This window comes from Saimiri boliviensis, chromosome 17 (assembly GCF_048565385.1).
Source record: "Saimiri boliviensis isolate mSaiBol1 chromosome 17, mSaiBol1.pri, whole genome shotgun sequence".
Taxonomy (NCBI): domain Eukaryota; kingdom Metazoa; phylum Chordata; class Mammalia; order Primates; family Cebidae; genus Saimiri; species Saimiri boliviensis.
In genome coordinates, this window is record NC_133465.1 from 14,921,987 (window position 1) to 14,994,075 (window position 72,089).

The following is a 72,089-nucleotide window of genomic DNA, read 5'->3' on the forward strand; positions in this document are numbered from 1 at the left end:
GTTGCAGAGTACAAGATCAATATATAAAAAGTAATTGTATTTCTCTACAGTAGCAATGAACAAACTGAAATTGAAATTAATAAAGTGATTCAGGCTGGGTGTGGTGGCTCATGTCTGTAATCTCAGCGCTTTTGGAGGCTGAGACAGGTGGAGTTAGAGGTCAAGAGTTCAAGACAAGCCTAGCCAGCATGATGAAAGCCCATCTCTACTAAAAATACAAACAAAAAATCAGCCAGGCATGGTGGTGCACGCCTGCTACACCAGGCGTGCTGGGTACAGCAGGCCTGCTACACCAGGCGGTGGGGCTGGGGCACAAGAATCACTTGTGCTGCTACACCAGGCCTGCTACACCAGGCGGTGGGGCTGGGGCACAAGAATCACTTGTGCTGCTACACCAGGCCTGCTACACCAGGCGGTGGGGCTGGGGCACAAGAATCACTTGTGCTGCTACACCAGGCCTGCTACACCAGGCGGTGGGGCTGGGGCACAAGAATCACTTGAACATAGGAGACAGAGGTTGCAGTGAGCCAAGGTGATGCCACTGTACTCCAGCCTGGACAACAAGTGAGACCCTGTGCCCCACAAACAAAAAGATTAAGAAAGTGATTCTGTGTATGCATAAGATAATAAAATACCTAGAAATAAATTTAACAAAAGAAGTGCAAAAAATTGCTAAAAAGTAAAAACATTGTCAAAAAATTGAAAACTAAATAAATAGAAAGACACCCCATGCTCATAAATCAGATTTGCCATTGTTAAGATGGCAATACTTCCGAAACTGACCCACAGATTCAATACAATCTTTATCAAAATCCCAGCTGGCTTCTTTACAGAAATTGATGAACTGATCCAGAAATTCATTTGGAAATTCAAGAGACCCAGAATAGTCAAACATCTTCAAGAAAGAAAAAAATCAGAGTACTCACACTTCCCAACTTTAAAACTTGCTACAAAGCTAAAGTAATCCAGTTAGTGTGGTACTGACTTAAAGATATAGATCAATGAAAGAGAATGGAGAGTCCAGAACTAACTCACTCTTGTGATTAACTGATTTTTGGCAAAGGCACCAAGGCTATTTAATGGAGGAAAGAAGAGTCTCTTTATCCAATGCTGCTGGGATAACTGAATATGTAAAAGTATGAAGTTGGACCCATACCTCATATCACATACAATAATAAACTCAAAATGAATCAAAGACCTGTATGTAAGATCTGAAACTACAAAACATGTAGAAGAAACAGATGTGAATCCTCATGTCATTGAATTAGGCAATTAAAAAAAGGGAACCCAAAACACAAACAACAAAAGGAAAAAATAAATAAACTGGGCCAAGTGTGGTGGCTCACGCCTGTAATCCCAGCACTTTGGGAGGCTGAGGTGGGCAAATCACTTGAGCTCAGGAGTTCAAAAACAGCCTAGATAACATAGTAAAATCCCATCTCTACTGAAAATACAAAAACAAAAAAATAGCCAGGTGTGGTGGGGGGCACCTGTAATCCCGGCTACTTGGGAGGTTGAGGCAGGAGAATCACTTGAACCTGGGAGGCAGAGGTTGAAGTGAACCAAGATCAGGCCACTGCACTCCAGCCTTGACAACAGAGTGAGACTCCATCTAAAAACTAACTAACTAAATAAATAAATAAACTGGACACCATCAAAATTAAGAACTTTCAAACTTCAAAGGACATCATAAAGAAAGTGAAAAGACAATCAACAGAATGAGAGAAAGTTGCAAATCATATGCAGCAGGTCTTTGAACAACAAAAGGGTTACTAACCCTCTGCACAGTTGAAATTCCACATTCAACTCTGAATCTCCTGTAATTTAGTTCTAATAGCCACTCTTGACCTCAAGACTTACTAATAACATGAACAGTCGATTAACACACAGTTTATATGTTGTATGTATTACATACTGTATTCTTACAATAAAGTAAACTAGAGAAAAGAAAATCTTATTTAAAAATCATGAGGAAGAGAAAATATAGTTACTATTAATTAAGGGGAAGTGGATCATCATAAAGGTCTTCATCCTTGTCTTTATGCAGAGTAGGCTGAGGAGGAGGAAAAAGAGGAGGATTTGGTCTTGCAGTCTCAAAGGGGGCAGAGATGGAAGGAAATCCACATGTAAATGGACCCATAGTTCAAATATGTGTTGTTCAAGTGTCAACTGTATATAATAAGGAACCCGTCTCTAGAATATACAAATAATTCCTACAGGACAGCAATAATAACAAATCTCAAAAAATAGAAAAAGATTTGAATAGACATTTCTCCAAAAAGATATACAAATGGTCAGTAAGCACATGCAAAGATGCTCAACATCATTAGTAATCAGGGAAATGCAAATCAAAATCACAATGTTGTACCCACTAGTATGACTTTAATTAAAAAGATATTGACAAGTATTGGTGAGGATGTGAATAAATTTAAAGAAACTTTTGCATGCATTGCTGATGGTGATGCAACATATTGCACCTGCTTTGGAAAGAGTCTAATAGTTCTTTAAAAGGCTAAATGTAGAATCTCCATATGACCCAGCAATTCCACTACTAGCTATATAAACAAGAGAAACAATATCACATCTGCTATTTTATTGGCTAAAGCAAGTTAGACATAGACACACTCAACTTTGAGAGGGCAGAGGAAGCCATACTATCATGTAGCAAGAAGAAAAAACAGGGATATTTAGTGGACCACACTGATACCTACTATGATCTACTCTTCACATAAAATATTCTCTATAACAGAGAACACAGAACACACCTTCCCTTCACAGGGAACAAAATTCACTGCATCCACCGTGGTGTCTGGAATCTCTATGCGATATTCACAATCTCTCTTTTAGGACTGAAGGTGATTCCTCTTGGTCTAAAGCCCTTTGAAATTAAATGACAAATTATCTATCTGCATACACACTCAATGGAAAACAGTGAAATAGGGAGAATAAGAAAAAAGAAAAAAGGAGCAATCACCACTCTATGGAAATTCTGAAATCCCCTGGAAAATCACTGTGGAGACCTCTCCCCTGAAGTTACAGAACATTTCTGGATTTCTCCCTGAGCTGTCTACTGGTTTGTAGTCCTTAGAATCCTTGGAACAATTCTCTTCTTCTGAGAAGTTTTCCCTTGTCTTGTCTCACGGTTTAGAAGTCCCACTTCTAAACAGGGCATCAGAACACTACTTCTGGATCATAGTTGGGGTCCCAGTCTTGTTTGAAATCACTGTCTTATTCAGTGATGCAATTCTCTTCAAAACTTAGCCAACGTTTCCATTTGATTGAAGTCAATAGTGCATACCAATACCCTTCCCGACAGACTCTGGGATTTGCTATATTTCATTGCATTTTTGCTCTCTGTTCTTCTCTTCCTCCATCTTCTTTTTCATTCTTTCTTTGACTCTCTGTCTCTGTTTCTTTCTCTCCTCTCTCTCCCTTCCTCCTTCTCCCAACCCCCTTTCTTTCTTTTCTCTTGCTTGTTTCCTTGTTTTCTTCTTTTCCTTCTTTCTTTCTTTGTGATTAAGTGCAATGAATTTGTACAGATTTTGGTCCAAGTTCTTGACAATCTGGGTCATGAGCCCAATAATTCCCCCAAACTTACAAAATTCTATGCAGGTTTGTCAACTATTACTAAAATCCAGGACCAAATATACTAAAAAAGATTGGGGTCCTTCCAAATAAAAAAAAAAATCTATGAAATAGAAGTTGTAATGATGTGTCCATTTAGGGAAGAATGACTCATAGCTTATGGAATATACATTTAAGTAATTTTCCTTTTGCTATCTTACCAACTGAAATCCATAAAACTTAGAGTAGATTTAATAAATAGTTTAAAGGTAAGTCCTACGCTGCTTTGAATTTGGTGGAATTTAAAATTAACTTGATTCCTTGGATTTTATTCCCATTAAACCTCTCTAAACATAGTTAAACTTCTCCCAGGCTTTAGACAAAGGCAAACATCGTAATGTAATCCACAAAACCTCTCTGGCTGAACTCAGCTTTCTTGTCTTATCTCAATGCACACTTTCTTACATGCTATTTCTGTAATCTAGCCACAATGTCTTTTTTTGGTTGTGCAACATGACATGTTCCGTCTGAACTCAGGATGTATATGTGACAGTCCCTCTACCTGAGCCTCTCTATCCTCTTCCCTCAAACCCTTTCCCAAGCTGAGTTGAGTTTTCTTCCTTGAGCTTCCTGTACAAGTGGGGCATTTTGTTGCTGTCGTTTCCCACGTGCCTGTTGTGGTCCATTCCTTTTTTCTATGCCATTACAATATCTTTCCCTACTCTTTTCAGATTACCCGTGGGGATTGTACGTTCTTATTTATTTGTGGGATTGTTTCCTTAGCATAATCTCCGCAACCAGATTCTAAGCTTTGCAAAGGAAGAGATCATACCTTATACCATATCCCAGTTACTTAGAAAAATTTATAGCTCACAATAGGCACTTAAAGATATGTTGAAACAAAGCAGAAACCTAGGTCATTTCACAACATAAGAAAGACTCAATGATTTCCTTTTTTTTTTTTTTTTTTTTTGAGTGTCTGGCATTGTGGAAATAAAACATTTGATTATTTTTAGTTAATAATTTAACCATTTGGGGTTTTATTTTGCTTTTATCACTTTAGCATATGCAAAGATAAATACCTGGCCTGATAAATATTTCCTCAAATTTAGAAATAAAATATCTTCTTAATAATATTTTGCTTATGAATCTATTACCCATTGAGCAGGTATTGTGATGTCTTATTGACTCAAATTATTATTTTTCAAAAAGTTACATCTTTTAAAGAGTTTTATAAGATAGTGAAAGATTCCAATTTTTCATTTTGACTTGAATTCTCATAGTTAGTCCTATTCCTGATTTTGCTTCTTTACAAACATGTTTATTCATGAAAAAATATACACATAACTGTCCTTCACATCAGAAAGAAAACTACCTGTTGGTAGAACCCTAATGAAAAGAAAAGGGCAAGGAAATATTTAATGGAAAGTTCAGATGCAGCTGGGATAGCCATAAATTGGAAGCCAAAATCCTTACAGCTGATTATTGAAAAGTTGTATCTAATCTACCAGACTTAAATTACTACATGTAGCATTGGTTTTTTTTACAACTTTGTCCACACTTTTTGGACACTTTCTACTCACTTTATGGTAGATAGGTTGTCATAAGATTTGATGGGAAGAATAGATTTTTTTTTTAAGTCCGCTCCTCTTTGCATGCTCTACGGTAAGTATTAATATGCCAGTCAAAGCCACTACAGAGGAGAAAACCATAAACTATGGCTCTGAGTTCAGATGCCACAAATGAGAAAATGCAAGGGATAGTGTGTGCCTGGTGTTGGCACATAATTGGCACTCAGATTTTTATATTTGCTTCTGTCCTCAGTTGGGGATGGGAGTGGAAGCAAATTCAACTCCACACAGAGCTACAAACAAATTCTCTCCAGGATTTATGTCTATGCACCATCCCTTCCCCTAACCATGTTCTGTCCATGTCTGTCTTCACGGACTGGCAGGCTTTACCTATTACTCATACCCATTGAATGCATTTTGGTGCCATAATATATTCTCAATAATTATCCCTAAATCAAATATGAGCCTTTAGCTTTTAGAGTCACATTGCCCTAAGGTAAATTTTGAGAGGAGTGCTGTTTAAGAAACTTGTATGCTCACATGTCAGCATAAACCTTGACCCAGGTCACTAACTGTTCTGGCTAAATGGCAGGGAGGATCTGACACCTGACTATTTCAGTTCTCCAATAAAAAGGATAATAAAATGAATGTGTGGTGAGAAAAATGCTTTTATGGAAACTTGTGTAATTCAAACTTTTTGGTGGTGGTTTAACATCAGATTTTACGACAGGGTAGTTAAATAGTTGGCTGAATTTTTTAAAGGTCTGGGGAATTTAATGGTAGAATGTATACTCTTTGTAGTTTCGTCAGTTCAGAGAAGTAGGCAGGCAGTTATGATATTTCAGATTCAAGTTGCTCAGCTGTAGGACCTATGGCTTTCTTTCTTTGTATAATCTTCAAGTTTGTGATTTTTTGTGCCTTAAACAAAGAGTGAAATGAGTAGCACATTGTTAGGCTGCGTGCTGGTTTTCTGAGAGAAGAATTAGTCCTGAGTTCTCCATACACTGGCTGGGTCACTTGCAGTAATAAATTTAAACAGGCTTATGCTATCATCTGCAAATGGGATTGTCTGTGAACGGAATGAAGCTTTTCCTTGATGACCAAAGCCACAGTCCTCATTGGTCAGTGTCAAAACCAATGGAGCTTCTTGACGACAACCTTTATGAATGATTAGCTCAGAGGGCCCCTGCCTTGGTCCCTCAGTGAGTTCTTAGTCCCTTCCTTGGACTGTCTGGACAATAAAAAGGAGAGCATGAAAGGACATTTGACTATACCTTCCTCAGAAAAGGGTGAGCATTTAGCAATCCAGATAAAAATATCCATATATTTAACCACAGCTATATCCTGTGATTATGATTCCTAGAACATCACTTCTGGATTTAAGAGAAAAAAGAATAGAATGATGGTCCTTCAAATAAACGAGGTAATTTTGTCTAGCATTCTACAACAAACATTTTTCATTGCACTGTATTTCTGTGTTCTCTCTTGCTTCAGTAACTTGGTGCAACTACAAGACTATTGCTTGTAGCTTTGCGAACGAGGTAATTCCAGTTTAGAAAACAAAGAATGATGCATCATATTTAGAGAGAATGTTACTGTCTGCTTTGAGAGAAGTAGAATTTATGCTTTAATTCTTCTGAAGTGGAGAGATTGATCTCTTCTTGTTTCCTTGTAGTCTCATAATTTTTTGTCAAAAAATGAGCATTTTTAATAATAATATGTGAAAACTCTGGAAATCAGATTCTACCCCTTCTACAGAGTTTGCTGTTTATTGTTGCTATTGCTTCTTGGTTTAGTGACCTCTCTGAACTAACTCTTCAAAGTCTGTTATTCTTTGTTGCGTGTGGCCATTTAAATTTGCGTTTGGTTAGCTTAGTAGTCAGGCAATGACTACTAAGTGAATAAGGTCATGATCAGACTGACTTTTTTTATATGCTGGTAATAAGTAAGTCTCCCCGTCTTTGTTGAGAAACTGCATGCTGGGGCACACCTTCAACACTCAGCCACACAATTGACAGCCCTGCCTTAGTCTTCACTTTTTGCTAATCCAGAGCCTCAAGGTCAGGAAGAGGTAAGGGTTTAAAGCCTTCTTGGGTCTTTCTAAGCATGTGTACAGCCCTGGGTATACACACAACTCTGCATGTGTACATGGCCTTCCAGAGTCCCAGAATCTGTTGGAGCTTTTCAAAGCCCATTGTTTCTCCAAATGGTATCCATTTCTTCAGACAGGTATGATGTTTAATAATGACGTCTGATTGATTTTGGCAAACGCCCTAAGTCTGTTCACATTAACTGACCTTGGGGTTACGGCAAGTAAGATGAACCTGGTGGGTGAGGTCTTCCAGGAAGCCACCAGACAGGTCAGATAATAATTCTCAGAAACTGGGAGTCTGAAGGAGTTCCTACTGCATTCTACTCCTTCCTGGGATCATGATCGTGGACTGTTGATTTTGTCTTACGTGGAACTACAGGGGACCTTGAGAGGATTACATAATACATTACTAAAATATAATTACACAAAGCCGATTATTCTTACCAAGACTCAGCTTTTTGTTTGTTTGTGACTCTCTTTGGATTGCTGCAAGCCTCTGGCTAATTTCCAGAGTTTAGAAAAAATCGATTCTGAGCATTTTTGCCTGTTTCCTTACTGTTTTTATGAGTGAGATGGTTTTCGGAGGTCCTTATTTCTCCATTTTCATTGACATTACTTACTATTGTGATCATTTTTAGGTTTTCTTATTATTACTACTGAGTTGTAAGAGCTCTCTATAAATCCTGGACCAAAGCCCTTTGCAGATATATGAGTTGTGAACATTTTCTCTGAGAGTATGGCTTGCTTTTTAATTCTCTTGGATGTGTCATTTAACCAACAAACATTTTCTCACTTATTGTTAATATTTTTTGTATCTCAGAAAATTCTTTTCTGTCCCAGGTTTGCAAGAGTTCCTTTTATCTGTGCGTCTAGGAATGTTACAGTTTTTGCTTTTACATTTAGGGCTATGATTCACTTCAAGTAATTTTGTAAGAAATTAGGTAGAAGGCATGGCTTATCTTTTTAAAAATAGATATACAGTTGTTCTAACACCGGTTTTAAAAGCCAAAAAGTGAATAACATTGAGAATAAAGTATCTGGGAGCAAATTTAATAAAAAAGGTAAAAGACTTGTACATTGACAAATAAAAAACTTTGCTGAAAAAAATTAAGTAAGACTTAAATAAAGGGAAAGATTGAAAAAGTTAATGGAAAGACTAAAAGTGTGATATAGCACAATCATTGAATTGTATACTTTAAATGGGTGGATTTTATGATATGTAAATTATATTTCAATAAAGCTGTTAACAAATTATAAAATACAATTTTTTGTCATGTCAAAGACTAAAAAATTACTTGAAATGTGTCAAGTTATTTAATTATATAAGTGAAAGTCTATTTCTGGATTCTAGTTCCAATTATCTGTATTTCTATTACTCCAACATTTTTGTTGAATGTTATTGCTAAAGATTTATTGATTTTATTAATTCTAATAAATCAGTGTTTGCCTTTGTTGTTTTCTTTTTCTTTTTCTTTTCTCTCTCTTTTTTTTTTTTTTTTTTTTTTTTTTTTTGAGACAGACTTTCACTCTTGTCATTCAGGCTGGAGTGTAGTGAACCGATCTCGGCTTACTGAGACCTCTGCCTCCTGGGTTCAAGCGATTCTTCTGCCTCAGCCTCCCGAGTAGCTGGGATTACAGGCATCCACCACCATGCCCTACTAGTTTTTGTATTTTTAGTAAAGACAGGTTTTCACCATGTTGGCCAGGCTGGTCTCGAACTCCTGACCTCAGGTGATTTGCCCTCCTTGGCCTCCCAAATACCGGGATTACAGGTGATAGCCACCATGCCTGGCAGTTTTCTTTATTTTTCATCTGCTTTCTACTTCATTAACTTCTGCTCATGTCATTATTGATTTTATTCTACTTACTTTGGGTATAGTTTTTCCAGCTTTTTAAGAGAAGGAAACTTAGATCACTAATTTTAAGTTTCTATTTATTTATTTATTATTTTAAAAATAATTTCAAGTTTTATTATAGATTTGATGCGTATGTATGCAGGTTTGTTATCTGAGTATATTTTGTGATGCTCAGGTGAGGGATACAATAGATCCCCTTGTCCGGGTACTAGGCATAGTACCCAATAGTTTTTCAACACTTCCCCTTCTCTCCCACTCCCTGTAGTAGTCCCCAGTTTTTATTGTTGTCATCTTTATGTCCATGAATGCTCGTTCAGTATTTGTTGTTATGGGTTTTTTTGTTTTGTTTTGTTTTGTTTTGTTTTGTTTTGTTTTGTTTTTGAGACAGAGTTTTGGTAACAAGAGTTTTTTGGTAACAAGAGTTTTGCTCTTGTTACCCAGGCTGGAGTGCAATGGCACGATCTCGGCTCACTGCAACCTCTGCCTCCCGGGTTCAAGCAATTCTCCTGCCTCAGCCTCCCAAGTAGCTGGAACTACAGGCGTGTGCCACCATGCCCAGCTGATTTTTGTATTTTTTTTAGTAGAGACGAGGTTTCACCATGTTGACCAGGTTGGTCTCAATCTCTTGACCTCGTGATCCACCTGTCTCGGCCTCCCAAAGTCCAGGGATTATAGGCGTGAGCCATTGCATCCAGCCCGGTATTTGGTTTCCTATTCCTGCATTAATTAACTTAGAATAATGGCCACTGGCTGCATCTATGTTACTGCAAAGGACATGATTTTGCTGTTTTTATGGCTGCATACTATTCCATGGTGTGCAGGTACCACATTTTCTTTATCCAGTCCATCATCAATGGGTACTTAGATTGATTCCATGTCTTTGCCACTGTGAATAGTGCTGCAATGCATATATGAGGTCATGTGTCTTTTTGGTAGAACAATTTTTCTTTTGGATATATACCCGGTAATGGGATTGCTGGGTGAAATGGTAGCTATGTTTTTTCTTTGAGAAATCTTCAAACGGCTTTCCACAGTAGCTGAACTAATTCACATTCCCACCAACATTACGTAAGCATTCCCTTTCCTCCCCAGCCTTGCCAGCATCTGTTGCAGCTTGACTTTTTAATAATAGCCGTTCTGACTGGTGTAAGATAATAGCTCATTGTGGTTTTGATTTGCATTTCTCTGATGGTTAGTGATGCGAAACAACTTTTGTATGTTTGTTGGCCACTTATGTGTCTTCTTCTGAGAAATGTCTTTTCATGTCTTTCACCCATTTTTAAATGAGATTATTTGGGTTTTGCTTGCTCAGTTGTTTAAGTTACTTATAGATTATGGATATTATAATTATGTCAGATGCATAATTTATCAATATTTTCTCCCATTCTATGGTTGTCTGTTTACTCTATTGACAGATTTTCTTTTTCTGTGCTCCAACTCATTAATTTTTGTTTGTGTTGCAATTACTTCTGAGGATTTAGTCATAGATTATTTCCCAAGGCTGATATCCAGAATGATGTTCTAAGCTTTCTTCTAGGATTCTGACAGCTTGAGAACTGATTTTTTTTTTTTTTTTTTTGAAATGGATTCTCACTCTGTTGTGCAGGCTGGAGTGCAGTGGCACAATCTTGGCTCACTGAAACCTCCGTCCCCGGGTTCCAGTGATTCTTCTGCCTCAGCCTGCCAAGTAGCTGGAATTATATGCACCTGCTACTGTGCCTGGCTCAATTTTGTGTTTTTATAGTACAGACAGGGCTTCACATTATTGGCAGCCTGGTCTTAAACTCCTGACCTTGTGATCCACCCATATCAGCCTCCCAAAGTGCTGGGATTACAGGAGTGAATCCACCGTGCCCAGCCAGGGACTTATATTTAAATCTTCAGTCCATCTTGAATTAATTTCTATATATGGTGGGAGAGAGTTTCTACAGCTAGTGCTCGACTTACGACCACGGTCGGGACCGTGGCACGGTCATAACACGATTTGGTCATAAGTTGAGTAGGCTATATGTACAGTTGAAATGGTGCACGCGGAGATGGTAGTGCTGCCAGAAGCTGGTCCACACTGTCATACACCCAGCTGGGCAAGGTTTGCGCTGCCAGACGCGGAGCAGTCGTGGCTAGTGATTGTGGTCGTAAAGTTGAATGGTCGTAAGTTGCATAGGTCGTAAGTTGATTAATAGTAGTTTATTTCCTCTGTATATGGCTAATCAGCTGTCATAGCACCATTTATTGAATAGAAAGTCTTTTCCCTGTTTCATATATATATATATATATATATATATATATATATATTTTTTTTTTTTTTTTTTTTTTTTTTTTGGCCAAAGATCAGATAGCTATATATGTGTTGGCTTTATCTCTGGGTTCTCCATTCTGTTCCATTAGTCTGTCTGTCCATCTTCATACCAGTACAATGCCATTTTAGTTACTATAGCCTAATAGTCTAGTTTGAAGTTGGGTAATGGTTTGAAGTCAGGTAATGTGATACCTCCAGCTTTTTTTTTTTTTTTTTTTTTTTTTTTGGCTTAGCATTTTTTTGGCTATTCAGTTTCTTTTTGGCTCCATATGAATTTTAGGATAGTACTTTCTAGTTCTGGGGAAAATGACATTGGTAGTTTGGTAGGAATAGCATTAAATCTGTATATTGCTTTGGGCAGTATGGCCATTTTAACAATATTAGTTCTTCCAATTCATAAGTATGAAATGTTTTTCCTTTTTTTTTGGTCATCTTTTTTTTTTCATTACTGTTTTGTAGTTTTCCTTGTAGAGACCTTTTACCTTCTTGGTTGGATGTATTTCTAGGTATTTTATTTTTTGTGGCTATTGTAAGTGGAATTGCATTCTTGATTTGGCTCTCAGCTTGAACATTATTGGTCTATAAAAATACTACTGACTCTTGTACATTAATTTTGTATCCTGAAACTTTGCTGAAGTCACTTATCAGTTTCAGGATCCCTTTTGCGGAGTATTTAGGTTTTCTTTAGGTACAGAATTATATTGTCTTTGAAGAGAGATAGTTTTACTTCTTCCTCTCCTACTTGCATGTCTTTCATTTCTTTATCTTGCCTAATGGCTCTGGGTAGCACTTCCAGTACTATATTGAGTAGGAGTGATGAGAGTGGCGTTCTTGTCTTGTTCCAGTTTTCAGGGGGAATGCTTGCAGTTTTTGCCTGTTCAGTATATTGTTGGCTGTGGGTTTGTCATGGATGGCTCTTATTATTTAGGTAGTTTCAGTGCCTGGTTTCTTGAGTTTTTATTGTGAAGAGATGTGGGATTTTATTTTTTAAAAAACTTTTCTTCATCTATTGAAATAATCACACTTTTTTAAAATTCTGTTTATGTAACAAATCACACAAATGGATTTGCATATGTTGAATCAATCTTGTATCCCAGGAATAAAGCTTACTTGATCATGGCGAATTAACTTTTCAATGTATTGTTGAATTTAGTTTGCTAGTATTTTGTGGAGAATTCTTATGTCTACTTCATCAAGAATATTGTCCTGTCGTTTTCTTTTTTCATTGTATCTTTCCCAGGTTTAGGTATTACAGTGATGCTGATACTGTAAAATGAATTAAGAAGGAGTCCCTTCTCTTCCTTGACTTTTTGGAATAATTTCAGTAGAATTGGTACCAGCTCATCTTTGTATGTCTGGTAGAATTCAGCTGTGAATCCATCTGGTCAAGGTTTTTTGTTGGTTGGTTGGTTGGTTGGTTGGTTGGTTGGTTGGTTGGGAGATTTTTAAAATTATTATTACTGATTGAATTTCAGAACTAAATATTGGTCTGTTCAGAGTTACAATTTCTTCCTGATTCAATCTTAGGTGATTGTATGTTTCTGGGAATGTGTCAATTTTCCTCTAGATTTTATAGTTTGTGTGGCATGGGGGTGTTTATAATAGTCTCTGAGGACCTTCTGTATTTCTGTAGGATCAGTTGTAATGTCACCTTTGTTGTTACTGATGGTGCTTATTTGAATCTTCTCTCTGTCTCTCTAGCTCTCTTTCTGCTGCCACCCTTTGGTTAATCTAGCTAGCAGTGTATCGATCTTGTTTCCCCTTTCAAATAACCAAGTTTTTGTTTACTTGATTCTTTGTTGGATTTTTGGATCTCAGTTTCATTCAGTTCTGCTCTGATTTTAGTTATTTTTTTCTTCTAGCTTTGGGGTTAGGATTGTCTAATTTTTCTAGTTTTTCTAAATGTGATTGTAGGTCACTAATTTGAGATTTTTCCTAACTTTTCGAAATAGGCATTTAGCACTATGAACTTTGCTCTTATCACTGTTTTTTCTCTGTATCCCAGAGATTTTGGTATGTTGTGTCTCTGTTTCCATTTTTTTCAAAGAATTTTTGGTTTCTGCCTTAATTTTATTATTTACTCAAAAGTCATTCAGGAGCAAGCTGTTTAATTTCCACATCATGTGTGGTTTTGAGACATATTATTGGAGTTTATTTCTATTTTTATTCTATTGTGGTCTGAAAGTATGGTTGGTATGATTTCAATTATTTGTGTTTATTGAGACTTGCTTTACAGATGAGCATGTGGTCAATCTTGGAGTATGTTCCATGAGCAGATGAGAAGAATATATACTCTGCAGTTGATGACTGGAGTATTCTGTAGATGTCTATTAGGTCCACTTGGTCAAGCATTGAATTTAAGTCTGGAATTTTTTTGCTAGTTTTCTGCTTCAGTGATCTGTCTGATGCTGTGACTGGGATGTTGACACTATTATTATATGGCTAAGTCTTTTCCTAAGTCTAAAAGTACTTGTTTTATGAACCTGGGTGCTCCAATATTGGGTATGTTGTTGGTTTAAAATGTGTTTTATCTGATATTCAAGTAGTGACCTCTGCTTTTTGTTTTGTTTTGTTTTGTTTTTTGTTTTTTGTTTTTTGTTTTCCATTTGTGTGATAGATATTTCTCTAACCCTTTCTTTGAGCTAATGGGAGCCATTATGTGTGAGATAAGTCTCTTGGAAGACAGAGAATAGATGAATCTTGTTTTTTAATTCAACCTGTCACTCTGTGCCTTATAAGTGGGAGCATTCAGACCATTTATATTTAAGATTAATATTGGTCTGTGAGGTTTTGATCCTATTGTGAAGTTGTCAGCTGATTGCTTTGAAGTTTCCATTCTGTGGTTGCTTTATAGAGTCTGTGGGCTATGTACTTAAGTGTGTTTCTGTAGGAGGCATGTTGGTATGTTCTTGTGCTGCTATGAAGAAACACTTGAGATGGGGTAATTTATAAAGGAAAGAGGTTTAATTGACTCACAATTCTGCATGGTGGGGGAGGCCTCAGGACACTTAAAATCTGAATGGAAGTGGTAGCAACACATGCTTCTTCACACGGTCGTAAGAGAGAGAAGTGCCAAGCAAGCAGGGAAAAGCCCCTTTAAAAACCATCAGATCTTGTGAGAACTCACTCACTATCATGAGAACACCAGAATGGGGGTAACTGCTCCCATGATTGAGTTACCTCCCTCTGGGTGCTTTCCATTACATATGAGGATTATGGGAACTACAATTCAAGATGGGATTCGGGTGGGGACACAGCCAAACCATATCAACAGATAGTGCTTTTTCTTTTCCAAGTTTAGAACTCCCTTAAAGATTTCTTATAAAACAACTGGTCTGGTAATAAATTCCCTTAGTGCTTGCTTGTCTGGAAAAGCTATTCTTTCTTATTCACTTATGAAACTTAGTTTGGCAGGATATAAAATTCTGAGTTAGAATTTCTTGTCTTTAAGAATGATGAAAATAGGCTTCCAATCTCTTCTGGCTTGTAAGGTTTCAGTTGAGAATTCTGTTATTAGCCTGATGGGATTCCCTTAGTACATGATCTGATCAGTTTCTCTAGCTACCAGTATTATTTTTTTTCTTTAGTATTGACTTTGGACAGTCTGGTAAATATAGGCTTTGGTGGTGTTCATTTTGTGTATTATTTCACAGGTGTTCTCCGGATTTCTTGCATCTGGATATCTACCTCCCCTAGCAAGATTAGGAACAATTTCTTGAAATATTTACTTAAATGTGACCTCCAGATTGTTTACTTTTTCTCCTTCTCTCTCAGGAATGCCAATAATTCATAGGTTTGATTACTTTCCATTGTACCATATTTCTCAATGACTTCGTTACTTTTTTAAAAATTTGTTTTTATTTTTGTCTAAATTGGGTTAATTCAAAAGACCAGTCTTGAAGCTCTGAAATTCCTTCTTCTAATTGATCCAGTCTATTGGTACAACTTTCAATTGTATTTTAAAATTCCTTAAGTAAGTTTTTCAATTCCAGAAGCTCTGATCGATTTTGATTGAAGATATTTATCTCTTTCTTCATTTCTTGGATCGCTTCAGAAGTTTCTTTTTGTTAATTTTCAACCTTGACTTGGATCTCGTTGAGCTTCCTTGCAATGCGTGCTTTGAATTCTTTATCTGTCATTTCTGAGTTTCCATTTTGGTTAGGTTTTATTGCTGGAGAGCTAGTGTGATATTTTGGTGCTATCACTGCTTTCAGATTTTTCATGGTGCCAGAATTCATATGCTAGTTCCTTCTCATCTGGAGAAGCTGGCGCTTCTAAATTTTGTAATTATTTTCATGTGGGTAGACCATCTTTTTCTTTCTTTTCCTATAATGTTATTGCTTTTTTCTTTCCTTTCCCCTTCCCTAGAGAATGTGATTGTAGAGAATGCTGGGTAGGTATTTTGGCTTTGCTTCTGGAGCTCTATGGACTCTGGTCAGCTGGTTTTATATTGGGCTGTGCAGTTCAACATAAAAGCCAGTAGATGGCACTTATGGGTAAGAGCTGGTTGGAGTCAACACTGCTGGGTATATACTTGATATTTGTTTATGGGAGAAGCTTTCTGCTATCTCAGGCAAAGAGTTATCAAGGAGTGCACAGTGGTCTGAGCTCACTGCTCAGCCCCTGGCTGGTGGGCACCAAGATGAACAGGGCTGGACTAATAGGTCTGCCTACAGGTCTGCTGATGGCAGGCACAAACAGCAGCACCAAGGGAGGATCTAACTGGTAGCCACCGAGCACCAAAAGTTGTGCCTAGGTGTGGAGTTGGGAAAATGCCTTGGCCCTAAGTTCTCTGAATGGGGATGGAGCATAGGCTAAACTTTTAATCTACAGGAGTGGGTCCTTAAATACCTGTAGACCTGCCTGAGCATGGAATGGAGAGGGTTCTATGCACAGGAGGGTTTGGGCAATTCAGGCTGCTGATGGAGAGGAGCAGCTTCACTGACTGTTTGGAAATCTGCCTTAGCATCAAGCAGAGAGGCCTCGCTGCATCACAATCTTAAACAGACAGGAGCACCCAGTGTGGCACACGCAGACCAGTTCCAGGTTGCCAAACTAACTCTGCAAGTCTCATCACCCAGGAGAAACTGTAGGTCTAGAAGCTTCCTGGGGAGAGCACAGGCTAGTGCCTATTGCTGATTTGCTTTATCATACTTCTGGCTAGGAGGCCCCAACCTAGCTTCAGAGCAGGCTCTCCACTCTCTGATCTGAGACCAAATTTTCTTCATGTCCATGTTACCAGGTCACCAAAGGGAAGGGGTGACTTGTATGCACCCAGATTAACAACGGCGTTCTGCTGTCAGTTTCAGGCCTTGGAAGATGTCTGCAGCTTTTCCTAATGTTTTTCCCTCACAGCATTTCCAAGCCTCTCCCCAAGTTCGCTCCAAGGCATAGGAGAAACAAAGTGCTATACGTTAGTTTGGGTTATTTGCATACCCAGTGGAAACCTGGGACAGTGGAAAGAGGGAGGCTCCCTGCCTTTCTCACATAATGGGGCTTCACTCATTTTTATTAGCCAGATGCCATCACGGGACAGTTTGCCTGCACTCTCTTCCCTGGATTCTGGAGTGACCTTCATGATTCCTGTGGATTCCAATTTTCCTTCTGGAATTAAAGCTCACAGAACTGATCTTGATGCACTTTCTTGCTACTTCCAAGTGGCTGAGGCATGCTAAAAGCCTCTAATTCATCATCTTGGAAAAAAGATCACTTTTTCCCCGATGTAGGAATTTGAATCTATATATATTTCTCTTACCTCAGCTCTTTGCCTGAGGTAGTAGAAAGCTTCTGCTTCTTAGTGTCATTCCACAAATTTTGATATGTTGTATTCTCATGTCATTTGGTTAAAAATTTTTCTAGTTTCATTTTTCTATTATAATTTCCTTTTTAGTCTATGGATTATTTAGAAGAGTTTTATCTAATGTTCAATATTGGGGATTTTGAAATATTTTATTATTGATTTCTAATTTAATTCCATCAGGATCAGATAATATAATCTGAAATAATTCCATTTCTAGGCATTTATTGAGACTCATTTTATAGTCCAGTATGTGGCATATCTTGATGAATATTCCAGGTTTGCTGAAAATACTGTTTTTCCCTGTAGTTTTGGTATGTAGGACACTGAAAGTACCAGTTTAGGCTTCTGCATTCTCATTTTGCTACTTGTTCTATAAATTACTGAGAAAGTGGTGTTAAACTATGATTACAGATTTGAGTATTTTCCTTTTAGTCATGTCACTGTTTGCTTCATGAATTTTGGTTCTCTGTCATTAGTTGCATATATATATACATATATGTATATATATATGTATATATATTCACATATGCATATATACATATTTAGGATTCTTCTAAATATATAGGTCCATATTTAGGATTATTCTAAATACATGTATTTAGAATAATTCTAAATACATGTATTTAGAATAATTCTAAATACATGTGAAATATTTAGAATTATTGGTGATATATTAGGAATTATTGAGTGTAATGATTTCAAAGCAAATCTTTTATAATGCCTTTTCTTTTCAGTTTATCTGTGTCTTTATAACTGAAATTTGCCATTTCTATTTGTAGACAGATTCTAGATTGGTCTTTTCTTTTTTATTTCACTTAGTCAATATCTACTTTTTAACTATGTGCATTTAGTATATTTATACTTAATGTAGTAACCAACGTGGTTAGGTTTAAGTGTATCATCTTGCTATTTATTTTCCATCTGTATTTTCTGTTATAATTTCTTGGTTTTTTTGTTGGTGAAAACCAACAAAATTTTCTGGTGGATTAATTGAGTAAGTTTTAGTGTTAAATTACATTTCCTTTATTGCCTCTTAGGCATGTCTCTTTGTTGTCTTTTAGTTAAGCATTTTTATCTTAGAGTTCTATTTAGAATGAATATTGTGTGTTTTCACACTTTATTCCTGATTCTTCACACCTCCTGCTTTGTTCTTTTTTATCCTCAGTTCAGACCAGATACTCCCTACATTTTGCTTTTCATTGTTACTTTATAAATGTAATATATTTACAACAGTACAATTCCCTTTACTCATCCTCCATTCTTTATGCAATCATTATCATTTATTTTTACATATATTATAACCCTTACCTCTCAGTGTACTTACTTTTAATTCAATCCACTGGTTATTTAAGAAAATTATGAAAAAATGATGTTACATTTTTATAACTATGAGTATTTACCAGTCTTTTCCATTCTGGATAGGGCCAGGTTTCAATTTGATATTATTTTCTTTTAGCCTGAAAGATATAGTTTAGCATCTCTTAGAGAGCAAATTTGTTTACAATGCATTCTGTTTTCACTTACTTAAAAATATCTTCATTTCGTGCTTTTTCTTTTAGAGAGTTATGTTTTCTGGATATAAAATTTTAGGTTGTTAGTTATTTTCCTTATGTATGATAAATATGTTATGCCATTGTCTTCCAGCTTCATTGCTTATAGTACGAAGTCAGTGATTATTCTTACTGCAGGATTATTGTACATAAAGTGTTCCATTAACTCCTTTATTCTCCTGCTACCTACAATATTTTTTCTTAATTTGGTTTTCCAGCAGTCTAACTAGAATGAGTCTAGATACCATTCTTTTAATTTATTGCAGTTGAATTTTGCTGAATTTTTGAATCTGTTGATTAGTGTTTTTCATCAAATTTTGGTATTGTTAGCTATTTATTCTTCAAATATATTCTCCAATATTTTTCAGTTTTATTTCCCATCCAAATACAACTCTCTTCTCCTTTAGGTTTTCCAATTACATTTATATCAAACCATTATATACTGTTTTCCTTATTGAGGCTTGTCCATTTTCTTTTTTCTTTTTCAGATTGGATAATTTCTATGGCTCTGTCTTCAGGATTAGTATTTATTTTGCCATCTATTATGTGCTCTTAAGCCCATCTGGCGATTTAAATTTTTTTTGTCCTTTTAAGTTCTAGAATTTCCATTTTTGATACTTTTTTTCTGCTTGGATTCCCTGCATTTTCATTATCTGAGATCATATTTTATTTAATTCTTCAAACAAATTTGTCTTTATTTTTTATTATATTTGCTTGTTTTTATGTGAATCATTATTTTTAAATAAAATACTTGCCATTATAGATAATACAAGCACTCTAAAAATACGTACCAGAGATTCTAGGTTCTGTTAATGCTCTCTGGAGAGTATTCATTGTTGTCCTTCTAAGCAGGTAAATTACCTGCTGATTACTTTATGCTTGTATGCTTTCAAGGAACCTCTAAGTTGACAGGACCTGTCATCTGATTCCGTCTGTTTGGGATTCATTGTACACTTAGCTAGGGTGGCTTTAGACCAGGTTTTATTCTAAAGCTTGATTTTTACTCTGAAGGCATAGTTCTTCTGGTGTTTCAGCAGGATGCCAAAATGTTGAGGAATTACGAAAACCTCTCTACTCTGTGGGACCACAGCTCTCACATCCCTTGGCACTACTCTTCCTCTAGCATTGCTTCACCTCTAGTATCTGTTCTATCTCAGCCCCAAATCAACTGATCTCTGTTGAATGAAGTTGCCCTCCTATGTGCAGTGACAGACTCACAGGAGATTCTTCTAAGCAAACTTTAGGGGATGTCTCTCTATAGAGCTCCCTCCACTCTCTTCTCTTCACAGATCCTAGAAACTTCAGCTGCTCTGAATTTTTAATTATTTCTTATCAGCTAACTACCAGGTTAAAAAATTACTAGGTTCTGCTCAGAATCCAGCTCCCTCTTTACTCAAAAATTGTCTCAAGGAAAAGAACAAAGCAATTATAGGGTTTCTAATGTGTTTCCCTTTTCTGAGTGATTGCAGTCTCATAATGCCTGTTTTTCACGACCTGAAAGCAGTTTCCTCCTATATATAGTATCAATTTTATAGTCCGAGACTAAATTGTGTCTGTAAACAGAAAGATTCCCACAAAATTTTACTATTAGATTAAAGATATGAGAATCCAAATAATATCCCTGCAGATAATTAAAGCATCCCATAAGCATGCCTTTGAACATATCAAAACCATAACAATTCATTTCAAAGCAAGATAAAAGATTTTAAGTATGTCATACAATATGATGAAAGAACAACATAATTAGAATTTGCAATATTCTGAAATGAGGTGCCAAAACTCAGAAAAAAAATAAAAAATTTAAAAAATTAGACATCAAAACATAAACTCATAGAGACACAGAAAAAATTAACAAAACAGAGAGTGCACTAAGAAAAATATAAGGTGAAATGAAGGAATTTTTTTCATTGAAAAATATTTAAAAATAACAGAAATAGTAAATATTTGAGCAAATATAATAGACTGGACTTCATCTCTTTGGTAGTTTAAAATATGCTTTACAGTTAATAGGAAAAATCACAGCTTGTCTTGTGAAGTTTTCAATGAATGATACATAAGAAAATTAAAACATAAAATAGGGAAAGTAAAGGAATCTATGGGGTGGTAAAATTTCTACATTAAACATTAATTCAAATAGACTGAAAACTCTATCGTTATTATGTATATTTTAATCCCTAGAGCAATTGGTAAAACAGCTATTTATATATTTTTTACATATGTGTGTATAAATAGGAAGATTCTAAAATACGCAATTGATAGGAAGGTTTTTAAATGTTCAGTATCACAGAAGAAAGATAGGAGAAAACGGGGAGAAAAAGAAGAAGTAAACAGAAAACAATGCAAGGGTAGACCTATATCCAAATAATCGATCATTACACTACGCGTACGTGATCTAGACACAATCATTAAAGATTGTCAGAATTAATTTTAACAAGACACACCTATGTTATGAATGTACAAGAAACTCACTTTAATATAACATCATAGGTACACTAAAAATTAAAAAATCAAAAGCATGAATAAATATAGGCTTTGCAAATATAAATCAAAAGAAGGATGGAGTGATCGTGTTAATATTAGACAAAATATAACTTAGAACAAAAATTCTTAGCAGGGTTAAAGAGGGACATTGCATGTTAATAAAGAAATTAATTCGCCAAGAAAATATAACAAAGTTAAATGTTTGTGCATGTAACAACAGAACTTTAAAAATACAAGAAGCAAAAACTGAAAGAACTGAAAGGAGAAATAAACAATTCCACGATTACTGTTGGAAGCATCAACACTCCTCTCTCATTAATATGTAGAACTAGTAGAGAGAAAATCAGCAAGATATATAAGAAATAAACAACATTGTCAAAAAATGAAATCTAATTGACATATATGGAACTTTCTAATTCATAACAACAGAATATATATTATTTTCAGGGTACACAGAACATTCGGTCAGATAGATCATATCCTGAGTTATTAAGCAAACTTTAACAAATTTAAAATAATTAAAATTATACATAGTATGGTCTCTCAATACAATGGAATGAAATCAAAAATTAACAACAGAAAGATAAAAGAAAAATCTCTAAATACTTGAAACTTAAGCAACACATTTGTACATAATCTATGGATCAAAGAAGACATTTCAGAGAACAATAGAAGATGTTTTTAACTGAGAAAAAATAAAATCTAACACATCAAAATGTGTAGGATGCCAGTAAAACAGTGCTTATCTGGAAGCATTGCTTATATTAGAAGAGAAGAATGACCTCCAATCAAGAATTTAAGCTTTCACTTTAAGTAACTAGAAAAAGAAGATTAAAATACGCACCAAGAAGGTAGAAGGAAAGAAAGTTTTAAAAAGTTGATTTTTTCCGTAATCTTCAATATTCTTTTCCAGTTTTTGAAAAGAATTGAATAAAACTTGAAATAATTTATAAATATTTGATAAATTTTAAAAATTAATTTTACTCTTAAAGTAATTTATAAATCTATTACATACTATACATTCTGTAATGTAACCCCTTTAACTCTTTTTTTTTTCTTTTTTTCTTTTTTTCTTTTTTTTTTTTTTTTGAGACAGTCTCACTCCATCACCAGGCACCAGGCTGGAGTGCAGTGGCGCGACCTCGGCTCACTGCAACCTCCGCCTCCCAGGTTCAAGCAATTCTCCTGCCTCAGCCTCCCGAGTAGCTGGGACTACAGGCGTGTGCCACCACGCCTAGCTAAATTTTTTGCATTTTTAGTAGAGACGGGGTTTCACCATGTTGGCCAGAGTGGTCTTGATCTCTTGACCTTTTGATCCACCCGCCTCGGCCTCCCAAAGTGCTGGGATTACAGGCATGAGCCGCCGCGCCCGGCCAACTCTTAATTCTACTGGTAACTACATGTTTATGCCACAGTCCCTATGCTGATGTAACTTGAGTCTTTTGATTGCCTAAAGCTGATTTCCTGTCCAGGTACAGTGGCTCAAGCCTGTAATCCCTGTAATTTAAGAGGCCAAGGTGGGCAGATCACTTGACGTCAAAAGTAGCCTGGCCAACATAATGAAACCTCCTCTGTACTAAAAATACGAAATTTAGCTGGGCTTCGTGACATACCCCTGTAATCCCAGCTACTCCAGAGGCAGAGGCAGGAGAATTGCTTGAACCCAGGAGGCAGGGGTCGCAGTGAGCCCAGATTGTGCCACTGCACTCCAGTCTGGGCAACAGAATGAGACTCTGTCTCAAACAAACAAACTAACAAACAAACAAACAAATAAATAAAATAAAGCTGGCTTCTTGATTACTCCTCAAGAAAAAATCATGGGAACAAAATTCCTTCAGTTCTTGCAGCAGATGATTTGACAGCAGATGATCTATGCCATTTATACTTAAAAGTCTATTTGTTAGAAATATTTTTTCTTTGAGTTCCTTATATATATATTATTACATTTTACTCTAGCATAAATTATTGCTGTTAACAGTCAGATCGCCTATGCTTTGCCTGACTGTTGTTTTGTATTCCTACAGAGCATATGGTAATTCTGTTTCACACTTTGAAGAAAAGTGACTTTTTAAAAATGTGGTAATTATATTAGAATCTGTCTTTATTGTGGTCATTCTGGGTCAATATGTGGGTGATAAAACTGTAAAGTAACACAAGGAAGGAACTAATGATATAAAAATCAGTATAGGAGTTACTTTGTGAGGAAAAAGAAGAGGCTTGTGATTAAGACCGGGCATGCAGAGAGGCTTCTGGTATGGGCGGCAAAATTAAATTTCTATACATGGGTGGTGATTAAAAGAATATTCACCCTATAGGCTTTATATTCATCTGTTTTTTGGTATTTATGTTTTATTTTACTATAAAAGCAAGTTGGAAATATCATTATTTTTCTTGTGGACCTTGCCAATTGTGGTTCACTTTGAAGAGCTCCCTGAATACAGGATTTTGTAAGTATTATATATTCTTCAGCACACTTTAAATGAGTAATTTCATATTTAAACTACTTAATATGTGTTTTATCTTTTAAATTTTTATTCTTATGGACTTAGGGGTACACATGTAGTTTTGCGGATCTGTTTCATACTGGTGAAGTCTGGAATTTTCATGTACCCATCACACAAACGTTAAACATTGTACCCAATAGATAGCATTACGTCTCCCACTTCCCTCCAACCCTCCTCCAATGTCTATTATTCCACTCTATACGTCACTTACAAGCTGAAGGTACCATTGTTTAGCTCCATCTTATAAGTGAGAACATGCTACATTTGACTGTCTGTCTCTGGGTTATTTCACAGTTCCATCCATGTTGATACAAAAGACACGATTTCCTTCTCTTTTATGGCCAAGCTGTATTCCATGATAGATATAAGACATTTTTTAAAATCCAATCATCCATCGTAGGGCACTTACACTGACTCCATGTCTTTGCGATTGTAAAGAGTAGTGTGACATATATATAAGCACAGAAGTCTTTCTGATAAAAATGATGGATTTTCCTTGCTTAGATACCAGTAGTGGGGTTACTACTGGGAGTTCTATTTTTAGTTCTTTGAGAAGGTTTTATACAGTTTTCCGTAGAGGTTTCCATAAAGGTTGTACTAACTTACATCCTCACCAACAGTGGATAAGCGCCCTCACCAACAGCTGTTATTTTTTTGGCTTTTTAATATTAACGAGGCTGACTGGAATAAGATGATATCTCAATGTGGCTTTAATTTGCATTTATCCCATGACTAATGATGTTGAACTTTGTTTTTGCATGTTTTTTGGCCATTTGCATGCCTTCTTTCGAAAAAAAAAATATTGTTTTGTCTGTTCATGCCCTCTGCCCACTTTTTATTTTTATTTTTTATTTATTTATTTATTTTTTAAATTTTATTTTATTGCATTTTAGGTTTTGGGGTACATGTGAAGAACATGCAATATTGTTGCATAGGTACACACATGGCAGTGTGATTTGCTGCCTTCCTCCCCATCACCCATATCTGGCATTTCTCCCCATGCTCTCTCTCCCCAACTCCCCACCCTCCTCTGACCCTCCCCTATTTCCCCCCAACAGACCCCAGTGTGTAGTGCTCCCCTCCCTGTGTCCATGTGTTCTCATTGTTCAACACCCACCTATGAGTGAGAACATGTGGTGTTTGATTTTCTGCTCTTGTGTCAGTTTGCTGAGAATGATGGTTTCCGGCTTCATACACGTCCCTACAAAGGACATGAACTCATCATTTTTGATGGCTACACAATATTCCATGGTGTATATGTGCCACATTTTCCCTGTCCAGTCGATCATCGATAGGCATTTGGGTTGGTTCTAGGTCTTCACTATTGTAAACAGTGCTGTGATTAACATTCGTGTGCATGTGTCCTTATAGTAGAATGATTTTTTTTTTTTTTTTTTTTGAGACAAAGTTTCACTCTTGTTGCCCAGGCTGGAGTACAATGGTGAAATCTTGGTTCATCGCAATCTCCGCCTCCCGGGTTCAAGCGATTGTCCTGCTTCAGCCTTCCTGGGTAGCTGGGATTACAGGCATGTGCCACCACACCCCGCTAATTTTGTATTTTTAGTAGAGATGGGGTTTCTCTATGTTGCTCAGGTTGGTCTCGCACTCCCGACCTCAGGTGATCCACCCGCCTTAGCCTCCCAAAGTGCTGGGATTACAGGTGTGAGCCACTGCGCCCAGCTAACAATGCTCTTAGTCACTGTGTTACACTGACTGCACCGGGGCTTCAGTTGTGGTGAAAAAAATGGAGAACAGTTGGTCACCATTCTGTGTAAATTACCGTTTCTCCTTGAAGTCCACTTTCAAATCATTCCGGCCTTTCTTCCATAGTTCACTGTCAACTTTAACACAACTGTTTGTGCAAAGGTTGGCCCTGATCTGGATCACCTGAAGACCTCTACACTCTGTCCATGATCATGAGTACAGAATTGCCTGTTAGCAATTCTACTCTTAAGAACTTATCATTTGATATATTCATATACATTCATGATAAAATATATATGTTTGAAATAGCAAGGAATTGTACAAAAACAGTATGTCTAACTAAAGCTGCCTGTAGTCATTTTGGGGCCACATGGGGAGAGCTCGTCTCAGAAAGCAAGTCAACTGAAGTGGAGCAGAGAAGATATTCTACCAACCTGGTTGGTGCCCTGGTTCCCGCCTTACCTGAAGCTAAAGTCACATCTCTGCTTCCTTTTTACTGACCCAATTAATTTCCCTATTTGCTTAAACAAGCTTGATAGGAATGTGTTTTCACCCACAGACTCCTGATTCAATTTTTAAAAATTATGTGACCTCCCATAAAGATGAATACTGATTAAGTATATTGCCAGCCATGAAGCTCAGGGCTCTGATTTGTAGTCTGAAGACACATGTGGCACATGTGAAAGGGTAAAGATCTCCAGTGGAAGCTTTGCTCTGTTAGCCTGTTGAGCTTTTGTTGCTTAAAGGGAGAAGAAGCTTGCTGCGTTTTCTAGAATAGCACAGGGTATTGTTTGAGTCCATATCTCTGACGTGGCACGTATTGCAACATGATCCCAATTCACAGTAGAATCAATGGTGCCAAGGTTATCATTGTCTCAATATCACTGGACCTCAGAAATTTCACAGGGGCCCCAGAGCTTTCAGAGAAAAAGCATCAATCATCCATGCAATGATGCAGGATTAATTCACATGTTCAAAAGCATCCGGTCATGACAAAGTTGTGCCTTCAGAAGAAGACTTCTTGTTTGAAGCTCATCTTCCAGCAAGGCTTTTTGAGATCAATAAATGTCCCAAAGCACTGAGGACTCACTCTTCTCTTTTATGTTTTCCTTTGCACAGTGACAAAAACGAATCTAGGGACATTTGGAGCAGTTGTCTCTATTTAGAAATAGTCTTTTGGGACTCCATGGGTAAATGCCTTAAATAATAAGCTTTAAATATAATGGATACTTCTTGTTCAGAAGAAGAAATAATGTTCCTTTTAAGGATCAGCTGCAAAAAGTGGGAACCAGAGAAAGAAAACTCCACTGAACTTAAGAAAACACTGGGAGAATAAAATCACCAACTCTGGAAGCACTACACCTTCTAACAATGCAGCGTGAATACATCTAATTTTTCACAAAGTAACACATTTAAGAATTTTAACTAGTCAAAATACAAAATCAGTCAAGCTATTGTTTGAAATATCTTGTTATTTAACTTAATTGAGCATCTAATTCAACCAGACACATACTTACTATGTGTGCATGTGCATGCACACCTGCATGTATTTGCAGGTAACACTCAGAAGATAGTTTGCAAAACCTTGAAAAGTTTACAGAATCCCTTTGAAGCATCCATTAAATCTTTCTTTCGTTTTGGAATTGTTTGGAGACATAGTTCACTTTATTCACATCAGAACTTCTGCTTTAGCATCAAAACAATGGGCAATTTTCTAACAAAAGAAAAACTAAATAAAGTGTTTGAAAAATATAGCCTTATTTGCTCGCAGTAGTTCACCAGGAGCGGAAATGTGAACTCCTTGGAAGTAAGTCTACCCGTATGATATTAGGGGATCACTTCTTAACCTTCACCTCTATGCTGTAAACTTGACTTTTTGTAATAAAGTTAAAAGGTGGCACTAATGGACGTCCCCGAAAATACCCTACAGCCTCTGCAAAGACTGGGTGTGTTTGCATAATCTAAACTGAGCAAACCTTAGAAGAAATGTCTGAGTACACACATTCTAACACCTTCAATTAAGTTCTGTTAAACTTCCAGAGACTATATACCTTCTAAACGGCGAGCAAAGTAGTTGGATCAGACAGACTACCATGTTGGAAAGGGACTAGTCATTGTATTGAAGTTTTTGAGGGTTTTATTGTGTCAAGCCAGTTAGACTTTAAGCTCGTGCCTCTAAAGTCTTCAAGAAGTGTAGAAAGAAGTATCTGAACTCTTACGTAAGATATATTCTATATGCGACATACCAGACAGCTATCACAATTTTCTTCAAATTTAGAGAAACCTGAGAACAAAGGAGAGGATACTTTCGTTTGGTTGGTTTGGGGATTTTTTTTTTTTTTTTTTTTGCAAGGTTCTGTGTTGTTGGTGTTGTTGTTTGGATCTCTGAGTTTTCTGAAACCCCAAACCTCTGCCTGACCCATGACTGGCAGCGTGTCTCAGAGACTTGCTCATTACGCACCATGAATAGCAACCTCCCCCGGTTATTGCAATCAGTGTCCATCAGTTGGAGAACCATGCAGATGTAATGGCTGATGAATCACATTTTATGATGCAAATGGCCCTGGGAGGAATTGTGTTCCCTGTATCCCAGATCCTTTCTCCTTTTAAAAATCCCATTTTAATGTCTTGCATGTAACATTTTAAAAGTTATTTTTATTGTTTTTGTTTCCATAGAGAAAAGCTTCATTGTAGAAGTTACAAAGCTTGCATGACCAAATCACAAAAGAAATTTAGTTCTAAAAAGTAACAAAAGAAAATGTGGGAATCTTTCAATTTTCTTTTCTTTTCTTTTTAAGTTTACCATTGGCTTTGAGGAGAAAAATCACAAAAGATTTCATTAGGCTACATGGTCTGGAAGTCTTCAAAGAGAAAAACAAGTTCTTTCAACGCAGGTCTAGTTACTAATTAATATTTTTAAAATTTTATAATGTGTATAACTTTCAGCTGTTATGAGAAACAATTTATAGTGAGCCTTTCAGATGTGAAGGGAAATTGATGAACTGACAACATAGTGGAGAACGTTATAGCAAAATGACTTTTCTTTCCACTTAAAATAACATGAAGAAAAGACTATTTTCTATTTTGTCAAATTATCTTGATGCTATAAATTCTTGATAAGAAATCTGATATTTTTAATGATAAAAAGTTAATAGCACAAAGCATGTCACTAGCTGTGCTGTCTGATTAGGATCATCTCTGCACCTGCTCTCAGAATGTGTATATCTCAAGTCACAATTTAGGGTGAGCATCCTTGGGAACCAAGCGTTTTACATTGTCCCAGAAGTCTCGGCAAGTCCTCTTGTCTGTCTCTGTCTAGCTGCCTCTTCCTACACCCCAGCGCCCCTGCCCTTGAGTCTGTCTTCCACTTCCCCTCTCCCTCTCTTTTTTCTCATATTTCCAGTAGATTGGAACGTTTGTAGGTTTCTTTTTTTCTACACCCTGATTCGCCTGTCTTTGTTGTCTTTCAAACATATATGTGAACCCCTCATTGTTATTAAACATTTTCCCTCCCTACCCTCACTTTCTCGTGTGATAAGCCATCCTGTCATCAGTTTTAAGGACCTTCTTGCTGTCATAAACTAGGCCACCCTAAATTTTTTTTTTTTTTTTGAGACAGAGTTTCACTCTTGTTACCCAGGCTGGAGGGCAATGGCGCAATCTCGGCTCACCGCAACCTCCGCCTCCTGGGTTCAGGCAATTCTCCTGCCTCAGCCTCCTGAGTAGCTGGGATTACAGGCACGCACCACCATGCCTAGCTAATGTTTTGTATTTTTAGTAGAGACGGGGTTCCCCATGTTGACCAGGATGGTCTCCATCTCTTGACCTCATGATCCACCTGCCTCGGCCTCCCAAAGTGCTGTAATTACAGGCTTGAGCCACCATGCCTGGCCTAAAATTTTTTTCAAATGCCCATTTGTCTTCTGACTACATGAGCAGCAAAGGTTCAACATCTATCCCTACACGCTTCCAGAATTTGTTACACTGTAGTTATTTCCATCCATTCTTTCTCTTTACAAGTAAATAAGAGAAATTGGTCTGTTTGTAGTATCTGAGGTTTTCTTTCTTTCTTTTTTTTTTTTTTTTTTTTTTTTTTGAGATGGAGTTTCTCACTCCAACCCAGGCTGGAGTGCAATGGCGCCATCTCGGCTCACCGCAACCTCCGCCTGCTGGGTTCAGGCAATTCTTCTGCCTCAGCCTCCTGAGTAGCTGGGATTACAGGCACGCGCCACCATGCCCAGCTATTTTTTTGTATTTTTAGTAGAGACAGGGTTTCGCCATGTTGACCAGGATGGTCTCAATCTCTTGACCTCGTGGTCCACCTGCCTTGGCCTCCCAAGTATCTGAGGTTTTCTATGTAAGATGAAGACATGCTGTCCACTTCAGGACTCTCCTGTCTCTTAACTGACATGTGACTGAAACACATAGCACCCCAACCCCAGGACTAGTTACACATCCTCTCAGGAGATAGTCTACTCAACAGGGGACTGAGCTTTGATCATGCCCTTTGATAATGTTGTAACTAGAAATCCTTTACTCTGCTTTCACTGTCAATGCTACTAGCTCATTCATGTCCAGATGTCCTATAATTTGGATTGTTTATAGTCTAGTCAGGAATGAGCCTAGCCACACACACTACACTCATCAGCCACTGGAAGAGCAAATGCCTATCTCAGAACTGTGAAGTCATTTAATGCCAGACGTTCTTTGGCATCACCAAGTTGAGGCTTTATGTGTGTGTTCGATCTAATCTGTGGAGTCTGACTCCAGCTTCGCTCATTAGCTGTGTCCTGGAGGACAGAGTCTGTCTTTCTTCTGCATTGACTCTTTGTCAGTGAGCATCTAAGTTATCTATTTGTTTTTATTTTCACTTGTAAAGGATTCAACTGTTTACATTTTCCTTGAGCTGCTTCCATTATCTCATAAAGCAGACCTTAGCTTTTTAGATCTACAAATTCTAATTATTAGATAATCATAGTCATGGGATTGGATGTCTAAAATGTCTTCTCCATAAATACCTTCTCAATTCAGCATGTATATCCTAAAAGGAGATAGCAGATATTACACAGCTTTGTGTAAGCTTTTAGTCCTCAGCACAGCTCTTTGGACACAGCAGACAGTGATACTATTTGATTAATTTTAAACGAGGGCATTGGTTTTTATTCATTACGCGTTTTTACTAGTTTCAGACCAAAGCCCAAGGGCCTATTTTGTCTGAACAAAAATAGCCACTGTCATTTCCTGAATGCTGAGTCAAAACTACTCTGTACGCAAGAGATGGAGAGCCTTGCTTACATAATGTAAGGGGAGGGGAACTTGAATGCTTTTCTTCCACTCTGTTTTTTTCCACTATCCTGCTATGCTTTAATTTTCCCAAGATACACTTTCATGAAGCCCTTCCTGAAACGCACGTGTGAACTAGAAACAGAAGAAAGGCCTTGGTACCTTGTCTTCTATCACTTACATATCAGCCATCATCAAGATCTGCAGAGTCTGGGTATTATTGTGGGTAATAGAAAAAAAGCTATGTTATTTGAAACATAAATTTGCAGTGGGTCATCCGGGAGATGGACAAACAAAAAGACACTCAGTGATAACAAATACTGTGGATTTTATCCAGGGCAAAGTGGATGTAAGGAAGCTGAGGAGAAGGATGAGACAAGAGCATCAACAGGAAGGTAGGCGAAGAAGATCCCAGAGAAGGCAGGTTTATACAATGTGAGCCAGGAGGGAAGAGGACAGAGGAGAAATAAGTTCAAGACTAGAACCCACCTGGTGTGTGTGGTAGAGGTCAGTGGGGATCCTGCAAGCCTCGAGACCCAAGGTAAGAAGACTTGAAAGGATGAAGTCTCAGATGGCTTCAGAAAACCCATTTTTAAATTGAATTCAGTGTATTTCCTCCTATCATAAAGTTCCTCATCCTTCTCTCTCCTCAGGACGATAAGCTGACAGAAAAAGACCAGACTGTACGGGGTTGAAGGTACGAAGCAAATTCTGATTGAGAAACAATCATAGGTATTGAGCTGAGCAAAGAAAGACCATGTCTCCAAGCAGAGTCTATCATTTTTCCACCTGGATGTGAGTTACCACCTGCGTGGAGGCACCATGAGAATAATAAAACACTCCATGCATTCTAACCGGTGACTGAAGTACAAAACGGATGAATAAGCAGGTTTTCAGAGGATGAAAATCCAGGCCATCATTTCACTGTCTGAAAAATTATCCTTTCTGTGTCCTGAGTTTCACAGCAAAAACGATGGAGAACCTTGTCGCCAACGTGGATTAGGTGATGAGGTTAGCAATTTTGATCACGAGGCACAGGCATATCCTGATGTGTGTTGAGGATGAGAATGAAAAAGTTATGCAAGTAAACGAGCTGAAGAAAGAAGGCCCAGATGGGTCTCCACTGGACATCAGGTGAGCCTTTAACACAAGGACAAGTTCAGGGAAAGGTAGCCTTAGAAGAAAGTTTACTGTCGCAAGAACTAGGTTACATTCTGGTTACACATCCATGGATTCTGTCGATGGTTTTTCGTTTGTGAACACAAATGCTTGTTATCTGTGGCACATTTTTGAGAAGACAAACTTTGGTTGCTATTAAACACAGAGATAAAGCCAAGTCAGAGGCAATTGACCAAGCGTTTCCTCAGCAAACAGCATGTCTATTGTGTGTGGATTCTTTAATTGGCTGTGAATGGAATTTCACCTTTGGCATTAAAGGTTAAGTGTTTATTTTTACTATCTTCGTTATTTTAATGTTTAAATGTCTAAATACTGAGGTGAACCCTATCATAAAACAAGGGAAATGGCATGTAGTTTGATCCAGAAAGAAGCCAATTCCAGCATGGTAAGGAATATATGTTTCAGAAGCTCATAGACAGTTATCTGGATCTTCTGGCTCTAAAGATGGATGGATGAGAATACACGGACAGAAGCTTCCTGGTGAGGCTGGAATAATTCTGTTGTCCTGACATCTTCGACAATACCCTTCTGTCTTCAGGGTTGCTGTTGTAGGTTTTATTTTTTTTTTGGCTTCTGTTTCCAGTAATGGAAAAGGACCACATGGAAGACTGTATGTATGTACATCATGTCCAAACAGAATATCCTATGATAGTGAATCTCAGAAGAAAGTTTGAGAGATGTGAGGACTGATTACCGAAAGCAAAAGAATGTAGGACATCTCATGAGAAGAGAGCAGTCACGAGTGGTATAAACCACTCCCTTGGACATTTGTAATCTATCTACTTCTTTATTTAAAAAGAATGAGAGGTTTACTGTGAACTACAATCATAGGACAGATTTCTAGAAAAGATAACAATTCAGAGCATACATTTAATTTCCCCTCAATCCATTTCCTTGTTGAAACAATAAAAGAGTACAATATACTGCCATGAAAGGTACTGAGAAAAGTCTACGTGTAGTGACATGGAAAAACAGAAAAAATATATTAAATGATTCAAATGAGTTATATAATTTATATCCCATTTCTGTTAAATAACTTTAAAATTTATAAGTGCATTAGTCTGTTCTCGCATTGCTGTGATAAAACGAGCTAAAGAAAGAAGGCCCAGGTGAGTCTCCACTGGGCATCAGGTGAGCCTTTAACACAAGGACCAGTTCAGGGAAAGGTAGCCTTAGAAGAAAGTTTACTGTCCACTCTGATGACCGTTTCTTTTGCTGAGCAGAAGCTCTTTAATTTAATCCTGCAGGGACATAGATGAAGCTGGAGACCATCATCCTCCGCAAGCTAACACAGGAACAGACAACCAAACACCGCATGTTCTCACTCATAAGTGGGCGTTGAACAATGAGAATACATGGACACAGGGAGGGGAACGTCACACACTGGGGCCTGCCGGCGGGTGGAGGGAAGAGGGAAGGAGACCATTAGGACAAATACCGAATGCATATAGAGCTTAAAACCTTTATGACAGGTTGGTAGGTGCAGCAAACCACCATGGCACATGTATACCTATGTAACAAACCTGCATGTTTAGCACATGTATCCCAGAACTTAAAGTTAAAAAAAAAAAAGGCATGAAGAGGACGTGTCACCCACTTACCCACTCTTAAACAACCAGATCTCATGAGAACTCACTATTAGGATGACAGCACCAAGGGGGATGGGTGTGAAACCATGAGAACCTGCCCCCGTGATCCAATAACCTCCCACTAGGCCCCACCTCCAATATTGGGGGGTTACAGTTCAATGCGAGACTTAGGCAGGGACACAGATCCAATCAATACCAGTAAGTATAATAATCATACGTTAATAAATATGCAAATATATGTATGCAAGTTAATAAGTAAACCAGTTGGTGTGTAAGTATGTATATAAAAGACAATAGCAGTTACATTGGAATTTAAGACTTTCATTAAATTTTGTATACATGTATTTAAGTTTCACAAGCAATATATGAATGTTTTATAAAATTTAAGCAATGTAAGGTCACACAATAAAACATCTAAATCTTTATTTATCTTTTACCCTTTCAATCTGACGTCCACTTTCTAGGTTACACGTTTTGGATACATTGGTATTGTCTGCAACCACCATTTTACTCTTTTTTCTGATTTTTCTAGTCAGAAAAAATAAATATTAAAAATAATATATAAGCGAAGAACTATAATTAGCAGGTAAGTTTTCTACCAGAATTAGAAACTATGGAAGAGTTCTATCCATATGTAGAAATTCAAAAGTATTTCTGCTCTATATGTTATCGATAAGACCAAGCCAAGGAAAGATTTGGTCAACTGGCAATTCACCACATATGAAGACAGAGCTCTCCTGGGAAGTAAGGGGAAAAAACACTGGACAAGTCCTTACCATTTCCTAAGAGCAGTGGCTGGTAGTGAGGCCTCTGGGGCAGGTAGGCAGTGAGTGGTGAGCAGTGACCTGGGAAGTGTACGTGATGTTGGAATTTGCACATCCTGCTGGGTGGATTTCCTCCTGCCATTTAGTTCTGCCAGCCCTCAGGGACAAAACGGCCAGTTAAAGAGAAGTAGCCACCCAAGTGAAAGTGGGTTTGACGGGATTTTTTACGTGTTTGTTGATCGTGAACATTTCTTTCTTTCTTTTCTGGAGATAATCCAATCTCCCTATTGCAGTTATCTTGGATATTGGCATCTTTCCTATTTGAGCTACATCTTCATTCCTGGAAAGCTGCTGAAGCTCTGATCTCGTTGAAGAAAACAGAAATCAAACTACATGCTTCACTTCTCTCCTCATTTAGACCTGAAAAACTTACATGGGACCTTACAATCCATGATAGAACCCATGTCAGCTTCCAACCTTGGACAAGCATAGCCTTCCCTCCCCAAATCTAAACATTTGGGACCCAGGAAGCAATTGAAATAGGGACAAAGATCTAAGACATCTGATCAAATTCCTATTGAGAGAATCTCTAATTTGTCAAAAGGATGTTACACTTCTGAAAGTAAAACAAGTCATCTGGATGTAGAAATGACCCCATGAGGTGCTCATTCAATATTCCATGTACTCCCCAGGTTGGAGATCAGAACTAGCTTGGACAAGCCAGCGGAAGTGATATGCTTCAGGACTGAAAAAGCAAGGGAAGGTCTCTGGATTCTCACTTCATCCTCTACAACCACCATAGAAGTCACATGTTAAGATAGCAGAACTACAAAATAGAAGCAATCTAAGATTTCTCAATCTTTGCTATGAAGGGAACACCCTGAAAGATCTGAATACACCAGACTTCACCTGTGCAAGATGTAAAACTTAAGCCACTAACATGCCAAAGTTTGTACAACTGCAGCATGGCCTAGCTATAACTGATCTGAGATTATTTATATATTTTATAGCATATTTTATCAAAATAGAGAAAATACCAGGAGGAGTAATCAGAGAATGAATTAAAATTCTTTTAAGTTCAGAGAATTCAGTAATTCCCAGGTAGAAGTAACAGACACCAATTCAGCCACATTCCCATTCAAATGTTTTTCTAATTCCAAAGACAAAACAAATGATGATTGTGTGTGTGTGTGTGTGTGTGTGTGTGTGTGTGTGTGTGTGTGTTTAGGAGAGACAACAGCAATAAAATTAAAATAAAAACAGATTGCCCAAAAGAGAAAAAAAAATAGTTTGGCATGAAAACTCTCTTTTACAATGCTAAGTGGAATAATGTCCCATATTTTGAGAAGAAGAAAATATGACTGGGAACTTTATAATCAGTCAAACTATAATTTGGAGGAAAACAACAGCAATATAGTCTCAGAAGCATAACACAAGTTAAAGAAAAAGTTTTAAACAAGATAAGTTTAACAGACTTTCTTTGAGCCAAGAAAGAGTCATAAATGGGCATCACTCAGAACTGAAAGAGGTTCTAAGAGCTCTGCTGCAGCAGTGTAGGCAGTGAGCTTTTACAGACTGACGTGGAAGTAAGAGAAAGAAAACCTATTTGATTGGTTGGAGAGCAAAGACCCTCGTTAGAGGCTAGTTGCTGTTTTCTGATTGGTAAAGTCCCTTGTTTCATTTTACTATTTACATTGAGCTTCAGTTTGCTTACTTAAAGCACTGGAGCTACCCCAGCCTAAAGACCTTCTAAATTAAAAATAATAATAAAAATGAATAGAACATACAACACATACTTCTTACCTTCCCTGAAAATTTCATTCGATATGTAAGAATGCTAAAGTTCAAATTTGATACCCATTCATTTAATATATAATAACCATTGTATGTATGGAAATTAATCATCTCCATTACTACATCCCCAGAGCCTGCCACAATACTTGGCTCATATTAAATTCTTAATAGATATTTGCTTAATCAAATGTTAAAATACACTGGAACTAAGAAATTAACAGACAAAACAGGGTATAAAAGAAGTGATGGTGAGCAATAAAATCGATGAAATTATTAAATCTTTGAAAGGAGGTGTAATATAATTATAAAATTGAACATATCTAGGATTTCTGGGATAAAGATTTTATTATTTGAAAATTTTCTTGATCAGAACATTCCAGAATTATTTATTGAAACTTGGAAGTAATAGGACAATGAGTGAGAGGTAAGGAGTAAGATATCCTATATCTCATCTTTATAAGTTGAAGTAAGTAGTTACCATCTCTGTCTTTATATTGGTATGTAAGAGGAAATTGATTTTGTTATGAATATCAATAAAATAAAATCATAAGGTAAAATTTTAAGACTGCTAAAGAAAAATGATCAAGTAAACTTGGACAACAGCAATAAACAACATCTAACAAAACCAGGGGAAACTATTTCAAGAAAGCATAAATAAATAAGTGAATAAATAAGTAAATAAAACCAAATTTAAAAATGATGAATGAGGACCTAAAATTTATTACAACAAATGAGAATCAATTAAACACTTTTAGAAATACAGCTTTATTGATGTTTAACACAACATAAAATACAAATCAAAGACTTTTGAAAAAATTTACAGAGTCGTGCAATTTTAGGACATTTGCATCATTCACATCATGCCCTTTACACTAACTTCCCATTCCCATCTTAGCCCCAGGCAACAAAGAATCTACTTTCTTTCTAAATATATTTGCGTTTCTGGACATTTTAGTTATTTATTTATTTTTATTTTTTTGAGATGGAGTCTCACTCAGTCACCTAGGCTGGAGTACAGTGGCATGATCTCAACTCACTGCAACCTCCACCTCCTGGGTTCAAGTGATTCTCCTGCCTCAGTCTCCAGAGTAGCTGGGACTACAGGCACGTGCCACCAGGCCCAGTTACTTTTTTTTGTATTTTTAGTAGAGTCGGGGTTTTACCATGTTAACCAGGATGATCTCAATCTCCTGATCACATGATCTGCCTTTCTTTCTTTCTTTTTTTTTTTTTAAAGAAACATGACTCTGGTTGAAAATAAAGGTACCATAATACCAGGAAAATGTAAACTAAAAAGAAATCAGATATGGACAAACATATCACAAAAGATGGAATTCAAGGCCATTGAATGATTTAGGAGTGAAATATGATCCAGTTCCAACTTAAAGCAAATACTTTTGAAAAGCTAGAATTCTTTTTCTTCATGGATAAAAAGATACAGGGCAATAATGTGAATTTCATGTTTCTCTGTCATGCTCAGTTCGCATGTGATACTTGGAATTGTGAACAGCTATATTAAGAGCATGAGGGGGATTTTAGTACAGAAGGCAAAATGAAAAAAACAGAATCTGAATCTGTGGTTAAGGTTAAATTATGGAATTAATCTTGGAACCAAGGTACTTACTTAAAGGTATATTTTCAATATTATTTCATCTGTTTGAGTCAAGATTTTATGATAGATGTAATCAAACTAATCCCAACTAAAGTGTGAACTTAAGCAAAGTACTCTTTTCTGTTATCTGCTTGGATTCTGTATATTCCTTTTTTCTATGTTTGCATGGCTGACCAACTTTTCTTTTGGTCATATTCTGTCTATAAATATGTTATGCAATATTTCCCTGCTGGAACACCAAAAAACATGGGGTGCCAGCTCTCCTTCCCATTACCAGCACTATAGAAGCCACACTAGGAGCATCTTCAAATCACTGTCCCTCACAACAGTAACCATCACCTGATCTGTTGCACCTGGAATAGTTTTGCCTGCTTTTGAAATGTGTATAAGTTAAATCAAAAGTATGTATGCTTTTCTGTTCATCTTCTTTCTCCCAACATTAGGTTTGTGAGATTCATCTGTGCTGTTGCATGCAGGTGAAGTGTATTTGTTTTTGAGCAGGAGCTCATGAAGCAATCAAACATCATTTGAAGAGCATTGACTTGTCATTTTTGTGAGAGTATCTTTTGTTTTGGCAGCATATCTGAGGGCAAGCTGTCCTTTTTTGCATTTGTGTAATTTATACCTCCTTAACTCTCTCTCTCTCTCTCTCTCTCTCTCTCTCTATATATATATATATATATATATATATATATATATATATATTCACTATACTGGGCTTTGAAGATATACAAGGGAAAGAGATTAGCTACAGCTTCCCTTAGAAGGACGTCCTAAATTGAGTTTTGAGTTTCACATTTTTGCTCCTCTTCCACAATCCCTCCTTTCTACTATACCTCTCTTTTTATACACCCTCCCCATCACACACACACACACACACACACACACACACACACACACACACACACATTGTGGAAAGGAAGTTCAATAGGTTGGCCATTTCCTCTGGGAGCCCACATAATAAATAAATCAGATAAAAGCAAATTAGGGAGGTACATCAGGGAAGATGGCAAAGTAGGGTTCTCAAAGAATGGCCTCTGCACTGAAATGGCCATAGTTGGGAAAAATTGACAGAATCAACTTTTTTAGAACTCTGGATTCTAATAAAAGAATTGTAATAACCAGGAGAGTCCTGAGGAAAATATAAAAAGTAAAAAAGTTACCTGAATTTTAATGAAGAGTACTGTGGCATTGTTGCTGGCCTGCCTACCACTCTTAATTCCCTAGTACTGTGGCAGCAGCCATGATGATTACAACTCTCATTCCTGGTGTGTCTTGCTGGTGTCAAGAAGAAAATATTGACCTACTCTTTAAATTCCAGTGTTTGTGCACTTTTACCTGTTTGGCAGTCCTGTTTTGACAGACTTCCTCAGGCTGGATCTGACTTTTGGCAGGCATCAGCAATGGTCTCTGTAAAAAGATTTAAAACGTATACTACCAGTTCCCACCTAGGTCAATGGATAACAAAGGGAGCAAGCAGAAGGCAAATGCAAGAACACAGGAAGGAGAAGACTAATGAGGAAGTTTCTTGCGAGAATATAGGTTTAGAGAAGCCTTTGAGGGTACTGAGGAAGACAGAGTACATCATGTATGCCCAGGACTGTACATATGCTCAGATAAGATCTGAGAAGATCTTGACTTGAACTTCCAGCAAATTATGAGCTCCCTGCAAGCAGGAGGCAAAGGGTAAGGGAAAGTTGTATCCTGACTTAAGAGTGCATGAGTGCCTCAGCTAACAGTCAAAATATAAAGATTGAGAGAGTAATAACTTCTTTCTTTTCTTTTTGGCTCTAGATCATTAATCAAATTTCTGTAAAGTCATTGGTTGATTGCTGGGATAATTTAACAGAGATCTCAGTGAATGCATGTGACAAGAATTAAAATGGTTTGAAAAAACTGACCAAACAGATCACTATAGCCCTAAACAATCAACATCAGGAAATTATGGACAAAATGGAGAATTTGAATCACCGGGTCACTACATTAGATTTAAAATGTCCATTTTTCAGCCGGGCGCGGTGGCTCAAGCCTGTAATCCCAGCACTTTGGGAGGCCGAGGCAGGTGGATCACGAGGTCAAGAGATTGAGACCATCCTGGTCAATATGGTGAAACCCCGTCTCTACTAAAAATACAAAAAATTAGCTGGGCATGGTGGCACGTGCCTGTAATCCCAGCTACTCAGGAGGCTGAGGCAGGAGAATTGCCTGAACCCAGGAGGCGGAGGTTGCAGTGAGCTGAGATCACACCATTGCACTCCAGCCTGGGTAACAAGAACAAAATTCCGTCTCATAAAAAAAAGGAAAAAAAAGTCCATTTTTCAACAGAAACAAATTACAAGGCACATAAAGAAGCAAGAAAATATGGTCCATTCACATGAAAAACTAAATTGATAGGAGCTTTCCCTGAAGAAGCCCAGGCATTGAACTTATTAGACAAAGATTCATTGATCAAATTGTCTTAAATATATTCAAAGTACTATAGGAAAGCATGGACAAAGAAATAAAGAGAGCCAGAAAAATGATGTAGTAAGAAATAGAGAGTATCAGTAATTAGATAAATAAGATAGAGAAATAAAGGTAAATGAGATAAGGATTATAAAGAGCTGCAAAGTATAAGAATGAATCTGTAACTAAAAAGCATAGCAATTAAAATGAAAAATTCACAGGAGGGGTTTTATAGCAGATTTGAGAAAGTGGGAGAAAGAATCCAAAAACTAGGGGAAAAAGGACAACTGGATGTATTTATGTCAAGGTGCAGAAAGAAAAAATAATTTAAAAGATGAATAGCATGTAAAGTGCTGATGGAAAACTTTCATAGTGCATACTAAGATATGCACTATGAAAGTCCCAGAGGGAGAAGAAAGATACAAATGTGAAGAAAAAAAAATGGCAGAAATAATGGCAGGAAACCTCAAATTTGGTGAAACACATAAATCCACACATCCAAAAAGCTTAATGAACTCCAAGTAAAATTAACTCAGATAAATCTACACCAGAACACATTAAATGAAACTGTCAAAGCCAAACACAAAAGGACAATCTTGAAATCACAAAAGAGAAGTGAATTGTCACATATAAAGGATTCTCAATACAACCAATAGACAATTTTACATTAGAAGCCATGGAGGCAAGATGGCAGTGGATGATATATTGAACGTAAAGAAAGCAAAAAAATTATCAACCAAGGATTCTATACTGGCAAAACTGTCCTTTTAAAAATGATGAAGATATTAAGATAGTCCCAGAAAAACAAAAGCTGAGGAAGTTAGTCACTAGCAGACCTGCCTTATTAAAAAATGCCGAAGGGAGTTTTTCAGGTTGAACTAAAAAGATTCTAGTAATTTGAACTTGAACTCATCTGAAGAAATAAAGAACTCCTGTAAAAGCAACTAAGTAGGTAAATGTAAAAATTAATACTATTGAATTATTTGCTTGTAATTCCTCTTCTTGTTTCCTATGTGCTTTAAAAGAAAAATGCGTTCAACAGAATATTAAGCGGATTCTATACCATGACCAAGAAGAGTTTACACCAGGAAAACAAGAGTAGTTCATAAAAGCAAATTAGTCAATACAATACACCACATTAATAGAACAGAAAAATAAATATTATCTCAACTGATGTAGCAAGAGCATTTAATTAAAACCAATGCCCTCTATACTTAAGAATAAATCAGAAAACTGTGGATAAAAGAGAACTTGTTTAATGTGATAAAGAATATTTTGAAACCTGTTAGCTAATATCATATTTAATGATGAAAGACTAAAATATTTCCCTCTAAGATCAAGAACAAGAAAATGATTCCCACTTTCACATGGCCATTCAACACAGTGTACTAGAAGTTCCAGCCAGAACAATTAAGCAAGAAAAATAATAGTGAGTTATCCAAATTAGAAAGTGAGAAGTGAAACTATTTCTAGTTTCAAATGACACAATTTATATGAAGAAAATACAGAGGAATTCACACACACACACACATACACACACACACACACACACACACACACACGAACTACAAGAACTAACAAGCAAATTTCGCAAAAAGTTTCAGGCTACAGGATCAGCATACAAAATCAAATTGCTAAAAATGGGACAATGACCTAAACGTAAAGGCTAAAACCATGAAACCCTTAGGATGAAGCATAATGATAAATCTTCATAATGTTGAATTTAGTCATGGATTCTTATATATGACACTAAAAGCACAAGCAATGAAAGAAAAAATAGATACATTTGACTTTATCAAATTAAAAAATGTTTGTTTGATAAGGGTCTAGTATCCAGAATTCATGAGAAATTCTTATAGCTCAACAGTGTAAAGACAAAAGGCTTAATTTAAAAATAGGCAAATGACTTAAATAAGCATTGTCCAAAGAAGGTGTACAAATGGCCAAAAATCACACAAAAAGATGCTTAACACTACTAGTAATTAAAAGAAGGATGCCACTAGAATATGCAATACATTTAGTTACCATACTCATGAAAGTGGCTATAACAACAAAAAGAAAAAAAAAAAGAAAGAAAGAAAACAAATTTGGCAAAGATGTGGAAAAATAGGAACCCTCATACATTGCAGTGGGAAGGTAAAATGGTTCAGCTACTGTGGGAAACAATTTGGCAATTCCTCAAAAAGTTAAACATAGAATTACTGTATAACCCAGCAATTCCACTCCTAGATATATTGCCAAAAGAACTGAAGACAGCAACCAGGTGTGGTGACTCATACCTCTAATCCCAGCACTTTGGGAGGCCAAGGCAGGCAGATTACTTGAAGCCAGGAGTTTGAGACCATCTTGGGCAATATGGCAAAAAACCATCTCTACAAAAAATACAAAACAATTAGCTGGACGTGGTGGTGCATACCTGTAATCCCAGCTACTCAGGATTCTGAGGCATAAGAGTCTTTTTAACCCAGGAGGCAGAAGTTGCAGTGAGCTAGGATCATGCCACTGCATTCCAGCCTAGGCGACAGAACAAGACTCCATCTCGAAAAGAAAGAAAAAAGAAAGAAAGAAAGAACTGAACATAGGTACTCAAAGGAATACTTACACAGTTATACAGTCATGGTCATAGTGTCACTGTTCACAGTAGTGGAAAACAATAGCCAAAAGTTGGAGACAATCTAAATGTCCATCGGGAGAAGAATGAATACCTAAACTATGATATATACAATGGAATATTATTTGGCCATATAAATAAATGAAACGCAGATACATTCTACGACATGGGTGAATCTCAAAAACACTACGCTGTGTGACAGAAGCCAGATACAGAAGATCACAGGTTTTATGACTTTATTTGTAGGAAATGTCCAGAATAGATTAATACATTCTAGAAATCAGACTGATGATAAACTCTTTCATGGGTATCCAACTTTATTTTGGGGCAATGAAACTATTTTAGGGCTAGATAGAGGTGATGATTCACAATATTGTAAAAGTACTAATTGTCACTGACGTGTTCTCTTTAAAATGGTTAAATTTATGTTACATGAATTTCCCCTAAATTAAACAACAACAACAACAATCTCTGTCCATCAAGATGTCAAATATCACAAGAGTTCTCATCATTGTTCCCCCTCTTCAGAGGCCATTCCTGGGGTCAAGGGCTGTGGGGGCCGATGCATGATGGGAAATTAAAGTGAGTCTTCCCCAGCTCAAGTGTGAATGTTAATGAAATAAAACGTGTATTGGTCTATTTTTCTCCCCTCATGGAGACATATGGAAAAACACAAATGTACCCTCAGAGTTCTTTATCAGCCTTACTTGTACTCAGGGGAGCCTTCTCATTACATTGGGTTTGAAGAGATAAAACCAATAACAGAAAGAAAAATGAGAAGAGGCTGGCTAGGAGAGATTCTTCTTTGAAGTAAGCCAATCCATCCTAAATTCATAGGCAATTTCCATTCCTGGTGGGTGAGTGGCAGAGAAGAATGTGATAATGAAAAGATGAGGAAAAGCATACAACAACATATTTTTTCACAGCCAGTGATGTCATTCTTCCTTGAAATACTGCCTCCACTGATCAAAGATCAACAAACAGCACAGGGATGGGAGGGAGACGTAGGCAGAGACAGGGAATAAAATGTACCCTTAAAGCCAAAAGTATCTTTTCTCTCCTCCTTCTAAAAGCTAGAGCCTTCCATTTGGAATATAAATGTTTTTTAAAACTCTCGATAATTACAAATCTAAAGAAGAGAAAAGAGCTTTCTTCACAGTGGGGTTTCTTATCTACACTGACCTCTAGTTCCTTCAGATGGGGATGTGGGCCCCAATTCTCAGGATTTTAGAAAAGAATGTGTTAAAATGGGGGTGGATGTGGGTGAGAGAGGAAGCTGAAATGTGTGCGGATGGTTTAACATGCAAATGTCCTCACTTTCTTTTAGGTGGAGGATCAAGGTTTGGCTATTTTCAACTACTTTTCCACTCCCCCTCTCTTCCCATCCCAGTTTCGTTGCAAGAGAACTGTGAATGTGACAAGGGCTTTGTGTAGGGAATTCAGGCGAATGAAAGGGCCACGGAGACCCAGTTGAGGGAACAAACTTTTGAGGGTCAGTGGGGTCAGCTTAGAATAAATGTGTCGCATTGTTGGTATTAAGGACATACTCTCAGCAGGGTGTCCCGAGCCAGCACACAACGTGCAGGCCTGTTTATTCAACACTGAAATACCTACGGATGGGTCTTGGGGAGAGAGGAGAAACTTCAGCAGCAAAAGCCTGCACCTTTCAGTATCAGAGCATTCCCCAGAAGCACAAAGTCCTGCTTTTTTTCCCCTTCTAATTACAGAGAAGAAAGTGCCTGTGCATAACCCAAAATTAATTGATTAATTAACCAATGCATTAAAAGAAGAGAGCTTCCCTTAGCAATTTTTTTCTTTCTTTCTTTTCCTCTGTCTCACTTGTTTTTCTCTTCCACACATGGACAATCCAGGTCATTGAAAGCCTAAGATAGAAACAGTTTCTTAACAGTGTTTGAAAACAGCCTTTGTTTCCATGGAAGTGGCACAGGCCCTCTGTGGTTTCTTTCCAGAAAACATTTACCTACCTCAGAGGGGTTTTTTTGTGAGGATTAAATGAGAGAAAGTGCTTAACACAGTCTGAGCACATCGTTAGAGCTAAATAAATATTAGTCGTTGTTCGTATGTATTGGTCTTACACGGCTCAGTCGTGAAGGGGTCGGGTGGATACAAGCAGAGCTGTCCCAGCTGAGGTGGGATCAGAATCAGATTAGAGAGGACGGGGAGGGGGAGAGGCTGAGCTCACTGGCAAGGATGCGATCCTCAGGCAGTTCAAAGGTGGAGAGAGGACTTGTCCAAAACCAGAGTTGAAGAGTGGCTCAGAAGATTAAGGAATACATTCACCTATATAGACTCTCTCTACTGAATTTTTTAAAAGGCATGTGGATTTGCCTGGATCTGGCTTGGGGCAACGAGACTAAAACACAGGAAATATTGAAGAAGTGGATGCTAATTTTGCAGACCTCCTGAATTTTAGGATACCAGAGGAGAAGATGGACAAGACGAACATATGAAAAGGATTTCAAAACTTTTAAGAGTGAAATAAAGACACAATGTCAACAGGAGTTTAATGAAAGGAGAAATTAGCACTGGCAGACATGGGCAGAAGTAGCACCTGAGAGGAGGTACCTCCATCACAGAGGTAGTCACATGGGCAGGAAGAGATGGGATAACACCATGGAAGACGTTAAGTATTGACTTTAAGAAAGCAAGATTTCAGGAAGTTGGATTTGGGGCTAGAGTACAGGATGCTTTGGCATTTCAAGAGTGTGCCAGTGGAGAGATCAGCTAAAAATCTATGGCCATGATCTGTATGTAAGGCAGTGGAGGTGGTGGTGGTCAGGTGTGTGCATTTGCATATGTGTTCATGGACTGAAGAGGTTACAGCATTGGAGAAAGAGATTGACCCAATGAACGTTCAAGAAAATATTCAACAGGGGTGACTAACTGAAAACGGGGGATAGGGAAAATGAAAGAAACAAGATAACTCCAGGTTTTCTATCATACGAAACTGTAGAATAGGGACATCGTTGGAAGAAATGTGAAATTTAGAGAAAGTCCCTGTATTAAAGATGAAGTTCATTTTAATTTAACTTGTGGAATTAGAGGTGATAAATATTGGTTAGGTAGTATTGGGAAGAGGAGGAATCAATTATATTGCAGGAGGAAAAAAATACCCAGGTTTGGGAAGTGGGAAAAAAAAAATGTATTATTGGTAAGTTGAGGGAGGATGGTACAGGTTATTAACAAGACCTCTTGAAAAAAATACAGGAAGAAGCTACAAAATGTTTCTATTCTTACAATGTTGGTGGGGATGCAATGACTCAAGATTGGAGACAAAGTGCAAATATTTGTCCCTGAGTCTTTTGCCAAGAGCCCACCTTGCCTGCATTACTCTGGGTACCTTCAACATGGCCCCTCCTAATAATGATGGGAAGAGCCCCATACAAATGAGATAAAGAGTCATGAAAGAAATTATAGTCCAGCAGATTCCATGTTGGGGGAGATTTTGTGGGGATTATAAGAGATAGTACCACAGACTAAAAGGGAGACTATGAGGAGGAGAATTTGAACCTTATGTACAGAAGGAAAAATTCATCCTGTTTATTTAGATATATGATAGGTTTTACTGGCCTATTATATTCCTGTTGACCTTGGCTATGGTCACTCCAAATAATAAGCTCATGTACATTTTTGTATCTATGCTGCCTCATCTGATGCCATCATTACAATAAAAAAGCCCTAGAAAGGAAGATGAGCAAGTCAACCCAAAGGCATTAGGTTATTAGAAGTACTACTAGGGGAATGAGTGAAAAGTAAGATTTAATGCCTCCTGAGGGCAGATACTGAGTCTGAGGCATTGTTATATCTCTAGAGCCCAGAAGAGTGCCTGGCAAAAGGAATGTGCTCATTAAAAAAGTGAGCAGAAGTTTAAAATCTGGGCATTGGCTTCAAAATGAGCAATATTAAGAGAGAAGAAGCATGTTGCCAGGCTATCATTTCTACCGTGACTGGCATAGTCACAAGCGATGGTCTACAGTATCCATGTGGCTAAATAAGAATCTAGGGTCAAACACAAATGGTTTCGAGTCCATAGAAAGATGATGGAGAGTGGGCTACATACATCACCCTTGGCTGTTGGGGCTAAGGTAGGATGGAGAAGTATGGAGGTATGAGATAGAAGGATAGGTAGGACCTCAGGCTGAGTGTATCTGCTGTAGACACTCCAGTGTGCTGGCTCAAACAAATGGATTACTTGTGCCATTGAAGAAATAAACCTTGTATTACCTGCATTGCTTACCACCAACTGTCCCCCTGTTATTCCCTTGGCTTGGCATCCATTAGTTCAGCTGTTTAGCAAATAGTAATAGTACTCCTATGTAGCAGGAATGTGTTGTCAGTCATGCACTACAAATAAAATACAGAATTGTGCCTGTTGAGAGATACAAACAAGTAGATAGACAGTGTGGCAAATACTCTTATCTAAAGAATCACACGATGTCATAGGCACACATAGAACAGGCAGTTATGCCAGGCATCAGCCTTCCTATCCCTCCCCTCACCATTTTTATCTCTGTATCTTTTGCTGTAGAGAAGGCAGCAATGGCTATTTTACTGTCAGCGTGGTAGGAAAACCTGAGAGACACAGATCTCACATATGTCTCCATCAGAGGAAAGGAGAAAGCAAGGAACTGTAGAGCTAAAAAGTCCTCTCTTTGAATGTCCTCCCTAAAACCTTGCCAGCAAGCTTTTGCTGCAAACCCAGAAAGAAAAGCAGCAGCACAATTTGCAGGGTAACCTTCTGCTAACAATACAGCTGCTGGGGCTCAGCCAAGTCCCAGAGTGGCTGCCCAGCCAAGTCCATGATTAATGATGTCATAGCAAGCAAGATGAGGCCTCAATTGAATAAGCTTGGCTTTTAACAAAAGCCTTGACTAAGCAGTAAACTGACCAGAGGGATAACCAACTGTGGAGTGCCCCAAATATCACTGACATAGAGTGTAAATGGGAATCAAAAAAGAATACCAATCCAGGGCCATAGGCAGATGCAGAATTCGATGGGAGAGACATGGCACCATTATTTGGGGATGTTTAAGTTGCATCTTTCATTGTATATTGGGAGTACATAGGTAGGGTAGTCTTGTTTTGCAGAGGCAGAAAACTAAGGCCCAGATATTAAGAGAAATATTCTTGAACACAGTAAGATTTTGGTAAAACTAGGATTGGATCCAGAGATCTCTCCACTATACCACACAGTTTTCATAAAGCTCAGCAATGTCTTATATCCAAGCAACACTGCTTACTTCCTAAGTCTGGAAACTCCTCAGAGGCATGAGTGACCTTCAGCTTTTCCATTCATTATTGGTTGCTAAATTTCATCAAGTAAGATTTGGGGTTTTTTTGTTTGTTTGTTTTTGTTTTCAAGGAGAAGTCATGGGTACAATACTTCCTAAGTTATTTTGCATTTGAGAATGACTGTATGCTACCTATACTCCTGAACAACTTAGCTAGGTATAATAGTGTTGGGTCATACTTCCTTCTCTTAGACTTGTAGACATTATTTTATTTTCTTACAGTGTCAAAATGGTCTTTGTGGAGAAACCTGAGGCCTACACGATAATTTTCTGCATTAAAGAAGACATAATTTTTTTTTCTATTTTTTCTTTATCCTTGACTTGTATTAGCATAATCTGAACATATCTACTGCCGGTAACATTTGTCACTTTTTTTTCCTGAAAGTAATTTATTCAATCTGGAGTTTCAGTTCTTTATTTTAATGAAATTTCCATTTTTTAATTTTGACATATATTTTTTGTTCTATTACTGGGGCTCTTAAAGAATAACAATGGCCTCATCTAGCTCTGGGGCCCTATGAAGAATAAAATAAATGGGGGCCTGGTCATTAGTCTTTGGTAAAGGGCTGCCCGCAGCGTTGCTTAAGTAATCCACCTGCCTTCCTTTCTGTCAGAGGCCACCCCATAGTGGAACCTTTCATTATGAATACACATCTTGTAAGGGATACCAGAAACAAGCTGAAGGAGAGAAGGACCAGGACAAATGTGACAACAGAAGTCATTTCTTAATAACTGTTGCTAAGGAAGAAACAATTTTCTGGCAAGTTAAAAGAAATTTAGAAAATGGCAGTTGTGATTTTTTTTTCTTCTCCTCCAGTGAGAATTTTAAACTGTAAGTTATTTCAGAGAATGAAGCAATGTTGACCTTGTCTACTACCTTATTACCAGTTCTCAGCATTGGTCTGGACAGTTCAAACGCCTAGTATTTGCTAAATAAATAAACAAAAGTAGTGAACTTGAACTGATGAGGGTTCAAGATTGAAAATAAAGACATGCAGTATCTTCTATCACCGTGAAGTCTGTATTGCGAACAGTCTAACCAACATGCACAGTTCAGTCTGGGTGACTCATGTGTTTTTGTTGGTTTAAGTAACTGTGAAAGCACTAGTGACCCCTTAAGAATCTTTGGCTTCTGTAAGTCCCTAAAGAGTCAGTACTCATAGAAAAAGCCATTCCAGTGGCTCATAGCATTGGAGTATGAGGAAAGGCTGTGAAGTAGCAGAGTGTAATTGGACCACATTTGAATCATGACTTTACCATCTAAGTGGCCTCAGATATGTGCCCTAAATTTCCTTGAGGCTTGGTGTTCTTACCTGCAAAATGGAAAACGAATACCTCGTAAGATTGTTGTGAGAATTAGGTAAAACCAGTTATAGGAAGCATCTAGGCTGGCACCTAGCACAGAACAAGTATTCAGCCAATGGTTTCCATTAGTCCTAATTATTAGGAATAATGATAATGATAGTAATAGACACCACTGATACCCAAGTCCAGAAATAATACTTACCTTACTGAGTCTTCAGTTGGACCTCTGCTCCTTGACATGGGTAGGAGAGAGGGAGGGCAGAAATCATGATGGCTGAACAGTTACGTGCAATGGAATTTCTTCCTTCTTGACTCTCTCAAACCCCTCTTAACACCTAATTTTGTCACACCAATTGTAGCACAAGCCTGAGATATGGAGCAGAGAGAAGGGCCTCACTCATTCCTCCAAAAGAAACAATATTAGGTTTTAAGAGAGACGGGGGAAATTCACCAAACTTGTCCTCCTCCCAGAGGATCTAAGAATGTTAATGAGTGGGCAGACCTCATCACATACCTTGGGTATTCCAAGATGTTTCATAGTCCCATGAGACTAATTGATTAGGTTGTTTTTGCTCATCTCTTTAAAGTCCATTTTGAGATAACATCCCAACTCATCGCCCGCAACTTGTCTATGCCTTCCATGTGACTCTGCTCCATAGAGTTTTATGGCAGAAATAACCTTAGTGAGGGGCTTAGAGTCAGCAAAGGCAGGTGATTTGTGCTTATTACGCAGCCAGACCAGATTTGTCTACATGTTGAGGAGGAGGCTGCTACAGCCCAATGCTATTCAGATCCTAGACTTACCACCAATTGCAGCTTGCAACTTGCAGCTCGCTCAAGGAAAAGAAAGCTCCGAAGGTCAGAAGACATTGAACTCCCTCTGAAGAGAAAGTGGCTTGTGGCTGCTGTATGACAACAGGCTTAAGGGAAGATTCCTTACACATCACTCATATGAACGTTTCTCTGTAGCCTGATTTGAGTGCCTGTTATGAGTCAAAGACCGTTCAAAGAGCTGGAGAGAAAAATAGCAAAATGGGAAGATGAGGTTCCTCCTTTCATGAAAGACGCATTCTAGTCGTGGGAGTGGTTTGAAAGACAAAAGTAAACACAAAATCGAAAAAATTGCCAGTGAGTGACAAGGGTGATATAAAGAAATAACACACGTCAATGGGGTAAAGCACCAGTGGGTGGCTGTTCCACTGGTCAGAGATGGCTTCATGAAGGAAGAGCTGATACTTGAAGGAGAAAGACCCAGCCATGAGAACATCTGAGGCAGGAAAACTGCAGGCAAAGGAAACAGCTTGTGTAAAGGTTTTACAGCAGGAATGAGCTTACAGTGCCAATGATGGGCTAGCAGTGTTCACGGCAGGTGGAAGAACAGGCAGAAGGTGGAGCAGATCCGTCAGTAGCTAGGGGCTAGATCATACAGGACTTTGTGAATCACGGTAAGAGGTATGACTTTCCCTTTAAAACCTTGTCTCCTCAAGGTGGCCTCGGGTAGAGAAAAGTGGAAAATATTAGCTCAGAAGGACAAAGGCATGCATGAGAAGCAAGAAGGTAAAATGGGCTACGTGAGAGCCAATCTAAATCCCAGTACTAAAGCCAATCCACATGTATGCATTTGAGTGTCATTAAACCCTCTGAAAACGCTTCATAAAAGAATCTCATTGCCCCAGTGGCTCTGACGTTATGATCTGGGTTCCTGCAGGGACTGGTTACAGGGGATTTCCTAATCAGAAGTGTTAAATGGGTTTCCCGATCCAAAGAATTAAGTGATTTGGGGAGTGTGGTCGGCGTGGGTTTTGGTACCTACTGTTCTTTTAACTAATTGGGGAATCTTGGCCAAGGCCTTTGCAGCCTCCAGGGCATCAGTTTATTCATCTGTATACTGACCAGTGTCTACTAATGATCGCCGTAGACCCTGCTAATAGTCTGAGGTTGTCTAATTCATTGACATCTGACCTAAGTTCATAGAGATGTGTTAAAAAAAATTCAAAACATTTGGCATACTCACATACAAGGCCTTATAAATAGCTGAGAAAGCCACATGCCGGTCGCCAAATTGAGATGGATGAACCAGGTAAACACAATGCCAGAATTAATAACGTCTTGCATATAATTTATTACAATTTTCTATGTGAAGGGAAAGCTGTGTTTTTCTCTTACACAGCCCCCCAAATCCCCACCACCACCTCGAGGCCCAGCAGGCAGGCATTTTCATTTACACAATGTGAGACAATTGCAAAATGAAGGGAAAATGGGTTTGCCCATTCTGTTAATTGGCAGCTTGAAAAAGTACAGGATAGTAACTTTGGTGCCTGAGCGCAACCAGGGAAGTTTTTGAGACGATTGCTGATGGTTAGACGCCCTCTCCTGGTAGACTCGACGGAAACCCACTAAGTGCTGAAAGGTTTTGTTTTTTTTTTTACAATTCTGGGATCCTTGCTCTTCCTGAAATGACCTAGAACGCAGGTGTTTGTCTGGAGGGATTTACAAACGGAAAACAACGTCAAACCAGGCCGTGCCTCATTCAAGACAACTCTTTACATGTCTTTACAAATCCTGGAAGGTGTGTTTAAAAAATTGTAATAGACGTGAGCACAGAGTACCTGGGGCTCAGAGACAGCAAATACTGTTTTTAGAAGTTTTTCAGATGGAATGCTTGCATCCGCTAGAAATGAATTTTCTTTTAGAATTCGAGGATATTCATTTTTTAAATTACAGACTTTGAGGTTGTATGAAAGAAAAAGAGGTTAGCACTCCCATTATAAAAATAAAAATCATCTTAGAGACCCGAGCAACATGCTGAGGCATTGCCACCTGCTTTTTGGCTTTGAACTGAGCCTGGAAGGTGGTAGATGAGGGCACAGCATTTACACTTGTACCTGCCTTCGAACCCTAGTTCTGCCACTTACTGGAAAAGTGACTTAAAGTCCCTAACTTTCCTTTATCTAACTGTCTGTTAAGTATTTCAACACAGCACACAGATTAAGTTCATGAAATTCAGTCTTCCTCCATCAGTGTAATTGTACCTATTCAATAGGAACACAGAAACAATGTAAACATAGTAGAGTGAATTGCAGAGTTTATTTATTCCCCCTGTATTTATGGGGTGGCCTCTCATAAGAATACTGATTGGGCATTTGTGACAATGAATTTGACACATTCCCTACCCTCTAAGAGCAAAAACACTCTGGTAGCAAAGATAAGGTGCACAGATAAATAGGTAGGATAAGACAGAAAGCTTCAGGACTGTGAGAGATACACTCAATGGGAATTCTTAAAGGAGAAATTATTTTCAGTTCTGAGAAATCAGGAAGGGCTTTATTTCCAGTATTGTGCCATTTCTGGGAATTCTGAGCTTTCTCTAGCACCAATCCTTGACCACAAGAATGAAAATGAGTAGTTTAATACTTACATTAAAGATTTTGGGAAATATTAGCAATAATGATATAAAAAACAAAAATAAAGCTAAAAAAATTGCAGATTCGCAAGGCGAAAAACATTACATAAGAAGAAAAATATATTTACTGTATACCACACGGCTTAGTAATGTATAATACTCATATTATCACAATAATAATAACAAAGGCAAACTACTGAATTCGCCAATAAGCATGATTTAGTGATACTGAGACTAGAGAAAGGACAAGGATATGTGAGTATATAAAAGAATTGGATGTTCACTTTCAATAAAAAATTTAATAATGTCTACAATTATTATATTAAGAAACACAGTAGTGCCAATATAATATTTGGTAATATGAGACTGGGCATGGTGGTTCACGGCTGTAATCTCAGCATTTTGGGAGGCCAAGGCAGGTGGATCACCTGAGGTTGGGAGTTCGAGACCAGCCTGACCAACATGGAGAAACCCTGTCTCTATTAAAACTACAAAATTAGCCGGGCGTGGTGGTGCATACCTGTAATCCTAACTACTCAGGAGGCTGAGGCAGGAAATCACTTGAACCCGGGAGGCAGAGGTTGCAGTGAGCTGAGATCACACCATCCCACTCCAGCCTGAGCAACAAGAGTAAGACCCTGTCTCAAAAAAAAAAAAAAAAAAAAAAAAAAAAATTGGTAGACTGGACAGGGAAAATGTGGCACATATACACCATGGAATACTATGCAGTCATAAAAAAGATGAGTCTGTGTCCTTTGTAGAGACATGGATCAACCTGGAAACCATCATTCTTAGCAAACTGACACAAGAACAGAAAATCAAACACCACATGTTCTCACTCATATGTGGGTGTTGAACAATGAGAACACATGGAAACAGAGAGGGGAGTATCACACACTGGGGTCTGTGGGAGGGGACTAGGGGAGGGACAGTGAGGGGGTGGGGAGTTGGGAAGAGATAGCAAGGGGAGAAATGCCAGATATAGGTGATGGGGTCGGCAGCAAATCACGCTGCCATGTGTGTACCTAGGCAACAATCTTGCATGTTCTTCACATGTACCCCAAAACATAAATGCAATTAAAAAAAGAGTGATTCACGCAAAAAAAATCGGTAATATGGAGATTTTGACTAGAAAAAAATGGCTAAAAATTGAAAGTAGTTGTCTTAGGGGACAGAGAATGAATAGGACTTGGGACTGCTGATTTTCATTATGACTACTGTAATGCTGTTTAAGTTTTTGAAGTATGTCTATATGTATCATTAAATAAATTTGTACTAAACAAAAACAGAGGATGATATTGTGGACCCGTTTATTTATTCGTTCAGCTATTTGGTTGTTGTTTGTTTGTTTGTTTTTCTGTCTATTTTCTCCCCACGATTATTCTAAAAGATGCAAACTTCTATTTCTCGAAAATTTTTATTTTTCTACTTTAAACACATGGTTTCTATGGAGAGTTACATTTTTTAAGATAACCTTATTCATTGGCTACAATTGATTGGTCCAGAATTGGGAGGGAAAGAAGAAGAGAGAGAGAGAAGAACAGGAGAGACAGAGAGAAGATAGAGAGAGAGAATGAAATATCACATATAGATAGGGAATGATGAAGAAGAATTGTAGCAATGCTGAAGTCCTTGATTCTACTTATTCCTGAGAACCAGCATCACCCTTCCCTTTCCAGTAACTTGGTTTTTAAGTTTCACTTCCTACGAGATACCTCCTACATTCTTCATACTTTTCTTCATGGCTAGTTTGATATTGTTTGGTGTTTTTTTTCTGTAAAGGACAGTAACCACACTGCTAGTCTAACAAGGCATCTGAGCAGCAGCCCCTGGTGCAGTCTCTGAAAGATTCTCAGGAGATACCAAAGATGGCAGAGTGGAGGGTTTTAAAATGTGGAGTCTCCTGTGACATGCCTGAGTCTGGGGTCGGGGGGCCCTTGAATGATGAGACAGGTGAAGATGGATTGAGAAAAACTTTCACCTGGTGAGAAGACAACCCTGAAGGGATAGGGAGATATGCCATCAGCAATCCAGGACTGTGCCGGGTGCGGTGGCTCACGCCTATAATCCCAGCACTTTGGGAGGCCAAGAAGGGCGGATCACCTGAAGTCAGGAGGTCACCAATATGGTGAAACCTCGTCTCTACTACAAATAGAAAAATTAACCAGGCTTGGTGGTGGGTACCTGTAGTCCCAGCTACTTGAGAAGCTGAAGTAGGAGAATTGCTTAAACTCAGGAGGTGGTGGTTGCAGTGAGCTGAGATCACGCCATTGCACTCCAGCCTGGACGACAGAGGTCGACTTGATCTAAAAAAAAAAAAAAAAAGAGGAAGAAAGATAAAGAAAAGAAAAGAAAAAGCAATCCAGGACTGGTGCTAACCAGAATTCTGGGGACCCCAGTGGAGATTACCCGAGAAACTCCTTTTGAGACACCAAGAGTGCAGCTATTCCCTTCTCTTCCTCTTCACTCCACCTCCTGTCTTCTAAAATCTACTTGGAGGTTAAATCTCCACGAACGGTGGGCATATAGTGGTGAAAACCGGCCACGGAGCAATACATCTTAAGATGAAGAGCCTGGCTAAGGAAAAGAAGGCCAAGGGCACAGGAATAGGCAGAGCACAGATGGAGCCAAAGCCAATGACATTTCTCCACAAGGCTGGAAGATCAGGAGGATCAGGGGAACAGTGAAGGACAAAGACATCATACTTGTAGAATAGAACTTCCCTGGATGAAAACCTACTCGAATTATCATTTGAAAAGTTAAAAAAGAAAAAAAGAAGGGAGAAGACATAGCTGTTGCTGCAAAAGAAATTAAATCTATGCTTAAGGATACAAAGGTCTGAAAGGAAATACAAAGAAAGGAAATAACAGAGATGGAAGACCAGGAGTAAAGATCAAGCATAAGCAATTATCAAAGAAAAAATACAAATCAATGTTCCATTGGCCGAGGATAAAAAGTGATGACCTCTGTATATGGACTGCAATTTCCATGCTATCTTGGCAAAACATGAACATGTTCATTTAATTTTGGAATAATTTTTAAATTATAAGGATTAATATACCTAAAATGTACTTCAGCAAAAAGAAAGGATTATGTAGAAAAGAAAAAGCAAGTTAGAGGCCATCTCGTAATTTCTCCTCTGCAACATCAATGCCACGAGGTAGTGGAACAGCACTTACAGTTTGGAGCAAAAAATGTTGAGATACAAGTTGTTTTTTTATAAATGGAGGTGATAAAAAAGATATCTGTATTAAACAAGAACTCCAAAAAATCCATAGGAAACAGTTATTTAAAGATTATCTCCAACCAATTGGGAGATACTAAAATATTACAAACTGAAAAATGGAGTCTTTGCATTAAATTTGACAGGATTCAGCTCTAAAACTAGATAAACATGGTTCATATTTATCTTGTTCTCTCCAGGATAAATGTAAATCTAGTTGTGAAATGAATCTAAAATCAAAACATCTGCTCCTTTTAAAATAACGTACAATTCATTATTCTATGAAAAAAAATCTGACTTTAAAACGTCAGCTAATACTAACAAAGCCTGAGAAATGTGGGGAGAGGAGAGAGTGGTGGATTGTGTACTCAAAAGATCCTTTCCTCCTTGACTCTGAGAATTAGTCAATGTGCAGCCAAAGAGGCTTTTGAAACATTAAAAGATAAACATCAAAGAAAGTAAAAGCAAAGAAAACATGGTTTATAGAGCAAATAGGAGTCACAAATGAAACAGCATAAAACAATATTTAAAAAGTATAAAACTATATGTTAGAACATGAAATATGCCTTTTGTGGTAGTCAAAGTTGATGTTAAATGCCTCTTAAAAGGCACAGACTCTCAAGTTGTTGGGTTTTGTTTTGTTTTGTTTTGTTTTTTCAAAATGTAGCCAATTACCGTCCACAAGAGAACACCTAAAACAAAGGCGTTCAGAATGTGGAGAGAAAAATATTAGACAAAGATACATCAATCAAAATCAAACAATAAGAAGGAGAAGTACAAGCATGAATATCAAACACCAACTTCAAGACAAAAATATTGAAGGGAGCAAAAGTTCACTTAGTTTAATGAGTGGTACAAACATGGAGGAGATGAATAAAATAGCAAGGCAGATTTACCTAAACCTCTGAACAACGGTCACACTGTAATAGTTGGGGATATAAACATATATCACTATCCATGATAGATCAAACAAGGAATAATGAAGTGTATATAGAAACTACAAAATCTACTCAATAAGTAACATGGATACCTCTTACAAATGAGCAATAAACCTCAACATTCATCATCTACAGAATGCATTTTTTTTAATTGAGCTTTTTAGGTTACAAAATAATCTCAAATCAAAGAAACAAAAACAAAAACATAAATGGTTCAGCCTTTCCTCCCATCCTTTCTTCTGATCAGAATAAAATAAAACTAAAAAATGATCAAATTATTAAGCCACAGAAATAAAAACTTTGAAGTAATCTTCTAAATAATTTATGCACAAAAATAATTCACACTACAATTACAAAATTTAAATACTATAAATAATATATATTATCTCCTTGAGATTTTTAAAAGCACATCCATCTGGATGTGTGCTTCTTTTGAGCAAACATTATTGGTGGGAAATACATCAACATGTTAAGGGTAATTAGCTTTGGGTAGTGCTTATTTTCTTTGGGTGTAACAATTTGTCTATATGCATGCATTGATCTTTAAATGGAACAGGTACTGATAGAGGCTATATCTTTATGTTTTCGAAGTTAGAAAACTGTCCTTGGGAACATTGCAAGTTCTCACCTCATTTTTAAGATGGAAGATAGAAGTTACTTTTAGGGAAGACAATCCCTCTAGTAGTACAGATGTGAAACAAACACGTAACTAATGTGCTCTAGAATCGGTGAACTAATTTAAATGTAGATAACATCAGACTGAGCAATGTTAAGTTTCAGTTCAACTATCTGAACTAGGCGAAATGTTTTTATGGACAAGATTAACACAGAATTAGAGATTTGTTTTCTTTAAATGAGATTTAAATTGCTCTGTGCCTTAAATATATGGCTTGTTCTTGAGAGATATATTTATGTTCATATCCAGACTTTTATTGGAAAGCCAGATCACGACGTGGAAGATAGGCTCCTCTTGCTACAGCAAGATTTCTCAGCCTCTGGGCTGGGACACAGGCAGAAGGATATGCCCCTGCTTGTGTGCTTGCTCTGGGAGTGGAACAGCATGGGAGAAACGGTAATTATGAGAACTGAGGAACTGCGTGGCTGAACACCACTGATGCTTTAAAGAGAAAATGAGAGGCTTAGGGTGATCATCAAAATTTCAAAGTAAAATGTGAACACCAGAGGATCTGTTTGGCATCCTTTAAAGAAGCACTCATCTCTCATATTTGGAGGTTCTTATTCTGAGAACCAGGCTCAGGACCTATCTGTTAAGAGCAGCAGAACTACAGAAAAGGCTGACTAATCAGCCCCAGCAAGTCTACACTAAAGTCTAGGTCTTTATAGGATGGTACACTGAGACATTGGAGGGGACATCTGGGTGGACACCCTGGAAAGCCTTGAATTGTCTGGGCCTGTAGATGTGGATCTCTTCTCCTCGTTAAAGGACAGGTCCCCCACCCTACCACTTTGTTTGAAAGCCATGCAGAAGTCTTAAGGGAGGCAGTAAGGACCACTGTGCCAGAGGACAGACTCACAGGAATTGAACTGAATTTGATGCTGGAGGACCTGGATTAACAGTGTTGCTGTGAGGCTGACCATGCCACACTTTATCAGGACACTGATGAAGCCTGGGAATGAGTTTTCTGTGAGTGGAAGGTAGACCATATCCAGTGAGTGAGGAGGAACATCTTCCCTGAATTAAACTGAAGTTAAGTTAGTAGCATTAGTGAAATTCAGTCAGTACTGTGATTGCGATTGAACAGTCAAGGAGACCAGGGTCTCTTCCCAAATGCTAGGGAATAATTAGAAGTAGGGGCCCCCATTAAAGTTTCAACACATTAGGGTCAACAGCAGCATAAGCAGCTACACAATGGTAGCAAAAGAAGGAAGAGGGGGACAGTTGCAGGCGTGAACCATCAGCCACAGTACTTGCAGAGGCTGAGGGGTGCATATGCCGGGCAGTAAGGGGAATGTGGCAGATGTACCAATAGCAACTACTACAGTCCATTCCTTTTGCTCTCAGCCCTATGGGTGCTTCTGAAACTAAGTTCTCCCCCATCTGGATACAGCTTCTCCAGGATTCTGCCTGGTCGTAATTTCTGGGGACATGGAGAGGAGCAACCTAAATCAAAGCCCTGCTGCTGTGCCTGATCTCAAGGCTTTACTTGATTTTATCATTTTCCTTCTCTACCCCTGTTTATAGTTATAATTGGGTATGAGAGTGCCCAGAGGTACCCAGTGGATCACTTCCCTGCCTGCCTTGTTTAATCACAATTCTACCTCTGCATAATGATTAGGCTACAACCCGTCACAAGACACATGGTAACTACTTCTTTAATTGCGGGTCTATTGGCAAGAGAAACCCAAGGTGACCATGTGGTAAATGCGATTTAAAGCACAGTGGGATTTTTACCGTGTCCTTTGATGGAAGCACGGGCCTTCTGAGAACCAGAACTTGAGTGTCACACTCAGGGACAGGAAGCACACGTTCCTTAAGAGTGCCTTTGGGAATGGAAGTCACAGGAGGCTCTCCTCCTTCTACTGCTTGGTTCCTGGACCCATATATTCTAGCTATTGGAGACCCACTCCAGACATTTTTAAAAGCTCCACCCTTTACTGTCATCTCAAAGCTGATGTCTCAGCTGCACTTTCCAAAAGACAGTCTACTGTTCTACCAGTCTGGTAGCTTCTACGTGGTATAATAGGTGGTAAGACCAGTGACCATGCCCCTGTGCCCACTGCTGTGCCTCTCTTTGCCAGTCTCTTGGACTGAGGACACACTATGCAAGGTTACATGTTGGAAGATCAAGCCCTCTGTGAGTCTTTGGAACAATAGTGCTGGCTGAGGGACTTCAGGCAGGAAAGGCAAACTGGTATCCAGAATAGATATCAACTGTGATTAAGAAGAATTAATAGCTATTTCCAGAGAAGAAGGGATCCAGTGTAACAGCCAACAGCAGCTGGTTGGTCTTACTGATGGGATGGTACCATGTAGTTCCTCAATTCAGTCTCTTTTACTGGCAGGTCGGATGTTAAACAGTAGAAATCCAACCTGGCAAGTCTCAGTCTCGGCGAGAGGAAGCCAAGGCTCTTGGACAGATGCATAGCCTCTATTTCTACTGTAACGGCAACCCCACTCACTATCCAACAATGGAGTGGCCAAGGACTGAGGTTGGCTGCCATACACTGGTTGCATCAACCTTTCCAGTTGGGTGCTGGTGACTTTTCTTCAGTGGATTTTCCATGGGGGGCATAAGATGCAATACAAAGATTATCAGAGTTGATGTCCTTTACCACCTGTCCATCTGTGTAACTCTTCCTCAGATCTCTGTGTCTTCTCTTTCAATCTTGCTTTTCCCATTTTCTTCACCAACAAGCTAAGCCATTTGCACTGGCCATGAGTCCATATACATTCTCATCTCAGGTCAGTTATTTCTCCACACAAAGCAGATGGCGATGAGCATGACCTGAAGCTCTGCCCACTAAGATTTCTTCTCATTTCTGTTTTTAACAGCCACCTCTAAGTGGGGGCTAGAGTGAAGGAGTTCACCTCCAGTTCAGTCAAACCTACAGAGTCGACCCCATTTGTGTATTAAGTACAGTCCTCTGCCTTCTGAACATAGAGAATGATTCTTGAGATGAAAGGTGTGAGCTGAGGGAGAGGCATTGATATAATAAAGGAAACTGACATGGGGGTTTCATATCTAGGCATCGATACTCTCTGAACCTTGTCCAGCTCAGTCCAGAACATGCCACTTCTATCTTGCAGTCGCCACCCCAATTTTATGTCTTGATGAGTCTGAGTCTTCAGTTCATTATGTGCAATTCTGACTTCATGGCCGTTTGATGTCTTATGGTAAGATGTGATGTCTCTGTCAGGGCTCGGTGACAGATGAGTTTGCGCTTGGGTGGGCGCACACACACATGCATGTCGTTTTAATAACACATATGTCTAAGTTGCAGATGGTATTCTTTTGCTCAAGAACCTAGGAAATCATAAGAAATCCTGTGAGTTTCCTATTGGGACTTATGCTAGAAACTCCATAACGCATCCCAAGTGGCAGGGTTGCTTACACTGGAGCCTGGACCTGTTTCAGAGCCCCCTGCCCTTTTTTGCTTTAGGTCCCCTTAAAACATCAGCATCATCAAATAAATGGGTCAAAGTCGTATTCCCAAGAGCCTAATATGCTGTGTCTAAATCCCGAAGAGGCCACCTAAGCCCTGTACTGCTTTTTTAGTGGTAAGACATACATCGTGCAATAGCCTGTCATTTACATTAGAAAGGATGGCCCATTTTGTGCCAGAAGAGAGGGTGCACAAATATTTCACTGATATATCAGGACTCTAAATATTTTTAGAATTTCTCGCTCCTTCTAGAGTGTATGTGTTTTACCACTTCTTGTTCATCAGGGCCAACTTACATGATGTCAGCAATATGGGTGAATGTGGTCTTCTACAGACTGTCCAGATGGCCCAGATCCTTTCAGACAATATACGGACAGAGAGAAAGATAATTAACATATCTCTGGGGCAAGACCATGAATGTATACTGCTATTCATCCCATATGAATGCAAATTGCTTCTGTCTTCCTATTTGATGGGTATTGAAAAGAATGCGTTTGCCAGATCAATAGCTTCATGCCACTTGCCAGAGCCTCTAATAAAGACACCATTTCCAGAACAGCAGCTGCAATTGGCTGTACTAATTGGTTAAGTTTGCAGTGGTACACTGTTATTCTTCACGATGAACCTAGTTTTTGCAGGACCATTGCCCCTGCATCCTTTAAATCTTTGTCTACCATTTCCCCAAAGATACAATGATTATTTCACATTTGCTATCTTGGCCAGACATGAAGGGAGTTTCAGTTGCTTGCACTGAGCCTTTCTTATTAAATAGCTCTAAGTGTATAGGTCAATGAACCAGTGTAATGATCTTGCCAACAACTTAATGTATCCATTTCCATTACATATTCAGGAGCTGAGGAAATAACCACTGGGTGGTATCTGGATCCAGTGGACATTGTGAGATAGACATGGGTCAGGTCTTCATTTATTACATGACTTCCTTATACTTTTACTCTTTTGGAGCCTCAGATGGCACTTGGGGTCCCTGTGTGTCAGTGTCAACTTGAACTTTGTATCTACAACCCTCAAATGGTATGGGTATTTCATTTTTCCCATTGTACTGTTTAATGAGTAAATAACCAATATTCCTTTTAGAGAAGAACTGGGGGAATCAATACCATATGTATTTACCATGCATCCCACCCAGTTCACTGCAGGTGAGTCTTCTTAACTGAGCTGCTACAGCAGCTAGGGACTCTCAGTGCACCTACCACGAGTGATGATACCTCCTTTAGCAGAAGGTTCTAAGTAATCCACCTTCAGAATTTCATCCTTAAAGTCAGCTTCCTAGGACCACTCCTCGTACCAATTGTCTCGGCTAAGGTTTCCCAGCAGTAGAGTCTGAGATGAAGATTCACCTACTCTTAATATACTGAATGCTCTTTAGAATAAAAATTTTTTAAAAAAATTAGTAAATGAGGGAAGCAGGCTAGAGCAGCAGAAGGAATCAAGAAGAATGTGGTCTCAAGTCAAGTCTAGTGTTGATTTGGTCCATGGGAATTCCAGAATGTTTTGCATATCACAGTCATCCAGCCTTGAGGTGAGTGACTGGATTTGGTAGGTTATTTTCTGAAGACCATTAATGTGAAAAGGAAATGTTTTCCTTTGCATACAGCAGAAGGCAAATCTTTCCAAGGAGAAAGTCCTTGGTACAGCCCATGCCCTTGGTACGTAGGCTGAAGGGGTTAACAGGTGAAGACCAGAACCAGAACCGCAGACATCAGCCCTTTCTAGTGCAGATGCTGGCAAAACCCAGCACAGAGTTTGTGGTGTCAAGCTGTGAATTCCAGTTCCACTACTTGCTAACTTGTGACCTTTAGACAAACAATTTAACTTCTCTGAGCCTTAGTGTCATCAGCTAAAAAGTTATGTAGTAGAAAGATACCTATGTCATGTGATCGCTATGAAATTTTACAATATAACATGAAGTGTCTGCCAATAAGCTCTTAGTAAGTGAGTTGTGTTTATCTTCATTATTATCATACATTTTCAAGTCAGTTTGGAAGTGAAAAATGTTTTCTCTAAGAAGGTAAAAAAAAAAAAAGAGGCTATAGAAATTAACAATTAACTCCTTTCTTCCATAATCCTCGGTAAACAAGGAAAAATTCCTAAAGAGGGTAGACAAAAGAGATGGATTTGTTGAGTTGGAATTATCTAGTTCAGCTGGTGACCTCTTTTTGACTGGCTCATTCCTGTGAAAACCAAGTATCTAAGACTCTCAAATCCTTCTGGAAGCTTGGTTACAGAATCCTATAGAAATGAGTTTCTGAGCCCTGGCTATAAATTTTGAGTGGTTTTACTTTTGCCTAATGTTTGAACTAAAGTAAGCTAACTTCATATTCTCTTGGACAACCTATCCAGAAGTTCAAGGAAAAGGGGAAAAAAAGTGGATATTGATGTGGTGAAGCCAGAAAATCATTAGGCAGGAATCCAGGAGACCTAAGGTCTATATTCCAAGTCAGCCACATCGAGGCCATAGGATCTATAAAATATGTTGGCAGAAGGAGAGAGGAATTTAAAGTTAGAAGTACCTGGGATTGAATCCCAGCCCCACAAATTTTCAGCTGTAACTTTACAAAAGCATTTAACTTTTCTGGTATTTAGTAACCTCATCTTGAAAATAAAGAAGATGAAATGATTTTCAATTTTGATTGTATATTAGAATCCCCAAGAATATTTTTCAAAAATGCTGGTCCTACCGTAGACCAATTGAGTCAGAATCTCTGGGGTGGGGCCTGGACATCTGTGTATTTTAATTCTCCCTCACATGGTTCTGCCCAGATGATTCAGATACACAGGGAAGGTTGAGAACCACTGGTTAAATCACCTCTCAGTGCTGACGTTCATGTACTCCAACATGGCAAATAATCCAAACACCTCGATCGCAGGCTTTGAAATACACACTTGTACTGTGAGCTCCACCCCAAAAATAAGGTCAGGAAAAGTTCACACTCTGAGGTTTTTTTTTGTTTGTTTGTTTTTTTAATGCTTTCGATGGTATCTTTGCAGGCTTGAGTCCACAGCTGAGTGAAATACAGAAGTCTTTGCAGCTGGTCAAAGAACAGGACTACTTCGTCTTAGGATGAAGGCTGATGGGACCAGTGGAATTTTCTTATCATCTTAGCCACGTGGTATTTCATAGAAAGATGCTTTGTTGAGCGTTGGGTGTAGTGGCTCATTCTTGTAGTCCCAGCGTTTTGGAAGGCTGAGGCAGGAGGGTTGCTTGAGGTCAGGTGTTCACTCAACATAGCAAGACCATATCTCTACAAAAAGTAATAATAATAAAACAAAAATTAGTACGGCTTAGTGGCACATACCTGTAGTTTTAGCTACTCTGGAGGCTGAGTAGGAGAATTGCTTGAGCACAGGAGTTCAAGGTTACGGTGAACCATGACAGCGCCACTGCACCCCAGCCTGGGTAACAGAGGGAAACCTTGTTTTTTTTAAAAAAAGGAAGAGAGGATGAGAGAAAGAAAGAGAGGAAAGAGAGAGAGAGAGAGAGAGAGAGAAAAGAAAAGAAAGGAAGGAAGGAAGGAGGGAGGGAAGGAGGGAGGAAGGGGAGGGGGAGGAAGAAGGCAGGGAGGGAGGGAAATGAAAAGTGCTCTGTTAGCACCCAAGCAGAAAATTCACTTGAAATCATATTTCAGAATGATAATAAGCGACTGCCTGTTTTTTATGATACTGAATTTTTTTTTCTTTTCTTTTCTCCTTGATACTAATTTTCCTCAAAACTGCTCACTGTCATTTGCCTGATGGCCTTTAAAAAAGCCAGAGCCATATGCTGTTTCTGTATCTTCCTAACCTCCCATCAATCCAGTAGTTCGACCATTTTCTGGGTGAAAAGGGACTCTCCAACTCTATCAAGAAAACCGGGGGCCAGCCAGCCCCCTTCTACTTATTGCCTGTGATGTCGGTGTTCTACCTGGCGTAGCTAAAGAGATCAGAGTTTTAAGCTAACACCACTAGCTGACAAAGCCAATTAAGGCAAGGCATGGCTTACAACACCAGAATTAGAAATCTTGATCGATTCATTTTCTGGGAACATCTGCTTTGGGAGAAAACAATATGAATACCAAGGCTATTTTCACTAATAAAATGATCTCAAGTTCTTTTCTTTTCTTCTTGTCAAAATATGAAGATTACAGCCTATAAAATCCATGGTTCCTGAGGGGTCATGGTTTGTATAAAAGCCCCAAGATGGCTTATAGTGCCAATATTTGTATTTGGATCCATCAAGCTGCCTAAATGTCTTGATTTTACATCCAGTTTGCTCCATCTGTACTGACCTGGTTTTTCTCCAGACAAAAACTCCTTGCAAGGGGCTGGTAGGCAGGCAAAGTGCTTTAGGAAGAGAAAGCTGAAGCTGAACAGAAAGCTAAAAATAGCCCAATTTACTTCACATTTAACACTTTGTATTTTCATGCAGCAGATTGAAAATTTAAGCCCCACCAGTGGCTGAGAAAACCAACAATATCTCTTTAATATTTTAGTACCTGAAGCCACTTAGCAGTAAGGAAAAGGCTGCCTGTTATGAAATGTGTTTAGTCATAGGGGACAAGACCAAATTTCCACTGTTGGGAGAACTAGCCACCCATTGGCCATTCAGACACAAATCAGAATCACCAGGTTCAGAATGTAGTTCTGAAGCCTACAGTAGTAAGAATGCCTCTTGTTCCTTTTTTCCTTTCCTAATCTGATTTTTGGTAAAGGGGCATCCTAGTTCCTACAGATGGTTCCCCCCTGATGCCTGGATCTCACTTCAGGGGCCCTGATTGCTGTGGATGGGTTTTCAGAAGCCCGAGGAATGATGCTCAGTTGGCGTCTCTGGGTCCTTGTCTTGTGGCTGCAGAGATCTCTATCACAGCCGCCTCTCCCACTTCTGGCATCTGCTGTGCCACCTTTCCACCTTCCACTTCACACCTAATCCATGCCTCTATGTACTTGGATCTGTGCATAGAGCTGAATTACTTAGCACTTAAGCCCTCCCAAGAGGTGAACCCTAAGCCAAAAATCCTGGGACTTTCAAACTCATTCTGCCTCATCATGTCTTCCCCTAACACATGTCAATGAGTTTCTACCAACTGTGGTATAATCAATCAACCAATCAATCAATCAATTTGGTCTTTGACCTTGGCTCCTGGCACAGAGTGCCCAAAATCCCTGGCGTTTCCTGAGTGACAGAACTATAATTTGTGTTTTGTAAAGGGGACCCTTTTGACCACAGCCATGTTTACGCTAATGAGGTCATTCTTGGCAGGGTGGAGGGCCTAATAGCTTTAGGATGGGGGCTGGTCACCAGCCGAAAACAACCACATGGATAGAGGGTTAAAATATCAGCCCCACTGGTTGGGCACGGTGGTTCATGCCTGTAATTCCAGCACTTTGAAAGGCTGAGGCAGGCAGATCACCTGAGGTTAGGAGTTTGAGACCAGCCTAGCCAACATGGTGAAACCCCATCTCTACTAAAAATACAAAAAATAGCCAGGTGTGATGGCACATGCCTGTAATCCCAGCTACTCGAGAGGCTGAGACAAAAGAATGCTTGAACCCTGGAGGTGGAGGTTGCAGTGAGCCAAGATCATGCCACTGCATTCCAGTTTAGGCAACAGAGCAAGAGTCCATCTCAAAATGTGTGTGTGTGTGTGTGTGTGTGTGTGTGTGTGTACATACATATGCATATACATATATCAGCCCCATCTTGGGAGAGAGGACAGGGGCAAGAGATCGAAGTCACCCACCAAAGGCCAATGATTTCAATTGTGTCTATGTAGCTAAACCTTAATAGGAAACTCAGAATGAGGAGGTTTGGGGGAGTTTTTTGGTTGTAAACACACCAAAGTGCAGGGAGGATGGTGAGCCCAGGAAGGAAGGGCATGGAGACGCTGCACCACCTCCCTCCCCATACCTTGCCCTGTGTACCTCTTCCATTTCCTGAGCTCATCCTTTACAATAAACCGGTAATAGGAAGTAAAGTACCCTCCTGAGTTCTGCGGGTGGTTCTAACAAATCACTGAGCCTGGTGAGAGGAGTTGCAGAAAACCCCGATTCAAGGTCAGCTAGCGCAGCAGTACAGGAAGCCTAGGGATGCCATTTGCAGCCGGCGTATGAAGTGGGGGCAATCTTGTGGAACTGAGCACTTAACCTGTGGGGTCTGTACTAACTCTAGGTAGCGTCAGAATCGAATTAAATGCCAGGATACCCAGCTGGTGTCAGCGAATCAGAGAATTGATGGTGGAAGCACACATTTGAATGGTTAGGAGAAAACCACACATCCGCTGAAAAGGAATCCCTGTCTCTGCCTAAGGAGTGTAAAGGCTGAGAAGGTTTCCCCATTCACTGCCTCTTAAGCTTGTGTCACTGCTGCATCAGGGAAGGGAAAAATAGAGTTGCCAGCTTAATGACACAAGCTGTTTCGGCCATCTACGGGGAAGCAGACTTAAAATGTGTTCCTTGACCAAGACACTGCCTTGGAACACCTACTTTGTGGGAAACCAGCGTTAAGTACCCAGTCATTGCCACTCTACCACATTGTTGGCTTCGGTACAAAGAAAGATTATGTCTTGGAACTTTGGCGTGTTGGGGCTGAGGTTCACTGAGGCTTGGTTATGCCTGAGGGGCCCTGTTGCTGCTTTGATGTTGTGATTCATTCATTGATTTTAGTTCCACAACTTACATGCTGGTGTCAGAGTCTCACCCAACATAACCACAGAGGCTTTCTGCCTTCATCCATAAAACAGGCTGGAAGACCAGGCCAGACTTTCTGGAGTTTTGACACAGGGAGACAAAAATACAGGCCATTCAGGGACTTTACTAGTGTGATTCATCCATCAGATGGGTCCATTTATCTCAAAGAGGATATTATAAAGACTGATGGGCGGGGAGTCGTAGAAAAGTAATTTGTAGTCAGCTAGGGCAGAAAGAGGGTGTGATGGGCCTAATGTGTCACACATTCTGTGGGCTGCAAAAGCTGATCATTCTCCACAGTTCTTCTCATCCCAAAGACTTACATTTTCAAGGTGTCCTTGCTCCTTGCTGCTGGTCCCACATGCTCTGCACCACCAGACCCAAAAGTCAGCCTCTGCTTTTTTTTTTTTTTTTTTTTTTTTTTTTTTTTTTTTGAGAGGGAGTCTTGCTCTTGTTGCCCAGGTTGGAGTGTGCAATGGCGCCATCTTGGCTCACTGCAACCTCTGCCTCCTGGGTTCAAGAGATTCTCCTGCCTCAACCTCCTAAGTATCTAGGACTACAGGTGCCCACCACCACGCCCACCTAATTTTTGTATTTTTAGTAGAGACAGGGTTTCATCATGTTGACCAGGATGGTCTCGATCTCTTGACTTCATGATCCACCCATCTCAGCCTCCCAAAGTGCTGGGATTACACCCGTGAGCCACTGTGTCCGGCCTCAGCCTCTGCATCTTTACTGATGGTAGGAGGGAAGTAAAAGTGAAGAGCAAAATATTTTAAAATTTTTTATGCAGTTTATTATGGGAAGGTATTACATTGACATTGATATTATTCCTCTTCCATCTCTTTGGCCTTCCTGTCCCCTCTTCTTCTTCCACTGCCATCTCTCTCCCATATTCCTTCCTTCCCAATTCAACCTCAGAGACTATCTATTGATAGTACTATAATGTAATCTCAAAGAAATATTTAGTGAAAGGCCAAAAGGCCAGGTGAGATGGCTCAGGCCTGTAATCCCAGCTCTTTGGGAGGCTGAGGTGGGTGGATCACCTGAGATCAGGAGTTTGAGATCAGCCTGACCAACATGATGAAACCCCATCTCTAATAAAAATGCAGAAAAATTAGCTGGGCGCGGTGGTAGGCGCCTGTAATCCCAGCTACTTGGGAGGCTGAGGCAGGAGAATTGCTTGAACCTGGGAGGCGGAGGTTGCAGTGAGCCGAGATTGCACCACTGCACTCCAGCCTGGGCAACAAGAGCGAAACTCTGTCTCCTCAACAACAGTAAAAGAAATATCCGCTGAAAAAAATTAAGAGGTAAAGAAAAGTGTGTATATATGTGTACGTACATATATATGTATATGTATATATATATGTATATATGTATATGTATATATACATAATCCTGTAGTTTATCTTTTTTTAAAAAAATAAAAGAATATTTGCTCATTTAAAAAAATGGAAAGGCAAATCATAACTTTAAAAGAAAATGGCTACCTAAAAGATAAGGAGAAAATAAGGTGGCGGGGATAAGACTTAGCTGAAAATACCTTGTTTTGTGGATGTGACTTTAGAACCATACAAATATTTTATAAAGTTATAAAATTAAGTAAAAAAGCAATCTTTAAATAGCAAAAGTAAAATGAGATAAATGAGCCTCCCTATGGCGGTACGGTGGTAGCATACCATGGGTGGTGAAACCACTCAGTAAGAACTTAGTCTAAGTGACTTTAAAAGATAGCAATTTCAGTGTGAAATCTTTGTGTGAGAAAGCCTGAAGAACTGGAGAAAAACCTTTTTCAGAATCACACTGTTGGTGGTGCAGCGTGTAACATTATGCTGCGGCTGATACAGTGAGAAATAACTGTTGCTTCATGCGTTGCTGTCACAGGGAATTGAGAGAATTAGCAGGACTGAAACAATAGACAGATATGAGATTGATGAGGTTACGTAAAATTTCCATAGTCTTTAATTAAAATGGGAAGTATGATTCTTAACTCATGGTATCTTATAACTTACTGAATACGTTTTCCCAGCCCCATCCACTGAAAAGGCCTAATAAACAACGACCCACTTGTTAATGGTGAGCACCCAAATTGAGGGCTCTACCATTTCCCACATAGAAACCTCAGAAAAATGGCTAATTTCAGGACTGAGGCAGGAAAAATACAAGGTGAGTCTGGAATTCGCTGTCATTTCAAAAAATAATTAAGCTATCAAAAACTGCTAGTTTTCTGTCACAAGGACTCCATCTATGTGCTTAGGTACCCTGTGGCTAACAAGGGGACAATCTGAAATATCAATAAGAATAATAATAACTGAGACAATCTGAAGCTCATCAAATATGTCTAAATTCATGCATTTATAACAATTCTCAAACAAATCAAACCAAACAAAAACTAGACTATTGGACTTCTATGGAGGATGCTAAGTAACAGTGTTTTCTTTTGTTTTGTTTTGTTTTGTTTCTTTAAGATGAACTCTCACTCTCTTGCCCAGGTTGGAGTGCAATGGCACAATCTCAGCTCACTGCAACCTCTGCCTCCCGAGTTCAAGAGATTCTCCAGCCTCAGCTCCTGGGTAGCTGGGACTACAGGTGCATTCCACTGTATCCGGCTAATTTTTGTATTTTTCGTAGAGACGGGGTTTCACCACGTTGGCCAGGCTGGTCTCAAACTCCTGACCTCAGGTGATCCACCTCCTTCCGCCTGCCAAAGTGCTGGGATAACAGGCGTGAGCCACTGCACCTGGCCAACAGCCTTATGTTTTCAAACAATTTTAAAAATGTTTAAAAAGGAGGTTGAAAGAATCAAACATATTCTCTTTCTTATAGAACCTGCAGTCATCAACAGTTGACAACGGAAGTTTTTAGAAATAAAAGTATTGTAGCTGATAATTGAAAACTAAATGACAAATTTGGAATGTTACCGTTTTGTATCCTCTAATAATTTAATGGATCTAGATCAAGGGTCAACAAACATCTTCTCCCAAGAACGAGAAAGTAAATATTTTAGGTGTTGCGGGACATACAGTCTCTGTCACAAAGGCTCAACTCTACCACTATGGTGCAAAAAGAGCCAGAGTTAATATGTAAACCACTGGGTGTGGCTGTGTTCCAATAAAAGTTTATTTACAGAAACAAGCAGTCAGCCAGATTTGCCTTTTAGGTTTGCTACCCTTGATCCAGGTAATGGTCATCAATGGCTGCTAACATCATCCAAAGGGGGACATTGTGTACCTCCAGATGGAAGGACACATTACCACCTGTGAGGCAGACTAGGCTTGGTGGGGAGTCGGGGCAGGAAAGCAAACCTGGCTCTGACCAGTCTCTAATTCTAAATTCTACATATCAGGGAATTCAGTAGATATCTCATACCACAAGGGTGCAACGAGCAAAATACAGATTGTAGGAGATTCTGTAGGATGAAGGACCTTGTGTCCTCAATAAGCAACTACAAGGAAAAAAGAAGATAGAAGGATAATTTTGCCCTCAAAACTCGAAATTCTTGACTTAACTCTCGTATAGATCAGTTTAACAGCTCTTCTACTGTTCAATTCCCGGGACCGTCAAGATTCTTCCTCAGAAAGTCTTCATCCTCCCTAGAAGGGAATTGGAAGCAATATTTTATCCAGCTTCTCTAGGAAAGAAAAATTATCCAGGAGACAGCAAAGAGGCAATCCCAAGACACTATGGAGAGTGAAACTCCCCTTCCACTTTTTTCAGTAATATTCTGCTGTTTGTTTTATCTAACACACATTTCTCTAGTAGGATGTACAAAAAATAGCTTTCTGTTTAGACGAAATGTAAATATTTTAACCATCTCTCACTTAACAAATGAGGACATTGGAAATCATCTAAAAATGCTTTATTTTGTATATACCATTTGGTAAATTGATTGCTTAACTTTTACTTTCTGTTTGTCTTTATTTTCTCATAAAATAACCATTGCTGTGTAGAAGGCACGATCATTTTTACATAGGTTACACAATTCAGAAGTCTATTAACTCCTTGAAAACAATGGGCTGCTAATATATACATTATTTTTCTTGTTTAGATTTATTTCTCACCAGAGAACTGTAATGTATCCCAATTAACGATGAATCTCAGTCTGTGGTAAACTGTAATAGCCACAGGCCTTGTCAAGCCTGAAACATATCTGAGTTCTCTGCAGGCTAGAAGTAAATTACTGTCTCACTAATGAAAATAAATTTGCTAATTAATTCACTTAATCAAATCTGACTGAACTTTGTTCTCAAGCAGCACACACCTGAGTCTTAAGACATTGATTCTTAGAGCTCATTACCCACGAGCAATTGTTTTTACTTTCTGATAGAGAACAGGCTCTGTTGAGGCCCCTCCTCAAAACTTAGAAAGAATTCTCTATGTAGTAATATACCCAAAATATGA

The 72,089-nt window shown here is 38.6% G+C and overlaps 1 long non-coding RNA gene across 1 annotated transcript; it reads left to right on the plus strand.

Annotated features, from left to right (window-relative positions):
- Positions 1-6,479: 6,479 nt before the first annotated feature.
- Positions 6,480-32,760, plus strand: LOC141581938 (uncharacterized). The gene is made up of 3 exons (XR_012514765.1): positions 6,480-6,558; positions 31,042-31,245; positions 31,358-32,760. It is a non-coding gene; the product is annotated as an uncharacterized LOC141581938 (long non-coding RNA).
- The last annotated feature ends 39,329 nt before the right edge of the window (positions 32,761-72,089 follow it).